Raw genomic sequence first — 66814 nt, forward strand, 5'->3', positions numbered from 1 at the left:
TTCAACAGCCTCTGGAAAAGTGAGTGGAAAAATCTCACTCCGTCATCCCATCATGGTGTCTCCAGGAGATCTCTGCTAAAACACAGATGACCTCAGAGCCCAGACCAGAAATCTAGACTCCTGGCATTCTGAGTGTCCGCGTGAATTAGTTTTCAGGATGGCTATTTTCCCAGAGAACAGCTATGGGCATCTGAGGTAAGCTCAGGAAGGGAGAGAGGAGAAAGACCCAGAGCCGGTGGCGTGCTAGTAAAAATGTAGCAAACGGCCCTCTGGGAGGGGAACCCTAATTTCTAGTGGGGTGTAAACACTCCCACCCTGGCTGATTTCGGCCACCAACCTGACCTGTCACTGGACAGGGACTCGGAAAGAGATGCTCAGTGGCGGGCCATTAGGTAGCCTTTCCACCCACTGGAGCCAGTACGACCTAAATAACTTCAAGAGCATAGATAAGAGTAAAAAGTAGTACAGGGATTAGGACGTGATAAACTCTGAGTATTTATTACTTTGGTTTTAATGTAATTTATTTAATTGTAAGTTGATACAACTTTTTTTTTAAATAAAGGCTGTGTTTAATAACTGGCTTGTAATATTTCTGACGTCTTAACCATTGGCTCTCATTCCTGCCAGTCCCTCTCTGTCCTCCTCGGGTCCAAGCCCTGAGGGGGCTGCTGGGCTCAGCACCGGGGGTCAGGTTGTGCCAAAAGGGCTCCCATGGCAGTTACACAATGAACCCTGACTTGGTCAGCGAGCAGGGCTCCCATTCACTAGTCTTTTCCCCCTCACCTAGAAGCCTGCTGCACAGGCCTCCCCAGGACCAGCTGGGGGTTCCGATTAGGATCAAACAAAAGCATGAGAAATTGGGTCCCGTTTCCTATCACGCCATCCACCCTGTGCTCTGCCAAGCTGAATTTCTCACAGTATTCCCTCTGTCTGACCAGCCCTCTGTAAGACCACCAGATTCTTTCACAGGTTTCTTCTGCCTGGAATGTTCCTCAACCCCTTTCCGTTCCTTCATCTGGAAAACTTCTCATCCTTCATGTTGCAGCTCCGGCACCACCTCTTCCAGGAAGCCTTCCCTGAAGCCCTCCCCAGATGAGATTGGGGGCCTTTCCTCTGATGCACCCCTGTGCTCTAGGTGATGCTGTGTTTTCCTCCCGCAGTTGTGAGCCTCTCAAGGGCATGGACAGTGTTGTGTTCCTCTCTGTAGCCCAATGCCTAGCATAGGTGTCCTGTAAACATTTGTTCCATTAGTGGGTGAGCAAGTGGAGGTATACATGCCTGTAGAGAGCCTGAAGTAGAAATTCCAAGTGAGCTGAACCCTTATCTTCCAGGCAGTTCCTATAGGTGGAAAAGACTCTGGCGACCACCCTCCCATCTGAGCTTTAAGGGGGATGTGAGGGCCAAAAGACTCCTTTCCCACTTCATTCCTTTTTTGAACATGGGCTAAAGATTTTATTTGACTCATTAATTAATGAGGGAACGAGTAAGATGTTACAACCTGCTCTGAGGAAAATTCAAAGCACCTTCTTCAACTGGAAAATAGTCGTTGTCCATGGACTTACAGCCCTGCCTTGCAGAGGGCCAATGAAGCTCTCTGCTTCAGGCATCTGGCCTCTGGCAGGAAGGACTGGGTAGACGGCCTTCTTGGTGAAGCTGTTCCCATCAGGGGCTTTAAGAACATTGAAGAAAGATGGAGACAGCCTAGGCATTCGCTGAGACCATCAGACCCAGGAACCAACCCTGAAATCTGTTGCTTCCGGTCTTCCTATTAAATAAGATGGTAAATGTCTATTTGGTGGGAGGGTAGGGATAGAGGAAGATTTTTGATGACCTGTCCTCTGAAAAGCAAGACCAAGTATGTTTTGATGGCCTGCCCCAGAAGGTCGTATTTGGACAAATGTGAACGAGGACAGGAAACCATGAATCACCTTCTAGATCACAAATGCAGTAAGTAGCAGCCGCAAAATTCTAACCTGAAGAGTCTAACTCTAGAGTTTGTCTCTCCCAAGCAACAGGCTGTGGGAGAGACAAGCTCCTTGGATAGAGAAGCAGTCTGAGGGGAACAGGTGAGGCAGTAGGGGGTGGGGCAGGGCGGAGGAACCGGAGAGAAACCACAATCCCCAAAGGTGCCTTACCAAATAGGCTATAGCTGCTTTTACACAATCTGTTGCTCTTCCCCATGAAAGTGCCACCTCCAAAATGCCCCCCATTGGAACATTCGTGGGGTGTGGAGGGGCAGCTGGGAGCACCACTAGTGTGTAGTGTGCGTCCGATAGGAGGCTCTACATTGGCCTTGGCTGCCACCTCATGGAGAACAATACGAGCCAGAAGCAGAAAACTGAGCTAGATGATTTCTTAAAGCCTCTTCCGGTTCTGGGAAGGATGACTCTAGAACTATGGGATTGCAGCCTCTGGATTTTCTTATTCGAATTACCTTCCGAGTCTCCAAATCTCTGTCTATCTTTTGGTGGCAGAAGATTCTTCAAGCAGCGACAGGTGTGGGGAGGAGGAAGGGCAAGCTGGGCAAGCCGTGGGGACAACCGGGGCACCCCCAAAGTTTGTAGTCACTAGGGAGACACGCCTTCATGGAGGAGGGCTCCAAAGACGGCTGAGGGGCAAGACTTTTGGGGCACTAGAATCAGAAAGAAGATGCTAGAATCCAGGAATCCAGGCCAGCCACTCTCCTCCCCGTGGCTCAGAAAGAGAAAGCAACTTGTGGAAGGCCACAAAGCTGGGAAGCAGGGAGGCTGGGCTCAGAATCCAGGCTGTCTGAGCCCACAGTGTCCCCTCCTTGGTCAAGGGCGGGTGCCAACAGCACCTGCGTCGGGACTAAATCAGATCATGCTGAGCTCCATGCCCAGCAGGTAGTGCCCATTCGATACATGGGAACTGCTGGTGCTGCTCTTCTGCTGTCATTATTTCTGGAAGTTCCCCCCACGGGGTATCTGCAAGCTGAGTCACTCTCCTGGGTCCATGCCACTGCAGGATGGGGGACTCATAGTAGCAGGTGTGGGCTCTGGAATCAGGTCGCCCCAGGTTTTCATGGGGAGGACCACAGGCAAGTGACATCACCAGCCTATGCCACAGTCTTCTCACCTATAACCTGGGAAAGGAGATCTCCTTTGTAGGTTATAGCGAGGATCGAATGAGAAGCTAAATGCTTAAAAAAAGAAGAAGAAGAAAGAAAGAAAACCCTAGAAAGAGAAGCTAAATGCTTAAAAAAAGAAGAAGAAAGAAAGAAAGAAAACCCTAGAAAAGAGCCTGGCATGCTGTGAACATTCAACAGACATCAGCTGAGCTCGTGGATGCCTGGGGGTGTAGGAACAGGACTCCTTGATTCCTGAGCACATGCCCGCACTTTGGGTTTGGGCATAAACGGCCTCCCCAGTCGGGCCAAAAGACCAAACCCAGTGACTACGAGAAGAGGACGCATGAAGTTGTGGCCAAGAGGAGGCGACTTGGGTCGTTCAGACTTCAGGAGCCACTCCAGTCGTCCTGGCTAGCCACGATCAAGTGGACTCATCCCCGTGTACAGCCCCAGCAGAAGGGCTGGTAGCCACATGTGGGCCCAGCGCTCCCCGTCACCGCTGGTCGTCTGGTGAAAGAGCACGTGTGCACTTGCAGGACGAGCACGTGGCCCTGGGAATGTAGCAGCGCATGGGGGGTGGCCACCGATACCCTGATGGGCCAAAGGGGTGGTGATCTCCCCTGCCCACCCCCTGCCTCTGCCAGATATTCCCCTACCGCACCTCTAAAATGCAAGGAACAAGCTTTTGAGAGCAAAACCAGATTTTAGGTGAGTGGGTTATCTCAGGACTTAATGTGTTATACTTTGTGGCCTCCAGAAATGGCTCCCAGGGACTCACTGGGAGCGAGACAGCGCTCTGCAGCGGGGGTCAGGGCCGGCACTTTAGTGAGTGGAGGAAAGCGGTTTTCGGGGCATTCTAAAGCAACGATGCTACTTGCTAATGCATGTGTATCCAAACGGACGGTAAACATGGACGGCTGGCCAGTGCCAGGATAGGGTGGGAAGGGAAAGGCAGTCACAGAAAACCAGAAAGGGTGGGAGAAAGGGGTTCGGAGATCCAGAGGCAGGGCTCCTGGGGGCCGGGACCCTCCTGCCTTGACTAGGACCTGCCTTTACATTGGGCTGAGTGTGGACAAGGCCAGCTGGGAAATTCCTGCATTCCTTGGAAGAAGCCAGCACCGGGAGTACCGACACCGGCCCCTTCCCGTCCCACCTCAGCCCCTCTCGGGAGTGATGAAATCCTCGCAGGAAGGGAAAGCAGAAGTATCTAGTACCCTGTGGGTCTAGGGCATTTGTTCTTTCCTTCTCTTGCTCTGATCTAATTTGGAGACGGGGAGTTCCTTCCAGGGAGGCATCTTTGGCGGCAGAGAACTCACGGGAGTGGAGCCAGGGTGGATCCCAGAGGAGAGGAAGCAGAAAGTGTTGGCTTTGGCTTTGCCCAAGGCCCGGAGGGCAACTGCAAACCAGACCTTCCTTTTAGATGACCCAGTGCAGTTCTCCAGAGAGAGTTACGCAGGCATTCTGGCCCGGACTGCCTGGGAGGGAAGACTGTGCCTCTGGCCGGGGTGCGCTCCAACTCCTGACCACCAGACAGGGGTGGACTGGGCCCGGAAGTCCAACAGAGCCAAGTGCTTCCTCTGGGATCTACTTGGCCAGGAGTTCTCATTTTTCTCAATTACACAAAAGACCCTGTTACACGAAGGTCAAGCCAAGTGGGATATGATATCATTTTCATTGTCCCACTCCACTGTATTTTGTTTGCCAGGGGGAAACAGACCCTGCATAAAGTCTTCCATGGCAGGAGACTTAAAACTGGTACTGAAAAGATGTCGCTGAGTTGCACTTGCCGAACCCAGCTCGGTCAGTATTGCCCACTGTCCCAGTTTTACCAGTTTTCCCATCAAAGGGTTCACACTTTGGGCCTTAGCTTTAGCCTATCGTGGAGAAACAGTCTGACGCAAATAAAAACACATAACTTGCTTTTCACAAACATTTTATATTGGCAAAGAAAACGGTAGGTAGTGTATTCTGTTTGAAGCAAACCGAACAGATGAACGGATCTGCAAACAAACTAGGGGTGGGTTATTGGCAAAACACTCAACATAAGTCCTTAAATAACAAGATTTTTTTAAACAATTTTTGCATTTTTGAAAGACAATTTATGGCCAGGTTTTCAGAACACATCAGTCACATTAACTAGCTCACGCCAGCCTCACTGTTAGATGCGTGAGAGCTTACTGTTTGAGTGAAAATCTACTTCTTTGAGAGATCTTCTGATCAAATGTATTTCAAGCAACAGGAACAAGAACAGAACAGATGGTCCAATAGCTTTCCCTTCTATTCGGCTTCCAACAAAATGATGACTTATTTAGGTAATTCTCGCCCAAAGGTTACGGGTCGAGCTTGTTAGATATAAAGTGTAATGATAGGAAACATTTTTAATGCATGAACATCTTTCACAGCAAAAGTCTACGTCAATCACATTGTTATTACAACACAGAAGAGTTGAAACAGCATTTTGTACAGATTTGGAAGAAAGAAACCCATAAAGAGAAACCAAGCATATAGAGGTAGTTGAATAACAACATGGGGGCGGGGAGGAAGCATTATCTTAATTCCCCATCCAGTTTGTTACAGTGGGAAAGTAAAATGGCTGCTGAACAAACAAGCGGGCTAACAAGCACACCCACGCATTTGCCACTGTTTGCACGGCCTGCTTGAGATTTTAATCCTGGCAGGACTGAGGACGGCCTGAAAAGATGGAGCTAGTGTATCTAAGATAAACCTATGATGCCATATTGGCCTATTTGCGCTCCTTTTATTTTGCTGTTTATTGTTGTTGCTTTGACAATAGAGAAACATTAGGCGATTTTTAACATGACGCACAAGCTAACGAGTTGCTTTGTAAACTTCTGTTAATCACATTTGCTGCGACAAATTTTTAAACGGCTACAGAGTCGTGAAGCAAAAGCTTTAAAAGGACACCAGGAACGGAGATTACAGGCACTTCTCTCTCAAGGTTAACTTAGCGCATTGAAAAATAATCACTTGTAAGTGAGAACAACTTCATTTCACCTCGGGATGTGCATCACCGGGATTATTAAACAGTTGAACAGTGGGAGCTATCGTTCTAAGAGGAACTGAAGGCGTACATTGTACGTGACTCCTTTTCCTTGTCTCCCTCTGCACTCAGGAAGGGGCACACACTATAGCCCATGCAGCTGGCCTGCTTTGCAGAACTGCTTTCAATCTTAAATCAAAACCTCACTCCTCAAGCCCCAGATGGGCTGAAAAATCTGTCCTTTTCCATTATCTGGGCTGTCTTCCATTTGCATCCTTATTATATGCCTCTGCTACGATTTTGCCTCGATAAACAGAAACGGATGCAAAGTGAACAGGTTGGGAACTCAAGTTCTGAGTCCTTGAATGAAGCTCCCAACCTGGAAATGGAGTTGGCAGGGGGAGCACAGTCCCTGATGGATTCTGGTCTATCCACAGCATGCAATCTGTTTGACAGTAAGAGACCTCTGGGTGCTGTGAACCAGCCTCAGGAGCTCCACAGCTCTGACGGCCAGTCACAGGGGATTATCTGAGCCCAGGCCAGCCCCGCAGGCAGAGCTAGAAATGCCATGGGGCTAGATGCAGTCAGCCTTCAGAAAAGGCAAATTCTCAAAATAGTCAAGTCTCTCGGCCCCATTAAGTCAGGGGCAGGTGCCCTTTTCTCCAAGTTGTCTACAGAAAATTAGTTTAACATTTTTCATTTTCTACATTTTGCTGGGTATTAGCTAGCAGCAGTAGTACAGTACAAAGCAGAAAGGCATAATATCTGCTTGGTACCTAATATATATATATGCACACATATATACATATATACACACATATATATTCACACAGAAAATAATCTAGGTATAATCTAAGTTAAAATGAGAAAATTATCCAAATAAATGGCACAATCTACCAAGGGGGAAGTCTTGTACTTCTGGCCTAGATTTAGCCTGACGTCTTTTCTCTGTACAATCTTCATACCCAAGCTTGGCAGCAAAATCAATTTATAAGTGGTGAAAATGGTCATGTTCAGCTGACTACCCCATTCAAGTACATTCCAAAGAAAACCAAGGCTCATCAGCCTTGCATCTGTCCTCCAACCACGGCTGACACAAAAGCTTGCTAGGAAACAACTCAAATGTGTTTTTAGGCTATCGAGAGTACAGTGCAATTCTGCCCAGCCAAGATCTACATTTGCTGGAGTTAGGTTCTCATTTATCAACACGAAATATTCTATAATGTAGAATTTTACTTTAAAAAAAAAAACTTCCCTTTCTACCTCTACTAAGATGTGTGAGATAACTGCATTTTACTTAAACCCAACTACCATTTGAATCATGAGCTTCTGAGGCGTACTTTTGTGACTTGGTTGCCTTGACTATCTAATAAAATTACGTGTAACAGAAACTGTCCAAAGTGTTAAAAATCTGTGAAGTAAGGGGTTCAAAATCAAGCTTGCTATTAACTGGCTGTGTTATCTGGGCAAAATGTTAAACATTGCAGGTCCCCAGCCTTCTCATCTGTAATGTGGGGATGATAACTGATCTCACAGGGCTGATGTGGAAAATAAACGATTCCACAAACTCGTGTGTGTTCGTGGAATGAACCTGGAATCACGTGGCTCAGTGCCTGGTACTTAGTAGGTTCACAATAAATTTCTGTGGCAGCAGCATAAAGAAATCCCATGAACTAATAAGCACAAAAGTCAGGTTGTAAAACTCATTCACTCTGGCATGGCCAAGACTTTTAATACTTTTTGAAGAGCGAGTGATGAGCTGGTTATTGAAATGGAGCTAGAACTTAAGGCTTCCATTATATCAGAAATTCTAGACCTCCAAATAGCACTACTTTTTAGTCCTATTGAAATAAGGGAAAATGTACTTGCCCAGAAGTCTCCCTTGTCTCTAACCCTCATTTGTTCCCTAGCCTTTTCATTTTCCCAAACAGACTTGTCTCCAAAAGGAATTAACTGTAAAGCATCAAGTTATGGTCCAAGAATCAGTGGTGCGGATGCCCCCAACTATGTTTCAAGGAGTAGATATGGGTCCTGTGTGTAAGGACAGTGTTTTATGCAAACTATGGGCCCCTGATGATATTCTATAACTATGAATAACCTAATCAAAACTATTATTTTTCAAACCTCTCCTAGGTGCTAGGCACTCTGCTAAGTGATTTACATAAATACTACCTTATATAACATTCATAACAACCGTACATGTGGCACTGAACACTGCCATTTCCTAGATAAGGACCCTGGGCCCCAGAAAGTGTTAAATCATAAAACAAAAACATCTACCAAGGGGAGATGCTTATGACATTTCCTTTGCTGCATTTGCAGTAGATGACGGGACAACATTTCACTAGAGTCCTAGTGCTACGACCTCGTGGTTGGGCACCAAGTGGGAGGGGGAGACTTTAATTTCCCGCTCCCTGAGCCCTGAAGAATTTGCTTGGGCAGTAATCACGCCTATACTTCCATTTTTCACTAGCCTAGTCTGGCTGCAAACGTCATGCCTGGTAACGTAATGCTCTGACCATATAGCATCCATTTGGCAAGTGCAGAAAAGATCATTTAGTTTCTGCTTACGTGAATCTCTTTTCTGTTGCCTGGATCATCTCATTCTCCCTTCTCTGTTTCTGGACAGAGGTGGTGATAGAAGAAGCCAGATTGGTTCCTTGAGGCACTAAGCCCTCCTCAGAGGGGTGGATGGACGGCACTGTGTCCGTCCGGCATCACGTCAGGCGATAATGCACATGGCAGTGCGCATGGCAGGACTCACTTCTTGCTTGTCCTAATCTCTTCACCCCATTGTCATTGTGACACGCCATCCTCATGGCATTTTTCAGGTTCTCCCGGCACTAAAGGAGTCACACCAGCACTAAGCAGGCTAAACAAGACCTCCCTCTTACCTTCTTACCCACTATTCTCCCCCTATACCTCTATCTTTGGCCTGTGGCGTTTGGGAGGGAAGGCAGTGCTCAGATAAAATCATGGATTCATTAGCTCCTTTAAAGAGTTTTACAAACCGAAAAGATAGTTTTTCTGTTTTTTTTTTTTTTAAGGGTTCTACCTTTTCTGCTGGCTTCATTGCATTTTAATAACAAAGAGCTCTTCTTCATGCGTTTGCACGAGTGCTAGCCAGGTCGTGATCCCCAGAACCCTGAGAAGAGGTGGGGTATGGAGGCTATGATGTGCCAGACTGAAAACCATTCCCTCTGAAGGGTTAAAAATCATCCTGCCTCAGCATCCCACTCCTAACTGCACTGGGGAGAAATGAGGTACACTGTAATTAGATTGTTGAGATAAATGCCTACAACAGATTGTTCTGAAAGACGCCCCTCGGATTCATCTCTTCGTTGAAAGAAAGTCATTCCTTCAGCCCTGCTCCATATAACACAGAGAGAATGGATTATTTTACCTCACCCTGGCTTATTCCATAAGGTATGCCAAATCTCTTGCGTATCTTATATTGAACTCAAACTGAAAGCCAAATGGAACCTGTGGAGATCAGTAATCTCTGCGTGACCCTGAACTTCCTCTAACCTTCCAATGGGGTAGATCCGGAAATTGTTCGAGAACTGGTTTAAAGAACACAGTTACATGTGATGAAAGCCAAAATGGCACATTTCTAGTACTGTTCTTTCCCCCTTGGTACACGGTAAACCACGTTAATAAATAAAGTAACTGGCTTCTCAGTAACATACACTTAAATAGTCACAAACACACATGTAGAAAAAAGGATACAGTAGTGCAAAAAATAAATTATTAAAACAGATAGAAGGATGAACCTTATTTTACACAATGCTGTATAAAACCTGAACCATTTGGAATGAGAACTCAAGTCAGTGAAATAACACAACGTTATTAGTATCTGTGTGTCACATTTCAACCACACACTTAACTATGCAAGAAAGAAAATTAAAGCAAAACCACTTTAAACTTTCGGAAAAGTTTATGTCGAAATCAAAGGAATTTTTTTCTTCTGGGCTTTTAAACACCTCTGCTGAGCATGTCGTTGTGCAGCATGTCAAGAAGCATCTTAAGACAGAAAGTTTCAAACAGGTCCCATGCTTTTGGTCTTTCTACACATTTTCTCTCTGTGACCAACAGCAAGGAAATGCCTGTTTGATACTTCCTTCTGTTAAGATGTTATTGCAATTAGATATATTTACAAGATGACTCCCCCAGGGCGGTGGGGAGGGTGGGGCTTCCTCTTCAGTAATCCACTCTCACTAGTTTTGGTTTCGGGATATAAAGGCCAGGACTCGCCGAATGCCGTTCAGTCTATCCTTTAAGGACCTCATAGCTAGGAATGGGAGCTGAGCTCGGCTTTCCAGTGGGAGGACCGCTAACGTCCACCAACACCAGGCTGGGCCATTTGGGTTAACCTACAACAGAGAAACACATGGGTTCATCCCATTTTCACAGAAGTGAGCTCAGTCTGCAGGTTTCCCACACCGCACGGTAAACGTTGCAGGACGAACTGCTTCTGTGTACGGCAGACGCTGCTGATCACCCCTAGGTCTACGTCCCCTTATCCGAGCTGGGCGTGTAGCCACCCAGAAAACAAAGGCTGCCTTGTAGCTAGGGGAGGCCACAAGACCAGGTTCTGGCTAATGAGATGTAAACGGAAGTTCTAAGTGTAACTCCTGGGTCACGTGCCAGGAACAGGCCCTGAGCCCTCCACCTTACTCTTTCTCTCCCCTCCGCCCCCGGCCAGAGCGTGAACATGGTGACAACCAGCCTTCTTCTATCAGAAAGACAGGGCAACATTCTGAGGATGGTAGAGCTTTGAGATGAAGGACACTGGATCTCTGAATGACCTCATGGAACAGAGCTGCCCTAGCCCTCTATCTGGTTCAAGCCACGGTTATTTTTAGTAGTTGTCAAAGCAAACAAATCAATATCCTAACAGATACCCTATACCTCCCAGCCAGTGTGATTCTGTGAGCTAGAATATCCACCACTCAGTCTGTTCCATTTCGAAGATTCTGTTTAGGTTCTTTGGACTGACACCTACCACCTGTGGGCCTTCAATTCCCATGATCCCTTGGGCTTGGCATGTCTCTTAACTCCCTTTATTTCCCCGCTCCTGGCTGAAGGCAATATAGTTCCCATATGCCATGTCACTATACAAGGCCACAGCTAGCTTCTCCTCTGAAACCAAAGCCTATGATCCACAGCCCCAAAGCACAGCAATCCCACTCTGCAAAAATTCCAGTTAGAAAACACATTCACATTAGAAATGTATTCTGTCCCCAGGTTTCTTTTTAACAAAGACCCTTCCCATCCCACATGAGTCCTTCACCGAAATTTGGTTTGTCAGCAGCTTCTCAGGTACACGTTTTAGACACTGGTGACTTATTTCCTATGAAGCCTGAAATGAGCTCTCGACTCGCAACTTCCAGAAGGTGGGTTTAGGACTATACAGAACCCCATTCTGGTCAGACCACCTACATATTTGCCTCCAAATCGGTTCACCTGATTCTCCCCAAACCTTGCTGCCTTCTTGGCTTCTCTGTGCCTGTAGCTTCTGAATTCTTCTTTGCCCCTCACTGTGAGCTGTAACGGGCTCTCCCTCCTATTATTAGTTCTGGATATGAAATTGACATATTCTAAACTATCTTTCCCAGGGCCATTAGCGAAGACATTTCAGCTGATGTTAATACTTGCAGCTATTTCTGAGAAATCTCCTCCCAAAGTTTAGAACATTCTTATTAAGGGGACCCCTGGGGCTGCAGCACTGACTGGATCAAACTGGATGATTTTTTATTATTATTATAATTTTTCTGCTGCTGCCAAAGCAATATGATAATCGTTCTAATAAGAAAGGAAATGAGCCCAAGATTTCAGCTTTCTGTGTCATCGAGCCCTTATGAATCACTCTGTGGCATCTGTTTTTTTTCTTGAGGAAGATGCTGTGTCATTGCTGATTGCTACCTTCTGCCTGACTGAGGAAGAGTGCTTTCCAAAAGGTGAAGGGGAACGTTACACTTGATCATGAGCTTGCACAGAGCTCTGACGTAGTCCTGAGTCACAGTGGCCCAGAGCCAAGAGCTGGGTCACTGGGAAGCACCGACTGGACTTTCTCCCTTCAACATTCACGATGCCCTTGCACGGCAGGGAAAGAGGCAAGTTTGTGGTCTGGAGAGAGCGAGACTTTTCAGTCCATTAGGGAACAGACCAGTGTTTTACAGATGCAAGAAGAAGAGGGGACTTGGAAGACCTCCTCTCCCACCTCCCTCATTTCAGAGCTGGGAGAAAGGTTGAGAGAGGAGAAGGGACTTATCCAAGGTCACACAGCTAGAGTGGTAAGGACCAGTCTCTTGGCAGGGAAATCAGAACATACATATTCCATTTTACTACCGTGACCGAGTTGGGAACGAGTGAAAGCAAAGAATCAAGGAAGTCATGGAAGTGACGATGTAGGGAGCCAGCTCAGAATGTAGGAGAGGTGATCGTGAGCAAATATTTAACTAGCTTATCTCCAGCCTGGTCCTAGAGAGAGAGTATTGTCTGATTTATACCAGGCAAACAAAGCTTAGAGAAACTTAACTATCTCCAATTTCCTGAAAAGCTTCTGATCTGCAGCTTGATCTCTCAAGTGGACGTGTCTCCCCAGGAAACAGACTAACCCAGTAGAACCTAATGAACTGCTTTCTAGTATAATTCAGCCAAGGGTAGATTTAAAGATTGGGTCTGTTTGCTCAGGACCTGCTCACCCCTGATGAGAACAATGACAAGGGTCTAGACACACGAGGCTAAGGAGGGAGGGATCCAGGTATGAGAAGATTCTGGGGACTTGAGATTGGAATCCTGTAAGTTAGCTGGTCCCAACTCCCTGCTCCTGAAGCAATGGGGAAGACAGTTATGGGGCTCCCCAGAACTGGAAACCTTTGGTCTCAGCTCCCAGGATACCCTTCTCTTAAGCCTGGCCTTTGCGTGAATCTTGTCACTCCCACACATTACTGTGGTGTGACTCTGGACCCTCACTGAAAGTTCTTCTGTTGATGGCATCTGTGTTCTCAATCTCTCACCTGACTTATCTCTCAAAACCTGTCTTGGATCCAAGTTCCTACTGCTTTACTTTACTGCTCCAATTCTGACTCTGGATCCATCTTCCTCTCTGTTCCTGGTCTGCCAAATGGCAACCATGCACCCACCTGCTCCCAAACCCTAGGCTCTCTCATCTGGCGGGGGCAGTCCATTACAAAGAGACATTTTCATGTACCTGGGGATCAGCATCTTTCTCTGGCATGGGACCAAAGTGACTGATTATCCGATTCTTCAGAGATGATTTGAGCGAATGAAACCATGATGACGCTTGCTCATAGACACAATTATGCAATCCCATGAGCTCAGCATAATCGTCTCCTTGAACCTGAAAGTACCAAAGTGGAAATGAAGCACTCTGTACCTTCTCCACCACTCCCAAGGCTGCTGCTGACACAGACTCCCTTTGGGCATCCAGCCCGCCCCCCTAGGAAGGCTTGCCTGCCCGGCCTGCTCCTGTGTGGTGTGTGAACGTCTCCTCTGCCAGAGGATGGGCTGTGCATAACTTGTTGAGGGGCAGGAGGAAGGATAAAGGCTCCTCTAGGTAAATTAGCTGAAACAGCAAGACAGGTAGGAAACCAGAGGGGCGCCCTGGCTTGAGTGGAGGCATGCTGTCCAACTAGCTTACGCTGCTTTACGCCTCTCTCCTTTTCATGTTTTATATCTGGTTTCCCACTGCGCACTGGCAAAAGAGACATGAGTATGTCTGTGTCTCACTGTGTAACTCTATTTTGCATGTCAAATACATTCACTCATCGATCAAACATTTACTAATCTTGTACCATGTAGTGAATGTAAACATAAATGAACGTGGGATTATTTACCTTTTCTTCTACCCATTAGTCCAGAACACCAAAGATTAACTGGACATGTTATCTTTCTGCTTTATGGTACGATGGGTTTTAGGGAAGAACTCTTAAGCAGGCTGCACGTTTCAAAATACGAATGTACGGGGGCGCCTGAGTAGCTCAGTGGGTTAAGCATCTGCTTCGGTTCAGGTCATGATCCCAGCGTCCTGGGATCAGGCCCCATTATCAGGCTCCCTGAGCCTGCTTCTCCCTTTCCCTCAGTCTGCCATTGCCCCGCTTGAGTGATCAAATAAATAAATAAAATCTTAAAAAAAAAATACAAACATACGTGTGAATCTACAATTATCTCAAAAGACAAAGTTGGAAAATATAAATAAATTGATACATAAAATGCACATGTGTAGCTATCGCTCCATATCTACCCCTTGATATCTGTGGCAGAGACCTAACTCCTAGGCTGAACGGGCCTCTACATGGTTGGTCTGGCTTGCCATTTCTCACGCATGAATACGACTCAGCAGCTAGGCAGAGAAAGCCAGGACACGAGTGCTCCTGGTGCCATTCTACAGCCAAACAGCAATCCAGCAGCATTCAGTGTTGCCGTAACAATTTGGTGAGAAATCCCAAGGTCCCCAACAGCGCTGAGAAATTCTTTTGCGAACATCTTTGTGGGCCAAGCTACAGGAATAGCCTGGCCTTGGGATTCGTGGCACTGGCCGTCCTCACCTTTTGGTCTTCAATGTATTCAATGTCAGCTGTATTGTAGCCATCTCGGTGGCCCTGATGGAGGACCCTGAAGCGCCTCCTGCCTATGCTGTCCACCACCGAGCGGCCATCAGCAAAGAACTGCACATTTCTGATCTCCAGGATGCAGCCGTATTCCGCGAACCTGCTTAATAGGGTATGAGTACAGACGTAAATCCTTGAGTCATTTCTGTGCCCTGGCCCTGAGCCATTTCTGTAACCCAAGGCTGTGCCTCGAGGGACTTCTGCCTATTTGCCTGTGCTGGGGTCCACGGCGGCAACTACACAACAGGCAGTGTCTGTGCAAAGAAAAATGTTCATGCAATAACATAACTGCTCCCGTGTATGGAGCAGACACTGTATATTAGGTACTGTGCTCAGTGCTTTATGCGCGTTAACTCACCAATCCTCCCAACAAGCCCAGTGAGGTAGGCACTATTGTGCCCACTCTGCAGAGAAGGACACTGAGTCACAGAAGTAACTCGTCCAAAGTCAAACTTGCTAAGGCTGGAGCCAGAATGTAAAGCCAGGCAGTGTGACTCCCAGGTCCACAGTCTTCCAGTGAAACAAACTGTAGAGTAAATGCCACTCGTTTAACAAAAGATTAATCCCAGGGTTCCTTTATATTACATGGTAGGCTAGGGGCCAGGGAGACCGTGGTCTCTACGAACACTCATGGTCACGGACTGACTAAATCTCAGGAGCTGTGTCTCCCCGTCTTCTGGGAGCACCCCAAAGTCAACCCAAATCCCTCTCCAGCCAAGCCTCCCTTCACCCTACATAGTTCTCCACTTACCCTTTGACGGGATCTCCAAGGCACATGCCAAACTGCCTTGTGCCTGTCTCGATGCATCTACGAATCATCAAGCGGTAACAAGGCTCGAAGATGTGCAGGGGACAAGGAACGGTGGGATAGGCCATAGTACACACGAAAATAGGCACGTTCTTATTTAAGCTGTCAGGAAGAGCAAATGACGTGGATGTCTCAAAGCAATGGAGCAGAACACAGAAAGGTTGGTCAAACGTCCCCTTGTGGTTCCCCCACAGGAAGGCAAGGAGACCTCAAGTTTCGATGGCTGATTAAAAAAAAAAAAAAATCCTGAGATGCCACCGACGCTATGGGCTGAGTCCCATTACCTGGTGCAGAGGTTAGCCTAAGCGCTGAGAGATTGAAACCGATATTCTATACGTTCTAATTTGCCTAAAGACATCCTCTAGTACCTTCACACGGTGGGCAATAGCTATACCTCAATCTTTTTTTTTTAATGTTCTCTACTCAGAACAATCTCTTCAGGTGTCATGCTGGTGGTAAAAGTGGACCCAGCCCTCCAGGGGGATGGTGGGAAAATCTCTGCAAGGTCTCCAATAGCATCTCAAATTTGCAAAGCCCCCAGGAGACCTGCTGGGCAGACCCAGCCAGAAGGAGGAGGGAGCAACAGAGAGGCAAGGTGCTAGCCCAGTGATGCTCAAACGCTCCTGTTCATCAGTCACCAGGGGGCCTTCCATCCAGACTGTGGGCTGCAGGACCCCTGAGATACTGGTATATTAGCTCTGGAGTTAGGACCCAGGAGTCTTCCCTTCAACAAGTGCCCGTGAAGAAGCAGACGCACAGCCTGATGGGAAACCACCAACCAGGCCAGCACCTCCTCCATCACCGTTCTCTTCTTTGTCTGGTAAATCCAGTACTGGAACTTATCAATAGCTATAAGACCATCTGCCCAAATCCCCGCAGTATTAAGTTTAGGATTTCTTTAAATAGATATCCCTCTAATATATCCCAGTGTTTATTAATAAGACACTAAGTGATACTGGAGATAAGGGCTCAGAGAAACTCAAGGCAAATTTAAGAATCAGAAATAAAGATGCCCTGAGTAGATCTAGTCTAAGTCAAGGAGAAAAACAAGGATTTAATTTCTAGCTTCTCAGGAGAACATGTCACCCGAAGTGAGAGGCTCCACTCAAACGAAACCGTGGCAGTTCAGAGGTGTTCTCTGTAAGGGGGGCACCTTTTGCCACCAGGCACCTGGCCCCCAGAATGCTGTGAGGATTCCAGTGGGGATGGGGAGGCGGGAGGCAGCAGTAGAAGAGGCAGAAGGGAGAGATTGCCTCCCGCTTCTTCCCAGTGAGCTGCTCTTCCAGCGGAGGAGCCCTCCTTCCACCTCCCTCCTTACCCTGCCTCTCCCACGGGCCAGGCAGAGGAGGCACAGGACAAGCAGCAGTCTCACTATTACCGTTACCATTAATTAAGTACTTGCTGTGCACTAGCTCATTTAATCTTCGCAAGTCCGTGAGGTAAGAACGGATTATTCCCAAGCTACAGATGAGGAAACTGAGGTCCAGAGAGGTCAAGGGACTTGCCTGAGGCCCTGAAGTATACTTGCTTTGTGGCAGAATTGGGTCACAAACCCAGGTCTGGTTGGCACCAAAGTTCTTAACCTCACAGAACCTGCTTGAGTATCTGCAGTCTTTTGTACACTCCGTGAGTTCCCCTGATTAGCTCCTCCAAATTTACTCCTACCTCCTACCAGCAACACCCAGGCACAAGTGCCAAGATGTGACCTGGTCAATGGTCTGTGGCACATGGGTAAGCGCTGAGCAACTGGCTTCTGGGGGAAGCTCTGGCTTACAGCACTTGCCAATTTCTATAGCGTAGATACTCTCACCAAGGCCAATGTCAAGCTACCAACATGATATCATCAAGTGAAAAGTTAGAAATGTGCACATTCAGTTCTATGAGCTTCTGTGGGTCAAACTGAAAAGAAAAAAGAGAACATGTGCATATACATACTTAGAAAGTTCTTCCATTTCTTCTTCATAAAGCCGCCTTCGTTCCTTGAGTTCTTCTGGAAGGAATTTAGCTATTAGCTCTTCCATTATGACATTTTTGCTGTATTTTCTGGATGCCAAGCACTAAAGGGGGAACAGGGCAATGAAATACTAATCAGTCTTCAGAAAAACACAAAGCACGCCTGCTTTTATCAGTAGGATAGTCGAATGACCCACATATCGGAGTAATTTGGACCCGTGTATTAGCAGGTGATAAATCATACTGCATATATTCTCTGGATATTACATGTGACTAATTACTTGTATAATTAGGCAAAAATATTTTAACAAGGGAAAAAGACCTGCGTTGAAGTTCTAAAAATCTCATAGCTTCCCTAAAATGCTCAAATTGAGATTATGTTCTTATCACAAAGGTGGGAGGGCAAATCCTTCCCTTTCCTCTTCTGGTTACTACATTTACAAGCTCATGAAAATGGTCTCCACCTGGGATATACTGAAAGTCTGGTCAAAATGTTTGGGGCATGAAAAAGCCATTTTCAAACATTGATCTTTTCCTGACCTGTCCCATACCCACGGCACCCCCACCCCAATGCTTGGCTTCTGGATACTGTCAGTCTAAATACTCCCCCCGCCCAGCTTTAGCTAAAAACAAAACAACAACTAAATACTGGTGATTTTTATCTGTTTTTTAGATATATCATCTAGGTTATCACTGAAATTATGTTATAAACCATGATTTCAGAACCAAATTCGGGTCCATTGGTATCTACTATCCTCGCAAACACCCCTACTCCATACATATCCGGTGATCTGTAAGCAGTGGGAATTTAACTGTGTGACCCAGACAATGAGAGTTAAAACATCTGCGAATTGCTTGCTATGGACACTACCCATAGAGACCCAGCAGGGGGAGCTCCTGGGTATAAAATTGCTTGTTAGAGACCCTTTTTCCTTTCCCAGTATGGGCTCTGTGTGTCTATTCTGCAGTGAACGTGATTGGCATAAAATATTTATCGCTCTTGGACACAGTGTAAGTGTGCCCCTGTGCCAATACACAGAGACAGACGAGAATATTTTCTAGCCCCTGAGTCTGGGACCCCGCAGCATCTGCTCTTAGGATGCCTTCCCAGCCCCTGCTACCACCTAATGGCGGATCAGCTGCTTTGCCCAGTCCCAGTCTTTGGGGGAAAAGCAATGACTCAGGAGGTTGCTAATCCAGACTCCACCGCTGATGCTAAAACAAAAACCCAGGAAAGGCACGTACTGAGATGTTAACCATGGTTTTCTCCCCGTGCTCAGCAGGAGCAGGTTCTTCTTTCTGCTTACATGAATGTTGTAGTGTTACCACAACACACGTGTATTGTTATGTATAAGGACCATGGGCTCCTCACCCACCATCAGGCCAGCAGATCCCACCCACTGATCTAGGCAAGGTGTGACAGTGAGCCTCCCCTCGAACCCTACACACACCCCCAGGATTATCCTGGTTTATTATTTCACTCCATTCCCTTTGTTCAAACGTTTGGGTGTTGGGAAAGCTCAGCAGGTGACTTTTCTGGACCTACGTTCACCTAGAGATAGCCTTGCATTTCTGCCCTCTCCTTGGGGACAACAAGGGTCAAGGAATATTAAGACTGACTATAATGTGTCGTGCACAAGTCCCCAAGGGAGGGAAAACAAGATGGGCTCCCAGGCGTTCCTGTGCTACAGGAAAGTCCTCCAGTCCACCTGAAAAACAATGGTGGCAGCCTGTGTGGTTCCTTTCGGAGGATCTAGAAGCTGCAGAGCTTTTCAAGTGGTCAAATATCTGCTAATAAGTACAGCAGCTCCTGGGGGTGGGAGGATGCCTGGAACAAGGACTACACTGAACGTCTGTGAGGTTTTTCTGGGGCCCTGGGAGTGATACCTTCAAACCACAGAATAAACAACGATGGTGAGAAGAAATCAGCACTCATCTCGTCCAAGCCTAGAGAGGACAGAGGATTCACCTAAGATTGCAATGAATCAGGTGCCATGATAGGCTTAGCACCAGGATCCTGTTTGTCCTCAATTTAACCCTTCTGTTTCCATCACAAATTAATTTCACTATTTACAGTTCATAAAAACCTAGATGTTGCCCCATTTTCCTGAAGGACTTTGTGAAGAGCGGAAGGGTAGCTCTAAGACAGGAAAAATAGACAGATGACCTGAGGGAGTATTTTGCCCTAGCACAGTGCACTGGCTTGGGATCCAACAGGACACCATTTTGGTATCCAATTCCAAATAAGCTAACCCAATCAAGACAGAAAGAATGTCTTACCTGTGCAAGACCATCTTTGCACAGTGGACACTTTGCATTGTGATCTAGGCATCTTTCAAGGCATTTTAAACAAAATGTATGTCCACAAGGTGTTGTGACTGGCTCATAGAATAATCTGAAATTTAGGAATCAAAATGGAAGAAACATGCAATAAGATGAAAAATAAAAGACAGAGCTAGTCAGTGTTAAGGTTTTACAGTATTGGAAAATTCTGTGTAAGGGGAGGGGTCTTTCCTTTTTAAAATAATTCCCTGCTATTGCTGCACTTCAGAAAAGCATTTGCTTTTTTATTCCTGAGCTGGATTTTTTTTAAAAAATGCATTTATCAACATTTATGACATAGCTAGATCATTTTGTAACATCAGTTCTAGTCAGTCTCTTCTGACTGGCATCCAAAATGTTTTTCCCTGTCACGTCCCAGAAAAATAGAGATTAATGCCCAGAGTGTCTGAATAGATTCCATTCTAAAATATGTAGCCAAACCTGTTCACCTAAAGATATGTAAACACACACACAGACAGATAAATACAAACACAGATAAACACACACACTCTGTCTCACACATTTACTCATTTAAGTACTTTATATCATATGTGCAGTGCAAAAAGACTTGGCTTATTTGCTAACCTTGACTCCATTTTTCACCTAAGCAATGTTTACTGCCTGAAGGATCTCAATATTGCACTTGTAACAAACAGATGACTACCTTTTGTATGAATGGATCATTTTCTTAGAAGCAGTAGAGTAATACTGTCAATGTGCTTATTGATACACACACACACACACACACATACACACACATGCATATGCAGATCTGCCTCCATATACTTCAATTAGATCCTACTTTAATTGCTTTGCAGGAGCTGGATATTTTCAAAGCAATCTGGGGAATCTTTTAAAAAAGCAGTTCTATTCATTCAGAGATTCATGGATTTACTTTGCTTAAAAAGAAAGGCTCACCTGCAGCAGGACCACTGGGTGGGGGCAGCTGAAGATGGTGGTTCAGAAGTGGGGCCCGCGCTCACCAAAGGACAGACAGAAGGGAAAGACAGATGCCTGACCAGCCTCTTTTGACCTCATAGGAGTGTTCAGTTGAGAGGAAGAGGCAGCCAGCTGCACAGCCCCCTCGTGTGGCCAGGAGGTGCAACGACAGCCTGGCGCACACAGCCAGGCTGAGCAGAAGGATCAAAATGTCAGAGAGGAAGAGTACCCAGGGAAAAAACTGAACCCCCCCAACCAGAATGAAAGTGAGGTCCAGAGGGGAGGAAGTCGCTTCTAGTTGGCAGAACAAAGTCTATCCAATGTCCACCTTCCAGTGGCGTGCTCCCTCTGTTCAAACAATGATTCTCGACCACTGCTCTTTGTGAGAATCACCTGGGGAGCTTTTCCTTTAAACAGCTTTACTGATGTGTAATTGACATGCATGAGCTGCACATACTCCAAGTTTACAGTTTGGTGAGTTTTAAACTATGTGCACACCTATGAAACCATTTCCACGATCCAGGTCACGAACATACCCGTCACCCCCAAATACTGCCTCATGTTCCTTTGTAAATCCTACCTCCTGCTCCCCTCTCCCAGCCTCCACCACCATCTGGGGAACTTTTAAGCACCATACAGTTGGCAGGGACCACGCCTGCAGAGATTCAGATCGGTTGGTCCAGGGTAAGGGCCAGACACCAGGATTTTTTTTTTTAAAGCTCCTGGGTGGTTTTAATTAAAGTGCAGCCAGGATTGAAAATCACTGGATTCCACAATACTACTAATCTCTGCACAGATCAATCTTCTGTACTGGTCTCCAAACTGAATTCTCAGAGCTACCTGTAGAGCTTCCAAAACAGACACGGTGAAAGTCCACTGGGTCAAGTGTGTTGTTTAGCGGGTCAAAGGGAAGGACAGAGATTTGATATTTTTAACAAGCCAGTGAAAGACTAGCAGCTGCTGGCACATTCCCCACTTTCTTGATTAAAAAAATTCTAGTGAAATTTGAAGGAAAAGCATCTCGTGGGAAAGAAATGAATAGTTTCTTAAGAGAAATCAGTTTAAATTTAACAAGCTATCTACGAGACAGATTCTCACTTATTCATTTAGCAAACGTGCTCTGCGTGCTGACGCAGAACGAGGTTCTGGCAGTATGACAAGTACAAGAAGGCATCTGACTTCTAGGAGACGAGAGGACACACACTGAACAGGTCATTGAAAAGGTGATATTTAATAAGTCCGTACCAGTAGAAATAATAATTGTTAAAGTGTTGAAATTAAAAAAAAAACAAGCACATGAAGGTCTGGAGCAGGAGAGAGACTTTTGATAGATTCACTTTTTCTTCATTTTGAATGTTATACTCCTGTTTTAGAAAGCAGCTCATTTGTTTAACAGAGTTAATATATTTTAGTCATTAAATTGGGCAAAAAGTTATTTGGCCAGTTATTAAATTAGCCAAAAAGTAAGATTAATTTTCAAAAAACACTATGATGGCGGTCCTAACCAGTGTACTAAGGAAAGAAGAAAAAAAAAGTATGAGGATTAGAATGGAAAACACCAAATCTGTCATTATTCACACATGGTGTGATGGTGACCTGGTCAAATCTAAAAGAATCCACAGAGGGTACTGGGTGGCTCAGTCGGCTGAGTGTCCAACTCTTGGTTCCGGCTCAGGCAGAGATCTCAGGGTCATGGGACCGAGCCTCATGTCAGGCTCTGTGCTCAGCAGGGAGTCTGCTTAAAGAATGCCTCCCCCTTTCCCTCTGCCCTCCCTGGCTCCTTTCTCTAAAACACATAAATTTTTAAAAAAAAAAAAATTAAAAAATCTACAGACCGATTATTAGAATTTGTAAGAATTGATAGTATTAACAAGGATGTTAATAAATATACGTACACACACAATTGTATTCTATACACCAGCAAAAAACACAAGAAAACACATTTTTTTAAAAGGTAACATTTACAGTCACATTTAGAAATCAAGTGTCCAGGAAGAAATCCAACAAAAGCTGTACAAGACCTCTGATGGAAAGAACTATAAATACCTCATTGAAAGGAAGTAAAGAAGACCTAATTAATCCCGATAAAAATCCCAATGGCTTATTTCAGATGTTTGTTTTGACTTGACAAGTTGATTTCTAAATGGTATAAGGCAAGGCAAAGGGTCAAGAGGACCGAAGACACTTCTAAGGGCAGCACTGTGGGAGGACTGGCTCTACCAGACATCAGACCTTATTATAAAGCTGTAGTGATTAAAACAGTATAGGGCTAGCACAAGGACAAATCCGTAAATAGACTAGAAAGCCCAGAAATAGACCCAGACCCAGATTCTTGACAACTGTGGCACTTCAAAGCAGAGGGGGAATTTTCAGTACATGAGTAGCATTCTCAATAAATGCTATTTGGGATAGCGGGCTGTCTGTATGGGGAAATGAAGTTGGGCTGTTCTCACACCATACACAAAAATCACTTTTATGTGGGCTGGAAAGGTAAATGTGAAACAGTGAAGCTTTTAGAAGACATAACAGAATATCTTGATGATCTCAAGGTAAAAGAAAAAAGATTTCTTGGGCAAAACACGCACAAGGAAAAAAAAACACCACTAACTATAAATGAAAAGATTGATAATTTTCATTGCATTAAAACAAAGAGGGGCGCCTGGGTGGCTCAGTGGTTAAAGCCTCTGCCTTCGGCTCGGGTCATGATCCCAGGGTCCTGGGATAGAGCCTCACATCGGGCTCTCTGCTCGGCAGGGAGCCTGCCTCTTCCTCCTCTCTCTGCCTGCCTCTCTGCCTACTTGTGCTCTGTCAAATAAATAAAAATCTTTAAAATAAAAAAAAAAAACAAAGAACTTGTAAGTTCATTAAAAGATGCCATGAAGAGAGCAAAAAGGCAAGCCACAAGTGGGGGAAGGTATTTGTATCACACATGACTAAAGGGGGGCTTGTGTCTACAACATACATAAAGCTCTTAGAAGTCGGTAAGAAAAAGAGAGATAACCCAATCAAGATGGGCAAAGATTTATATGCACCAGTATACATAGAAACTTCTCATAGCAACGTTGTCCATAACAGCTCCAAACTAGAAACAACCCAAATATCCTTCTGAAATAGAACAAAGGAAGAAACTGTGGTAGATTCATACAATGGGCTATACATGAATGAAAATGAACATCACCAGTACGCAGTAACGTGAATAAACCTTAATACTATGGAAAAGAAGCCAGAACAAAAAGAAATATGTCCTGGATAGTTCGATTTATATAAAGTGTTTTAGAAATAGGTAGAACTAAATTATACCATTTAGAGATGCATACACAGGTAGGGGGTAAAACTGTTTTTAAAAAAGAAGAGAGAAAAATCAAGAAAGACAGTGGCTTCAGTGGGCAAGGGGCAAGGAGCTGTGATTCAGAAGTGGCCCACAGGAGGCTTGTGGGGGTCCTGGCCATGTTTTATTTCTTGAACTGAGAAGGACTGTACGAGTATCCTCTCTACAGAATTTTGTTAAGAGAGTACAATTTTAATTTTTTTAAAAGATTTTATTTATTTATTTGACAGACAGAGATCACAAGCAGGCAGAGAGGCAGACAGAGAGAAAGGGGGAAGCAGGGTCCCCACCAAGCAGAGGCCCGATGCGGGGCTCGATCCCAGGACCCTGGGATCATGACCCGAGCCGAAGGCAGAGGCTTTAACCCACTGAGCCACCCAGGTGCCCCCAATTTTAATTTTATGTACTTTTCCACCATGTGTGTTTCACAATTTAGAATGTTTCTCACAAGTGTGATTTGCAGGCGGATTTGGAAACCATTGCCGTGAGCTTCTGGAGCAGCCAAATCCAGAAAGTCTCACTTCCCCAGTAATTTGAGTCCTATGAATCTGAAAATTTGTTACACACCTTAGTCAATGACACTAATGATGATGATGATTGAGGAATCTGTACCTGCTAAACTGTTTTTTTTTTTTTCCTGAGAACTTCAAAATCGGGCCTTTTGTAAAACAGCAATGGCATCGCTGGCTAATTCACTGCAGTAAATACTGACATGTAATGAGCAGATGAACGAAACAGACCCAAAAGGAAACAACGACTCTCAGCAAGAACTGTGATTAAAATGCCCCCGAGCTGAGTGGTCGCAGACGAGAAGGCTGCCAACAGACACTGCGTAATGCCTGTTTTGAAATAATTCAAAGTTCAGATGCTCAGAATATATCACCTTTTAAGACTTCTATATTCGGGGCTACTCTGCTCCTCTCCAAAGGATGATGGAGTAAAGTGACATGAGACAGACGGAGTATATTTCTCTTGCTGTTCTTGGTGTGTGTAATACTGTTTCTCAAATAAATTAACTTCATGTATTACTACTGAGGAAATGAAGACTCAGACAGGTTATGCGACTTGCCCAAGGTCACACAGCTAGCTAGGAGGTAGCAGGGCTTGGGGTGTGAAGTCACACCTTGTTCCCCAGCTCATCTTCCTTTTCCACTATATGACACAGCGGCGACAGTGTGCACACCTATATCTAGAACAGACATCATCCATCCGTGTGTAGACATACCGACAACACAGTTCTCTCTCTCCCCACTCCAGAGAGAGAGAGAGAGAGAGAGAGAGAGAGAACTCTGATTAGAGATAGAGCTAGAAATAGGTATATACTTGAAGTCCTCTCCATTTTATTTACCACTAAGTAATGATTGCAGGAAACACTTGAGGGAGACATTTATAAATCAGAGTAGTCAGATTTTCTCACAAGAAAGCATTTTACATTGTCACAGTGGTGGAGTAAACAATAGTAATAATAAACGCTTTCAGTTACATGTCAGGCCGGATAAAATGCTTGACTTGTCTAGAAATAGCTATCTTTTCCCACCAGTTACATCCTTGTATTGTGTTCTTTTGCTGCTATCAAAGGAGAGCGAAGAGGGAATGAGAAGGAGGAGGGTGGAGAAAGAGAAAGAAAAAGAGAGAGGGAAGGAAGGAAAGAGATGGTGGGGCGGACTCCTTAACACCCAGCTATTTGAGTAGCTAAAACTAGGTTAAATACAAAGTTTTCATTTCAACTGACAAAGAGGTCACTGGGCCATTAGGTAACTGGTTCAAATATCAAGCATTCTTGTTCCACATCTCAAAATATCCTTGTCACCCCAAAGGCGATATTCCACAACAGCCCCAGAGGGGGCCCCCAGTGGCGAGAGATTCCAGCTGGCTAAATCTCAAGGGGTTTCCAGTCATGAAAGACTGGGGGGCAGAGTTCTGAGGGGTTGGAATTAGGAAACAACTTCCCTCAACAGAGCTCTCCCAATCCAGCCAGGGGGACTTGGGAGACAGGAAAGTGTCTCATTACTGCACGCTCCGATTCTTATCCCATTCACTTTTTCCACCCTTTTCCCTGCAAGATGTATAAGCGGCTCCTGAGTTTCCCTCTAGAGTCGGATGAACTTCACACTCCAACTTGGCTTCTACTAATGCAGTGCCACGGGACTGGATTTCATTCTTGAAACTCATAGAGGAGGTACAAATGTCTAGTTTCACGACCCAGTAGATGGTTTGAAAATATCTCAACCCTTAGACACCCTCTCCCCCAAAGACACGAGGGTCATAATAGAACCTGACAATAATCCTAATGACAACAAAAAGGAAAAAAATCACTAGAGAGGTGGAAACAGGAACTTTGACAAGACTGTACTCAAACAAAGCATGCACATGAAACAGCTTCTGTCAACATCTGATTTCTGCCTTACAGATAAACCCTGTTGGGAGGGGAACTACATGTTTCTGACCCAGGGCTATAGTTTTTTTTTAAGGTTTTATTTATTTATTTGAGAGAGAAGGAAAGAACAGAAGTGGGGGGAAGGGCAGAGGGGGAGAGAGAGAGAGGCAGACTCCCTGTTGAGTGGGGAGCCTACATGGGGCTCGATCCCAGGGCCCTGGGATCATGACCTGAGCTGAAGGCAGATGCTTAACTGACTGAGCCACCCAGGTGTCCCAAGGGCTACAGTTAAGAGCCTTGAGGCCAGAAAAGCTCTCTGGACTTGGCAGGTTCCTCTGCACTCTGAAGCAGCTGGGGTCCCCTTAAAAGTTACCAACCTATATACTACAACTACCCCAAACAAAGATGGGCTTTTGTTTTGAAGTCTCATTTAGAACAGAGGGGCAGGATAAAGGAAATAATGGCTTTTAAGCTCAGGGTGAGCAAACCAGAAGGGGGTCTTATTCTCTTGGTGTTTATTTCTTGGAGCAAATTTCTAACCCTTCTCTGAAGCCCCCTGTTGAGATCAGGGACAAACAAGATGAAAGGGAGAAAGCAGAGGAAACAGAACAAAAGAACTCCAACCTCAGGATTCTGAGCCCTCAGCAAAAACACAAACAGGATGAGTCTGTGTGTTTGATTTTGTGTTGGCTGGATGTTGGGAGGAGTATTAAGGAGGATACATCCAGCAAAGTCCTGGACTTTCTGAACAAGCTAAACCAAGTCTAGCAAAGTCTGACACCTGAAAGACTGTGGCTTCGAGGAATGGTGGCGGAGCCCCCTTCTCCGCTTGGAAGCAGACGTTCTGCCTCGTATTCTGGCTCCTCCGTGACCCACCTGACACTTTGTTGTGAGGGGGACGGGAAGATGGTCAAAGGGAACTGGTTACATGACCCACCCCACTCTCACCTACTCCACCTAAAACTCCCCGATTGTATCTGGAAGGGCTTTCTTTCAGTGCTGCTGTATTCATCTGCCAAACAGTTCATTTTCAGGTCTGCCCGAGCTCAGAAGTAAATCTGACAATTCGATTTTTTAAAAGATTTTATTTATTCATTTGACAGAAAGAGATCACAAGCAAGCAGAGAGGCAGGCAGAGAGAGAGGAGGAAGCAGGCTCCCCGCTGAGCAGAGAGCCCGATGCGGGGCTCGATCCCAGAACCCTGAGATCACGACCCAAGCCAAAGGCAGAGGCCCAACCCACTGAGCCACCCAGGTGCCCCTAATTCAATTATTTTTAAGAGGAAGAAAAAGTACATGTTCAGGTAATGGGCTCCTTACTCATTTTTATGCATACGGTAAAAGTCCTCCCAAATACAAAAGCACATGATTGATATGGAAGGCATACGTGCTTGCAAAGGGCAAGAAAACACCCCAGGATCCTTGGGGGGTGGCTGGATCCCACTGTGTGGTAGACCACAGGATTTTTCTTAACATCTCTTGGGTCAACCATCTTAATAACTTTTATACAAATGTCTCAGCCTTCTTTTAATGCTATTTTGGGGGGGGGGGAGCACTTTTGAGAATCTACCGAAATCTGTGGACCTTTGGAAACACACACACACACACACACACACACACACTCTCTCTCTCTCTCTCTCTCTCTCACTCTCTCTCTCTCTCTCACATACACATTTTTACATACAACTTCAGGGAATTCACAGATCTTTTAGAATCCATACAAAGAACTTCCTCAGGGGTCTGTGGACTTAAAGAATCTCTGGTCTAGAAAAAGAGTTAACATACATGGAGTATCTACTATGTCAGGCACTATTCTAAGTGTGTTTTAAATAGATTCTCTCGGTTAATCATAACAACCTCATAGGCTGAGTACTACTCTTCTCCATTTTACTGATGAGAAAACAGTGGCAGAGAAAAATCACTTGCTCTAGGTCAAACAGCCAGTAAGTGGCAGAGCCAGGGTTCAAGCCCAGGCCATCTGGCTTTGGAGCGCCTCCTCGTAGCCACAAAGTCACAGCTGTGAAAGGAACCAAACTAAAGTCCTTTTTTTCACACAGCCCAAGCTTGTACCAGCTCCCTTTTTCCCAAGAGGGGTGGGCAGGTGTGTGGGTAATTCACTTCCCCACTGGGTATAGAAGGGATGCCTGGCCGAGTAGTACATGCCTGCTACTGATATTGTTCAAAACGAAAACCATTTGGCTTCCAAAGAAGAGGCCTATGGCATTGACATTAGCCCTTGAGCTTTGGGATCTTGATCTAGTAGGCGAGACTGGTTCCAGGGTCATGAACTCAAATACCTACAAGGTACCAGGAAAATTATGCAAATATGAGACACAGGCAATTGAGAGACAGGGGAACCATGGCCAACAAGAGAGTGTCTGTCCTCTCTCTAAACATTCACATTTAACAACAACCAAAACAAAACAAAACAAAACCCATGAAGGCCAAACCAAAGACATTCAGAGTGTGGCCCTGAGTCTGTGAGCTCTGGGTAGACCATTTCCTTCCCCCTCTTTAGGTATCTCCAAGTCAGGAGTGTAGGGAATATAACCTGTAAGCAAGGGACACAAGCTAGCCCACGTGACCAACAGCAGCGTGATTTTAATTCTGTTAGAACCATGCTTTTCCATGCTAACCAACCGAACATAGGTCACTAGCCCAAAGGTCCGGACTCCCCAGAAGAAGAAGCCTCGGGCAATAAGTGGTAGCCCCCATCGCATACCTCATGCACAGGGCGCATTCAAGGTCAGACGCATCCACAGAAGATGGCAGTGGAGCACTGACAGCAGCCTCGGCCCGCTGCTCAGCCAGAGTATCTGTGATTTAGAAAGCAGTAAGTCAGAGATGGACCAACCTTACTTTCACAGACAGCACTTCTGAGGCAAGAGAACCCCATGGGTGTTTCAGCTTGCCACTCTCACCCTGCCTCCCAGAGGGTAGATGCAGTGGCCACCCGAGCCACCGGGAATGGGATACCCGGAAAGAGGCTCCGGGAGGCTTCCGGCAGCCCCACAGGAAGAAAAATGTGAGTCTGGGAATATCCAAGAGCCCTGGGGACTTTACTCCAGTGCAGCGGGCACCTCACTCCACAGCAGCAGCAGCAACAGCAATCCCATGGCCTGAGCCAGGTCTTCAAGGCTGGTACTGAATCCCGGCCCTGGCAGCCTCTCTTGGAAAGACATGAGGCTACAGCTGCTGCTTCTGATGCCTACCACTGGGCACCCAGCTGGGAGGGAGGAGGGCAAGGCCTGGTCACACCACCCCGTGCCTCCATTCTTAGAATGGAGACGAGGGTAGGGGCAGGTGGGCCTGGAAAGAGGCGACACCACCAAGGGCGTGAGGTGTCAGTAGTCGATACGGGCCCTGACCTTATGCCTTGGCTTTTCCTTATTATTAGTGAACCCCAACAGTGTGCTAACAACCATGTGGGCTCTTTCAAAGAGGTGGCACAGCTCAGTGCCAGAGCTGGGCTGCACACCCAGAGTCAGTAGAGCCCGCCGAGCCCCCCATGGAGGCTAAGTGACCCGTAGAAACCTGTGAGTCCCGGCCCTGCCCCCTCCAAGCCCCTTTCTCCCTGGGGAGAGTCAGTACCTGGCTTCGAGGCTTTCGCAGGCACCTCTGGGTCTCGGGTTTCAATTTGACAATACTTCCTTTTCTTTTCGTGGCATTTGCCAGCCTTGGTGGAGGCAGCTTCTGCAGAGGCCGCGTCCCCTTTCTCCGCCTTGTCTCCTGCCTGGCCTTTCTGGTCGCCTTGCTTCCCCTCCCCCTCTACTTTAACTGGGTTTGCCAGGCTGCCGCGGTCTCCCCCCGCCGCTGCTTCCTCCTGACTAGAACAGCGTGGGAGCTCCGGGTTGTCCTGGACGGAGAAAGAGCCGAATGTCAGTATCACCTTAGGACCAGCATCGTCCTCTGACACTGCTACCGACTGGGGACAGAGAGAAAACTACGGAGCCCTGATCGCTGAGTGGACACACAGCTTAACTGGGGTGGGGGGGGGCAGTCAGAAGACATACTTCCCACTTCCGACCACGCAGCATCGGCAAAGATGGCATGCCGGGTCTGGGTGAAACGGAAGAATTTCCCTAGGCAAGGACAGAAAAGCGCATAGAGGACAGACACCTTGGGCTGTAGTGAAGGGGACAGATAGAGAATGGGGCACCTGCCCCTCTCCTGGGCAAATCTGTCCCCAGTTACCACCTGAGGGAAACCAAGGCACGCAGTGAGCGTGGATCCTATCACCCAATCTCCTGCCGCTCTCTCTGCCACTTCAGGCCATCTGAGAGCCCCACCTCCAAAAGGACTTTCGCTAATGCTTTGGCACAGGTGTGTTCACAGGCCTGCGGAGTTCCCTTGGGTTCCAGAGCTCTGCGTTATACCAGTCAAAAGAACTCCGTGTCATACTAGCCAAAAGACAAACTACTCTTTTGACTAGATTTTGAGTGAGAGGTCTGAAAAAGAGACAAGTCACTTGGCAAAACGACCAATAATGTCTCTAGCCTTTTCAAGACTTTTTGTCCAGGGGAGGGCATTTGAAAATGGATCTAGAAATAAATCCAGTGCCAAGGTGCTTGCAGATTTATCTGGCGAACCCTGAACTCTGCTCTAAATCTATAGTCCGCAGGTCCCAAAATGCTCATGTTGTTTTCTTTCCCTTCAACCCCTAGCCCCTCCAAATGGTAGACAGACGGAAAATGGGGAGTGTATAGTTGGGAGAGAATGGTAAGATGAGGAGAAAAAGGATATGGGTTTTCTCAGTCTCTAACCTGGGGAGATCAGGGGATCTGCAGCCCCAGAGCGGTGTGGCACCCTCCACTTTCTCTAAGCCCCACGCACTGTCCACACGGGGGTACACTGCTTTGCAATGCAAAGTTTATGTGGAAGCCCATTTCCCCTTTCCCCACAACTGGCTCTTCCTGGAAAGCCAGGGGTGCTATTTTCCCTCACTTCTGATTGAGCTGCAGTGAGAAGTCACTCCAGGCACTTCTTCAGGCAACTGTTAGCGTTCTCAGTCATCTACTGATGATCTCAAACATTACTGAAATGCACTAGGTGTTCTCTGACTTCTGAAGATACTCGGTTCTGCCCCGTTTTTTGTTTTTGTTTTCTTAAGTCAGGCACGCCTGCATTTTATTCCTTTTTAAGAGCGGGGAGAGAAGCAGGGAAAAATGTAAGTTTCCTGCCTGTCAGAGAACCCAAGAAGCCCTGGAGATCACAGGGCTTCCACACAGGGAAAGAACACACGGCAAGGATCAGGGTGGGCAGGGAGACCATTGCCTCAAGGTGCCTAGGTTTTCAGGGCTAAATTCTGTCTTCAAGTCTGGACTTCTGAGCCCCAGATTCTGCCCACTTACTCTCTGCCGAGAAAGCCAGGGCCTAGAGCCCATCCCTCCGTGGTTCTGTTTTCTTGTTCCCAAAGATGGGCACAAATACCCATCTCCCTCCCAGGGACTTAACTCTTCCCAAACTGCTTCCCTCTTCCCAGCTACGACTACGTCCTGGAAGTCTACTGATGTGTAAGACTCCGTGGAGGAATATAAAATTACCTCCACTTGGGGATCAAATTGGGTTGTCTTTGCACAGGGAACTCAGCTGGTGCTCAAAGACCAGCAGCTTGAACAAACAAAAAAAGCAGGAAAGGAGGGATTGTTAGGCCTCTTCCCAGGCTCCACCCCTAGGCTGATAAAGCCGCCTGGATTGAATGGTTCCAGGGGAAGCGGGCCAACTCCTTTTTCCTTCTGTCAAATCTCTCAACTGGATCTGACCAAGAACTGAAAAAATGAAGGTAATAAAACCAAACCCCCCTGGGACCATGCCTGAAATCCGGTTTTATCTGTAAGAAATAACCTTCTAGCAAAGAACACAACCACTAGTGAATCCATTTCTTCCTTCTCAGGAACTGAAGGAGAGGTAGGGCTCACTCCCACGTTTGCCCACACAACAGCCAAACGAAGCATCGCGAGCGAGCTGGGTGAGTTGAGTTTTACCTGTGACAACTTTGGTAGATTATGACTGGTGCCTTCAGTAGCCATTGATTCTACGTGTTCCTTTAATCTAGGGTGAGGTGCCAACAACTTCAGGATATCGGGAAAATGTTCCTGAGAGTCCCCCGGGACTGATGGTGAAAAGAAACTAAGGAGAAGCTGTGACATAAAACAGAAGACTTCACTGCTTATGTTTCTACAGGTGCTTGGGTGGTGGGGGTGGGGGAGGGGGAGGCAGGGGCAGGGGACACAGCTCGCAGGGTGAAACTCCAGGGAAGCAGCCTGGAACCAGAGACCCCAACATACCAGGGCAGGGGGCCTCAGTTTGGCGTGCGCCAGAGCTACCTGGGGAGCTAATGAACACCCCAGGTTCCAAGTTCCCACGCCTGGCTCCCCCAGGTCTGAAGTGTGGCCCTAGAATCTGGATCTCAAAAAGGCATCACAGATGACTTTGTCATCCTAGCCAAGTTAAGAGCCATCACTCCCATGCTACCATTCCATAGAAATAGCCGCAGTGGGAATTCAAGACCTATCTAGGAGGAAAGATACAGAGAGGTGAAGGCAGGAGGCAAACAACATGGGCGGACCTGTCACGTCCGTAGCAGCCCCGTGGGTGGAAGCCTACACACATCCTCTAGGTTCCTCCATGTCTTCCCCCTACCACCCCATTCTGCCTCCTCCTCCTCGGACCACCCTCCTTGGACCTTTAAGCCCTTCCACAGTGAAGTGGTGGGAGGAGCAGAACCCAGCTTCTCCTCCCCCATTCTGGCCTTCACTGTGCAGAGACTGCTGGGTAACTTCAGGTACTGGAGGCACGCAGGCTCCTGTCTGGGGCCGGTTTCCCTTGCGGTTGGAGAAGGTGGGGAGCGGGGGAGGTGGCGGGTGAAGACACAGAAGACCCAGTAGGGTCTTGGAGTCAAGGATATGTGTTCTCGTGCAGGCTTCCCCACGAGCTGCCCGCATTCTTACTTCGATTCTCCCCTGTGCCAGCACGGGTTACAGACAGACGCGTGGACATACTGTATGTAACACGAAACACAAGAAAGCAGCCCGCTTGGCTTCCAGCACACATGGAAGTGTTTACCATTGGGCAGCCACTGCGGTGTCTGGAGACCCACCAAAGGGCGCTCCACGCCCTTGCTCAGGGGAACAGGGTATGAACTGATCAAGGGAGGCTGACGAGACTCCGACCAAACTCTGTCCGGTTTAATTTGTCCCCTTGCTGGCCCCTAGCAGTGCCTTCACGAGGCTCTTTGAGATGTCAGCACTTTCCACAGAGCCAAAGCCTGCTCAGTGTCCAGCGCCAGCTCCAGTGCATCAGCTTGGGTCCCCCGATGTCACTTGTCCGTTCAAGCTCTCTGCTGCACCATAACGGAGCGCCTTACACTGCTCGGTCTCGCCCGAGTCTCAGATCGTGCCACACACCTGAGTCTTTCTCTCTAACCAGGTGGCCAGCTTCTGGAGGCCCATGACCATGTCCAGTACATACTCATCACCCCGGATGGAACTGAATTAAGACACTTATCCATCCCAGGGCCCAGGCAGAGGCCAAGCGTTCAAGTCCCAAATCCTCGGACAGATCGCAGTTTCCTTCCAGCTCTGGGAAACCCACTTCCCAGGTGGAAGTTGTCGCTAAAGGAGTGAGGCTGGGAGGTACTCACAGTGCCCCGGGCCACAAATGCCAGCTTTCAGAGGCCCCTCCTCCCCAGGAACCAGAGCTGGCCTTCCAAAGCCCTCCTGAGGGGCCCAAAGGACCAACCACTTCTGAAGCAGTGTCCCTAGGATTCTCACCTAAAGAGCATGGGGCTTGCTTGCCGGGAAGAGCCCCGGCTGATGTATGCAAGTGTTGAGTCACTGTGTTGTACACCTGGAACTGAGGTAACAGTGTGTGTTAACTAACCGGAACTGAGAGAAGAACTTTTGAAAAGAGAGCATGGTGCTCTTCAGTGGCAGCCGCACAGCATCCCAAGGGACAAGGTTAAAAGGGCAGAGCATGGACGGGGGTGGGAAGGGGGCAGAGGGGAGAAATTGAAGGAGACAAGGCAGAAACAGCAACAGCACTTCGCTTCTTCCCTTCACTACCTGAGACCGCATTCTAGACCTTCCCAGAGGCTTTGGAAAACCAAAGTTGGGGTCAACGCTGAGTGAGAATAATCATCCACACGAATGAAAGTCATTTCCACTTCAGTGTCAGCCTTAGAAAGACCCGAATGGGTCAAGAAGGGGAAAGAAAGAATCCGAGGTAAAAAACAAACACTAAAAAGAAACCTAGGCCTGGGAGTGCCTAAGGGAGCCAATTCCTGCCGAGTGAACCTGGACCACCTTTGTCAAATCTTCAACCCTGAAACTGGAATGGTACAGTAAGTAAGAAAGGCCGAGGGCCCTCGGGGTTCGTGTACGGCTGCCATGGCCTCATCACAGTCAGTGGAAATTCGCCTCTAAATTCTCCGCCCCGCTTCAGAACTCCAGGACACTCATCATGGGCATATGCGCCCTTGTGTTGTCCGGCATTTTTAGTGCACCGTATAACACATGCGGGGTTGGAGGGTCCTTGAGGACCGAGACTGTGGCTTATGCCTCTTTGGGTCTCCAGAGCTTAGCATGGCACTTGCCCCTATCCCATCAGGTGGTTGTGGAAGTGACACTAGTAGGTCTATAAAAGTGGCTGGCAAGAGAGGTCGACCCAGCTGATGACACCAGAGTCTCTCAGGCCAAGTAGGAAATGGATGAACAGGAGTAGAGAGACCACTCGCCCCTGGATCTGACCCCTGCCTCTGTTGGCCTTTGCACGCTCTGCCCCCAAAGTCAAGATTCTTCTAACCAACCTTTGGCCATCCCCCACCCCCAGAACTGGATGGTCCCACTGCTACTCTCCACCCCGCCCCAGCAGTGAGCACCAAGCCCCCTGGCATGTCCTCCTGGGACGGAAGAATGGTGGAATGGCTCAGAAGGCAGACCCTGGAAGCAGATGGAGTTGGGCTTACATGCCTTTTCAGCAATCACCAGCTGCAGGATCTCGGGAAGTCATCAAGCCTCAGCTTCCTCATCTATCTCCTCGGTAACGGTAACGTGGGGATAAGTAACAGCAGCTACCCTCATAGGAATGCTGTGGGGGTCAAATTACATCCTCCACAGAAAGCCCTAGCATAGTGCCTGGTGCACTGGAAATGCTGGATAAATGTTAGGTGTTATTATTATTATTATTATTTACACCATGGACCACACTTAAGATTCACAGCCTGGAGCAATTCTCAGCCACCAGTACTCCTCTCAAGGACACCTTGTCCACTTTTCCAAACCAGGTCAAAGCAACCTTCCAGAGAAGAAATCTGTGCAAGGTGCAACCTCCAGAGCTCGGCTTCTCCTAGTTCACTGATGTTGCTAAAGATTCCTTTCTGGAACCTTCGGAAAGCAATCCTTCTCTTGCTCCCTTTCTTTACCCATGGCTCTGCCAAACCTCGCTGGGACAGAGGCACTTGAGACAGGTGGTGGACAGGGGGAGGGGCACAAGGAGGGCAGAGGCCACCACTGACTCTCAGCATCCGACTTCCGGGCCAGTTAGCCCCACCGCGAAAGCACACTGTGGAGCAGAAAGCACTGCACTCCCCGAGCTGGGGATGCTTGAGCCCTTCAGCAGGGCTGACGTTTCATGAATTAACAAAACGAAACAAAACCACCACATTCTCCGGGGATTCAAGAGTTGGAATGACGGCTTGGATTATATCGTCATGGTCCCTGACTTACATCCATGAGACAGTGTGTGTTCTATTTCTAGCGAAGGCTGAAAGCTAGAGTTCTGCATACAGCAGGGGAGATGGTGACTAGCATTCCTGGCGAGGAGCTCACCCGGTGGGGCTGGTGAAGCTGTGACTCAGCCAAAGCAAAGTTCTACAACTCCAGGCTGCCCCGCAGCCCTGACCTCTCCATCAACAGCCAGATCCTCATCAGTGAGCCGCCACCCCCATGTTAACTTGTCTGGTTTGCTTTGGGTGATTTTCCTACTCACAACCCAGACCTGGACTCGAAGAAGCAAGAGTATTCCTCGGAGGCTCCTCCATAAATGCGGGAACGGCTCCATCGGATTGCACATGCCAAGAGGATGGTGTTTCTAGACAATTGGCTCTTGTGTCTCCTTCCTGCCCCCTTAACCAAGGGAGCCACCCACTCAGGGACGGCAGTTCCCTCACTTCCCTCTTTGGAGAAGACAGAGAAGTGGGAGCCCACTGGGCAGCTGGACCTGACATCATCTCAACTCACCCTCTGGGCTTCAGATCTTGCTCTTTTGTTCTTTCCATCCAGGGACACACAATACAGAAACTCCCTTAGTGCTTCCTCCACCTTGCCTAAGGTGGCTAAGGCTTGTGCTTTTCTGAAGTGTGCCTGGAAGAAAACATTAGCATTCAATCCTGTTCTTATTCACCTACTGACTTATTGACCCTAGCCGAACACTTAATGAGCAGTCATTACTGTGTGAAGGGTTTTAGAAGGACTGCCTTCTCTACAGCCCTATCATGTAGGCAAATGTTCTGAAGCCCATTTTACAGATGAAACCGAGACCCAGAAAAGTGACTTGCCCAAAGGTAGTACAGCTAGTCAATTGTGGACTCAGGGTTTAAGTCTGAGACTGGCTGATACCAAAGTCCAGTTTCTTAACCACTGTGCCATATGACCTCCCCGCTGCCCCACTGTTGTAGTGGGGGCACTGCCAAACAAAGCAAGAACCCTCATTTAAGCACATACTATCCAGCTTCCAGAACCCACCCAGATAGGCCTTTCTATTAACTAGTCTGTCAAGCAAAGACCTAGTCCGCATTAATGGCTGAATGATCGCCTATACTCGCTGATCATTTTTCAGAAGAGGCCCAAGGAAAGGACATGACCTCCCCAAGACCTCAAGGTATAGTTAGCGGCAAAGCTGGAACTAGAACTGGGGTGTAGGACCCCCAGAATGCTCTTCCCCGCAAAGCTGATTTCCCTTCAGAGGGCCAACCAGAGACTGAGCAAATGCTTTCCCTCCTATGGGCTCAGCTCACTGCTCACTGTTCCCTTCCCACACCTTTAAAAAGTATAAAGAAGATTTTGGGGCACCTGGGTGGCTCAGTTGGTTAAGCATCTGACTCTTGGATTCGGCTCAGGTCCTGATCTCCTGGCCTGTGAGATCTAGCCCTGCATCAGGCTCCCCACTTGGTGGGAGTCTGCTAGAACATTCTCTCCCTCTGCCCCTTCCCCCCACCTTGCATGTGCGCACTCTCTCTCTCTCTCTTTCTCTAATAAATAGACAAATCTTAAAAAAAAAAAAGTATAAAGAAGTTCTAGGGCTCTCCGAGGTCTCCGCCCAACTATCCCAGCAGAGAAAGTCTTGAGGTAGCAGAAGAGCATCCTGGGGAAGAGGGAGGAACAAAAAAAGAGGTGGAAAGATGGCAACATTCTCTCCGTGCCTTGGGACAGGTGGCCGTTGCAACTTGGCTGGGAGGGCGTTGCTCTTGGGTCATCTAGGGTGCCCCTCGGGGCCCTGCTCCCTACTCTCTTGCCTCTATGGCTGACCCTGAATCTAACTTAAAGAAGAAAACGATCCAGGTTGCACCTGCTGGGCACTCCCAGCTCCCCCTCCTAACATGCTTCTACAGACCCTGGGGTCGTGTCCTCTGGCTCTGGCCTGGTTACAGGCTCCATAGGCAGGGATCTACCTTCTTGAGCTGTGGCCTCTGCTCCAAACCTCTTGAGGTCCTCCCCTGTGCCCCCCACCCTCTTCCTGGAGGCTAATCTTGGCTGATACGTGGGTATGATGATACAATGATGGCTTCCTTCATTGCTCCTCCCAGCACCATTTACCAGGGGCCCCCTTGAGAAAGGCTTGTATGACATTTCAGGACAGCTAGAGGGGATAAGTGTTGGGAGATAGGAGAGGCCTCTAGGACCCCTCCAATCATAGCAAATAGCAACCCACATATTCCACTTGCTCGGGACAGCCAGCCCACCCACTGAGAGCTGTGCCACCTGCAGGATATGTTGGAATACCACCGCACCTGGCTGGACTAGGGCTGCAGGAGGTATACCTCGCCCCTAGGGGCATTGCACACAGAAATGATGAGAAGTATGCAAATCAGGGTATGGGTTGGTTTTGAATCATATCTTCTTCGGATCAAATCTTTTGAATCAAATCTTCTCTCAACCCTCAAGACAATACCATTTGTTCTCTGCACTGCCTCTCCGCTTACCCCAGCACTTTGGGGAAACGAAACTCCTGTTTACAACTTCCACCAACTCTGATTCCACTGGGGAAGTCACTTTTCCCATTTCATCTGAAATGGTCCGCTACTTCTTTGCCCTGCTTCCCACTGTACTATGAAGGCTCCCGCCCTTAGGCCCTAGGTTTAGGGTGGGAGCAGAAGAAGCTGTAAGGGAAGTCTTACCCCCAGGCAGCTTCCTGACCTGCACTGCTATAAAGCATGATATGTTCTCACTGAAGCTTCTTTGGGTCAGACACTGGTGACTTCTAGTAAACCGTAAATCTGCCCCTTGGGAAGGAGCACATACTACTCCGCCATAACCCATGAAAACCTTCTCATCAAAGTACATAAGACCTTCACTCTGACACTAATGGCCCAGCGCGCAGGTCCACAAATGCTTTATCTGAGTTTCCCAGTTCCAGAAACAGTCAGTCCAAAGTTTCACAAGCTCGGAGTCAAAGGTTATTAGGTGGCAAATATATATGATATAGAATACGTCATAGTCTTCATCTCATTTAGTGTGAATTTTCACGTAAGGTACGGCAGAAATATTAGTGTGTATGATTGTGGGATGTTGTCCAGAACTCCCAGAGGGTGCCACTTAGTATGTGGTCTTTCTGAAATCAGAAATATTCTGGACCTTGAACACTTCTGGCCCCATGGGATTCAGATAAGGATCACAGATCAGAACCTGGGTAAGGTGGGTTTCCGAGGTGGCATCCTGGGGGCTGTGTAGAGAGAATAGCACCAAGGCCCCGCAAATGGCAGAGCTCCCAAAATGGCCTCTCGATCACGCTCACCTGTGACCCTCATACCACATTCCCCAGGAGGCAACTGGGGAGACAGCAATAGCAGTGCTTTGCAACCCAGGACCCTTGGGTCCAGAGAGTGAAGCGACTTCCCCATGGCAACTTAACTTGCAAGTAGTAGAGCCCAGGCTCAAACCTAATCTCCTAAACAAAATATGGACACGTGGCTAAGGGCCAGTCCTGAGGGCAGAGATACAGAAAGTAACACTTTGCTTCCTAGCAACCTGAGAGGTGTCTAGCCTTTCTCCAACCACCCTTCGTGTGACCTAGATGTTTGGGGATACAAGCAAGCTGATTATATGAAGGACTCGAAATAACACAATCAGCCAGCAATACTTCTCTCACGTTCCTCTTTCTACTGTCCCTGAAAATGACAGACCATATAATGCTATGTGCCAGGCATTGTTCTAGGTATCCTACATGTATTAGCTCACGTAATCCTCACGAAGGACCCTGTTAAGTAGGTGCTTTAAATACCCCCCTCCATTTTACAGACGAGGAGATGAGGCACAGAGAGGTTAAGCAATTTGCCCAGGGCCACACAGCTGGTAGAAGGAGCAGAGCTGGGGCATAAACGCAGGCGGTCTGACTGCCAAGTCCATGTGCGAAGAGTTACAAAGCCTAAGCTGCTCAGCAGGTCATCGGGTGAAGAAGTAAAGTGGGGAAGAATCCAGTTCCCTTGCAGACCTCTGAGTCACCCTTAGCCAAGGGATCCCCAGCTCCTTAGCAGAGCCTTTTCCCTGCTCTTCTTGAGCTTTAGTGCCCCAAACCCTCAAGAAGGCAGCCGTTCCTCCCAATTCCCGTCTATAGCACAGCCCATGCCCAGCCCTCCCATTCCACTCACCTTGAAACCCAGTGGGCGGAGCTTACATGCTATTTCTGCATCATGCAGCGCGTCCTCATGAGACTCCAAGGTGAAATAAATTTGAGACCGGTTGCTATAAAGCAAGTGGTCATTTGGAGCTGCCAGAATGAGGAGGAAAAAAAAAAAAAAGCTCTCATTAGTAGTCCCAGGGCAAAAACCTAAGTCCTCTACTGAGAAGGGATCTTGAGCAAATGGCAAGTTATCTAGGATTTTTCTACTGGGGATCCAAAGGGTTAGGCTCCATTTCCAGCCCTGATGTTGCCCTGCCTGCCACACTACCCCCTGCTCCCCAGCCACTCTGGGTCTGAGCTTTCCCAACTATACAGAAATAATTTTTTAAGTATGTTTACTTTCATTCATTCATTCATTCATTCACTCATTTATTTATTTTGACAGAGAGAGGAGGAGCAGTGGGAGAGGGAGAAAGAGAATCCCAAGCAGGCTCCACACCCAGGTCTCCATCTTATAACCCTGATATCATGACCTGAGCTGAAATCAGGAGTTAGACGTTTAACCAACTGAGCCATCCAGGCACCCCATAAAGAAGTGATTTTTGCTTCTTTCTCAAGTGGTTCTTTAGTGGGCCTGTGGGGTGAGCGGTGCATTAGCCGCTCTGACATGGGGCAACCCTGGCCCCCTCCATCGCGGCTATGCATGGCTACCCATGGGCAGCCTGGCTTCTGAGGCAGGTATCACCCACGAGGAAATAGGCCAGGGAGGAGAGAAAGGGAGGTGGCCAGATGTGACCCCCAGCCTGCCCACCAGGAAGACAAGTCCAGGTTAGTCTACTCATGACATTAGCAACACCTCTGTCTACCAAGCCCAGTGCCTATGAAGTTCTCTGAATGCACTTGCAAGGCTTTGTCCTCTCATTAGATGGCCAAATGTGAATGAACCTGAACAAGTCTGCTGGGAATGAAGTGAGCTTGGCTCTTACTAACACTTTGAATCGCTAGATGCCAGGGCTGGACAGGCCTTTAGAGATCGCCTGGTTCAACCAACCCATTCTTCAGATGAGGAAAATCAAGCCCAGGGAGCAGAAGGCATCTGCTCCAAATCATACAGCTAGCGGGTCAGACCTTGGAAGCGTTGAAGTTGGGGCGGGGGACATGTTCCTTTTTCTGAAGGGTGTGCACTACACAGAATAATAAGGGGACACTGGCCATCTTTCAGCGCAGAGATACTCACCTGCTGGGGAGGCCCCTTACCTCTTAAAAAGGTAAGGCTGTCACGATTTTTTCACCCTGACGGCTCAGATTAACAGAGGTGAAGGAAGAAACTCCCAGTGGAAAAGCGGTGGCAGCAACAAAGGGGTAGGAAGACAGCGGGAAGGGGGTCTCCTGGCCCTTGAGGTATGGCTAAAAAGAATGGGACCTCCCTTGGAGATCTGGGTTTAAGTGAACTCCATTGTCTCCAGGTTGCCCCGCTCCTGCCCAGGGACTGGGCTCCAACACAGTTCGCGGGATTTTTCCCCAGGGCCGTGCAGAGGACTTCCTTGGGTCCCCATTACCCGCTGTCCAGACGTTAGCAGAGTTTAGAGCGTATGCCATCCCTTTTGATCGGCGGCACTCGCGAGCCCGGTGCCGGCTCCCACCGCCCCTTGCCTGCGCACAGGATGTGCGTGGGGGCGGGGGGTTATTACCTCGCCTGGCAACCTTGCACCGCCAGCCCGCGCTCCTCCCCCTCCCCTACTACCTGTTGCAAATTCGGGTAGCAAGTCAACACGTGGAGCCTCAAGCCCTCCCCCGCCTCCACCCGTCGGAGTTGGGCTCAGGGCACCCTGGGATCTCCAGATCCCGGTCTGCCCGGCCCTGCCGCCTCCTCCCCGGCTCGCTTCACCGGACGCCGCGCCCCGCCCCGGCCGAGCTCCGGGCGACTGGCCCGAGCTGGGCACCACCCGCCCGCAGCTCGGCAGCCACTTCCTGGGTCGGGACGCGGAGGGTTGGCGGGAGCGGCCCCTCGAGGGAGCTCGGGCGCCCCGGTGCGGCCAGAACCGTGGGGCTGCCCACTTTGCCCTTGAAGCCGCCGAGCCCACCCGTCCGTCCTCCCGCAGCCCGCGGCAGCAGGGGACCGAGACGCGCCCCGCTCCGTGGCCAGCCCGCGGTCCCCGGGGATTCCCGAGCAGTTGCGCCGCCCGGTCGCCCGCCGGGTTGGCGAGGTAGGGGTGCGAGGAGAGGGCGCAGGCGGCGGGCGGGCGGAGTGGGGGGGCATCTATTTCAGCTGAGGATCGTGTGATAGGAAGCGGTGACAATGAGTCACAGGGCAGCGGGGCGCGAACGCTCCCCTCCCCCCCGCACACGCTCGCGGGATGGTTTCCGAGGCGAGCGTGGCCCACTTCGGTTACCTCAGCCGTTACACAATCCCGCCCGCGCGGAGGAGGGGCGGCCCGGCCCGGGCCGCTCGCGGCCCTTATGCAACCAGTGCTCTCCTGACCTAATTCCACGCCTGACCCACCCCACCGGGAGCCGCGGCCCCGGAAGGGCCGATTCCCGCCATCGCGGCGGCCCCGGGTCCAGGCGCGAGCCGCAGACGCCCGCGCCGACCGAACGTCGCGGGCCGGCCCCGGCGCCCGTGTGGGCAGGGTGAGAAGTTCCTCCGCCCGCGGGGAAGGTGCGGGCAGGTGCAAGAGGAGCCCCGGCGCGGAGGGAGAGGGCGGAGGGACAGACTCTGGCACCGCGCGACCCGACGCAAGGAACGGGGCGGGGGGGGGGGGGTTAGGAGGGGGGACACAAAGATGCGAAAGGCCCGCGAAAGAGACAGAGAAACGGTGACCCAGACAAAAGCTGACGGAGAGACTCGGGAATCCAAGCCACGGGGAGACACAGAAAAAGACAAAGAGCGACAGGGACAGACAGGGACAGAAATGGGTAGCGACCCAGACCAAGTCAGAGTCCGAACTCCAGACACCCCTCCCACACTCCAGTCACGGCCCGTTTCCCCCCCACCACCCACCAACGGTCCCCAGCGCCCCCTGGGCCCCGGTCCGCCCCGCCCCAACTCCCCGCCGCGTTCCTTCCCCCCCGCCCCGCCCGGCCCCACGACGCCGCGGGCTCACCTAAGCGCACCGCCTCGTTGTACTTGAGCAACGCCGCCTCCACCTGGTGCTCGCGGTACAGCTGGTTGCCCTCGTGCCGGAGCTGCGACGCCCGTGCGCGGCCGGGGAACAACTTGCCCAGGAGGCCGCTGAGCACCACGTTGACCCGTAGCGGCGGCGGCGGCGGCGGCGGCGGTGGCGGCGGTGGCGGCGGCGGCGGTGGCGGCGGCGGCGGCGGCTGCGGCGGCGGCGGCGCGGCGTCAGCCGCCGCCTGCGGTTCGACTCGCCGGACCGCGCGCGCCCTCCCGGCGGCCACCGTCAGCGCCGAGAGCTTGACCCCGCACAGGGCGCAGCGCCGGTCGGCTGCCCGCCCGCGCTCCAGGCACAGCTTACAGAAGGTGTGGCCGCACGACAAGGACACGGGGTCTGAAAGAAACCCATGGCACTTCCTGCACTTGAAGCCGTCCCACACCTCGGTGGCGGCGGCGGCCGCTGGCGCCCCTGCCTCTCCCGCCGCCGCCTCACAGCTTGCCGCCCCGCTCCCGTCCGGGGACGCCGGCGGCAGCGCCTCGCCCTGCGGGACGTTCTGGGCCAGGCAGCGCACCAGTTGTTCCAGCTGTTCGGCCACCAGCTGCTGCCGCTCGGAGAGCTGTCGGTACACCTCGAAGGCTTCCCGGAGGCGGCCCCCGGACGCCAGGGCGTCAGCCTGCTCGAGCAGAACTTTGTACTCGGGGTTCGAGGGAGTCGGAGGAGGCTCCTCCGGCTCCGGCTCCCGAGCGGCCAAAGGTGCGGAGCCTTCTGTAGCCGCCCCCGGCTGGGGGCCCATGTCGGCGCGGGCCGCGGATGCCGCCGGCTCCGCCAGTTCTAAGTTGTTGCCGCCGAGCTCGGCGGACACGCTCAGCATCTGTCCGGTCTGAAGTGAATCCATAGAGAGAGAGACAGGCGCGCACGGAAGAGGCGTCTAGGGGCCGGAGACCCAGAGCAGAGAGCAGGGACTGAAGAGAATTCGGACAGCCACCGTCGCGCTACCGCGCGCCGCTCGCTGCCGCGCCTCCGCGAGCACCACGCCGGCCGCCCCGCGCCGACTGATAACTGTCCTGTCTCAGCGAAGTGTTATATAAAACAGTACCACGTGACGCGCCGCCACGCCGCTCATTGGCCGGCTGCAGGGAAATTGTTACAAAACCAGACAGTTTTGTAACAGTGTTGGGATTGCTTCTTTTGGCTTCGCTTTTCTTGGCGTCTTTTTGAGGCTGTTTGTGTTTATTCTCCTCTTTATTCCCACACCCCACGATGTGGTTGCTTTTCTGAGGAGAGGGAAGGGAAAAAACTAACAAACAAACCCGAAGTCTTCTCTTGGGTTTCTCCGTCAGCGGACCCTACTCGATCCCACCTTCAAAGCCGCGGGCAAACAGGTCCCCTCAGCCAGCAGTTCGCCGGCGGTCCCCCCGCCCCCAACCCATCCCTCGAGACGCAAAGACCCCGAGCGGCGCAGCCCGCCAGATCTCAGACGCGGAAGGCTCGCCCGCCTAGGGGCTAAGGTTGACGGTTGACGTCTGCGGAGGGAAGCGTGCTGGGACGGTCCCCGGGAAGCCCACACGCCCCCCTCTCTCCAGTTCCGGCCGCGGCTCGTGAGCCTTGGGAGCCGCGTCCCGGCTGCTCACATTCGGGGTCCCTAGCCGCCTTCCCCGGGGAGTTTCCCCCAAAAGTTAGTGAGGGTGGTCATCCGAAGGCGCTTCTGTACTGGGAGCCAACCGAAGCGGCGGGCCGGGGAGAGTTGGGTTGGACCGCGAGGGACCCGTCAGGAAGATGCGCTTGCCGGACCGGCCCCAGGGGTGGCGCCTCGCGTGCCCCGCGACTCGCGTCTCTCCCGCCAGCGCCAAAACCTGCGGCACGTGGCCCTGGGCAGGGGGGATGGGGAGGCACGAGAGGGGCTCCGGGGGAGCCACGAGGGGGCGCGGCCACAAGAACTCCGCGGGGATCAGCGGGTCCCCTGGGAGCGTAGGCGACCCGCAGGCGGGACCGGAACCAAGAGCGCTCCTCCGAGGAAAGTCCGCGCGTCCCGGCGCGCTGGAGCTGCCGGCGGAGCTGCCTCCAGCTTCGCTGCCGGCGGAGCTGCCTCCAGCTTCGCTGCCCCGGAGCGCCGCGGTCTCGGCCCCGGCGTGCAGTGGGGGAGGGCTGTGTTCAGGCCGGTGTGCTGGGCTCACAATAGCTGGGCTGCCTCGAGGATGCCCCGCTTCCTTCCAGAAGGCCCATGTGAACTGCTCACGCCATCTCTCCCCACCCAGAAGTTGACGGGAGCCACACGCACAAAACGAAGAGGCTTCAAGACCTAAAGAAATAACGCATGTCCCCTGGGGCCTTGCTGCTGCGAGCAGGGGAGCGGGGTCTGGGCTTGCCTCTGGCTCCCGGAGCCTCCACAGCCTGCAGGCTCTGAGCAGTGCCTGGAGCCGCGCTCAGGGGCCCAGCGTCCCCCCCCAGAGCCTGAAGACCTCCAGCTGGCTCCCGCTGTGGCCATCTCTTAGTTGAGGGACCTTGGGCAAATGACCTAAACTCTAGGAACCGATATTTGGGGTTCTGAATACATGTCAGGGATGACCTTAGTCGGGATCAAGTTATGTTTCAGAGCTGGGCATCACAGGGCTCTGTCAGGGCTCTGTGTCTCTTTAGGTCGTTAATCCCTCGAAACAACACCAAAATTAAAAAAAAAAAAAAGTACACTGTCGTGCAGCGATTTCTAGAGCCTCCCTCTAGAGAGACAGGACTGGGGAAAGGGTCAGGGGGGAGAGGAACGCTGGGGACAGCGGGGGAAAGAGACCAAGAAAAGAAACCAAGGAGCTCAGGATGTAGCCATAAAGGCATAAGGCGCTCAAAGGAAAACTTGGCTTGCAGCTCTAGCTTTGCCATGACTTGCGAAGAGAACTTAGGCAAGTCCTCCATTCAGGCCTTAGTTTCTCCTGATCATCAAGGTTCTCTCCAGCCCTCGCCTTCAGTGACTTCTATCCTAAGACTGAATTTCATGATAGTAACTCAACCACTTTAGTAAAAGACTAGTCCAGATGCTGGGGGCGGTGGGGGGGTGTTGGTTGGTGGCTTGGACAAGGGGGTGAAGTCAGCAGTAGCAGAAGGGTGGGGGCGGCTAGACTGCTGTCCTCATCAGGGTCAGGCCAGAGCTAGATTTTTTTTTAAGATTTTATTTATTACAGAGATCACAAGTAGGCAGAGAGGCAGGCAGAGAGAGGGCGGGGAGCAGGCTCCCCGCTGAGCAGAGAGCCTGATGCAGGGCTTGATCCCAGGACCCTGAGGTCATGACCTGAGCCACTCAGGCACTCCAAGAGCTAGATTTTGAAGATAGAGAAGTCGGGGACTGGACAAGAGGGAAGGAGATGGCCAAGCTAGGCAGTGGAGGAGAAGCTGGGGCTCCCAGTAAAATACTAAAGGAAGCTCCTTTCACCCTTCAAATTGCCCTGCTGTTGAATGGGCTCAGTCTTAGTCCATTCAGGCTGCCATAATAAAATACTATATACTGGGTGGCTTATAAGAAACAGAAATTTATTTATCACACTTCTGGAGGCTGAACAAGATCAAGATTCCAGCAGATCTGGTGTCTGGTGAGGGCCCTCTTCCCAGTTCATAGACAGCCATCGTCCCCCGCTGTGTGCTCAAATGGTGGAAGCGTGGATCTCTCCAGGCTCTCTTTCATAAGCGTGCTAATTCCATTCATAAGAGTGAGAGCCCTTTTGATTTAATCACCCCCCCCCCAGTGCCACACTTCCAAATACCATCACACTGGGGATTAGGTTTCAACATATGAATGCGGGGGACACAAACATTCAGTCTATAGCAGGGTTCCCAACATTATCTGTCTGCCCCTTTTGACACCTTTGAGGAGGGACAGTCTGTAGGTAATGGGCCGGTAATGAGACGTAATGAAAGGGCCACGAGATGGATAATGATGAAAACTCAATTCAAGATCTTTCTCCCTTTGACAAGTTTTTAAAAAGATGTTGGTTACTGCCAGTTGTCTTCCGGATGCAATTCTGAGATGAGCCTTGTTCCCTGGACCCCCTTGATGAGTAAGCAAGCATCCTCTGGGTTGGTTTTCCTCCCTTGTCCACTGGGGTTGGAGGTGGCAAGGAGAAGGCCAAGGCAAGGCAGGCAGCGGGTTTCAGTCCGGCAGGCGTGGAGTAGAGATGCTCTCAACAGGTAGCCCCCTTCGGCATCTGTGTGTGCCTAAAGCTGACCATGAATTTCCCCAGGAACGTTAGCAGCTGCCCAGGTGATGCAGGGTGCCCTGGGACCAAAACCAGGCAGCGCCACATACTCAATTACCAGACAGACTCCATAAGAGTTTTCCATTGTATCTGCATATCAGGACTGCCTGTAGGATAACACCAAAGGGGCTTCTGTGGAATTCTGGAAGACATTACCACAATGGCTTTCTTTCCTTCATTTAAAGTGAACGAACATTACCGCAATATACATTTGTGGACCAACTCAAAAGCCTCCTACTCCAAACTTCCTTCCCTCTGCTCTCACTACTTGGGGCTGCCCACAAGGAGGGGACAGGAGAGACGGACAACACTTTTTCAGATGCAAATATTCCCTTTGGAGTGCCTGGTGCTTCAAACCACTGTTTGTTTATGCTAGTATCCCCCATGCGGCAGGGTTGATCTGCACATCCTTTTCCAGTGACTATAGCAAGTTTTCCAACTGGGCGCTGAAGAACCTCTCTGGGGTCCAGAGGAGACAGCTGGCGGGGCTTGACCCTAGCTCCCTTCGCCAGGGAGCACAGCAGCTGTCAGTCTGTCCGTTTCGTGGTGAGCTTGAGGTCAAATCTCACCGAAGAACGGTTTTCCCTTCTTTAAAATGAGTAGTCTGACAAGACGAAACCAGAGAGGGAGACAAACCATAAGAGACTCTTAATCATAGGAAACAAACTGAAGGCTGCCGGAGGGGATGGGAGGGGGACTGGGGGGCTGGGGTAATGGGGTGATGGGCCTTAGGGAGGGGATGTGATGTAATGAGCACTGGATGTGACATGCAACTGACGAATCACTGAACTCTACCTACTAGACAGAAAATAACAATACACTATATGTTAATTGGATTTAACTAAAAATCAATAAAATAAAAAGTTTGGAAACCATGGCCATTTTCCCATACTCGTGGAGCATCTTCTATATACCAGGCACTGTTGTAGGTGGAGATACAGCAAAGCAGCACTTGGCTCCCAGGTACTCCCTTTACAGAGGGTTGCACATACTTTTCCCACACATTTTTTATCCCAGTTTCCTAGACGGACCAGAAGTTCCACGAGGGCAAGACTAGTGTCTTGTGTCTTTCATCTCCTCCTCAAAGGACAGTCCTTGTTTTTGATTTGGTTTGGTTTTAGAGAGGGAAGGGGGATGGGGTGGAGGGAGAGAATCCTCAGGCAGACTCCCCGCTGACTGTGGAACCTGATGCAGGGAGGGGATCCCAGGACCCTGAGATCATGACCTGAGCCGAAATCAAGAGTCAGATGCTTAACCCACTGAGCCACCCAGGTGCCCTTCGAAGGACAGAATTTGAACAGATCTTACTGAACACAGCAGGGGACATTTTGGTTCTGGATGGGAGAGTGCAGAGGGACAAGAGGACATCCAACTAGAAGGTCATACCTTTGCCCTGGGTCACTCACAGAGGAGATAGTAAACACACAGATAATTAAGCATTGACAGTCCTGTGCTCGCTTCGGCAGCACATATACTAAAACTGGAAAAAGCCGAGAGTTCCATACGACCCTGCATGCATGCACACACACATACACACACACACACACACACACACACGTGTGCACACGCTATGCCCAGAAGCTTGGCCAAAGCACTTATTTAATGTTTACTTGAGTTTCTCATTTTATGAACTGGGAGTGACCCACCAGTTACACAGCCTTGGGGCACTTGGGTGGCTCTGTTGGTTAAGCATCTGTCTTCAGCTCAGGTCATGACCCCAGGGTCCTCAGATCAAGCCCCACATTGGGCTCCTTGTTGAGCAGGGAGCCTGCTTCTTCCTCTCCTTCTGCCCGTCGTTCCCCCTGCTTGTGCTCTCTCTGTCAAATAAATAAAGAAAATCTTTAAAGAAATTATTTATTTATTTAGCCTTTATGGGGGAGTGCTTTAAAGGCACTAACATGAAAAAGGCTGCCCCTTGCTATCTAGAGTAGCCAAAAGGCAGAGCTGAAAACTAAAAGTATGAAAACTTCACCAATCAGCCCTGGTTTCACAAATGAGGAAACTGAGGGCTAGCGAAAGCTAGTGACTTGCTGTGGGGATCCATGACACAACCAAGATTGGAAGCTAGGCCCCCTGCCTCTGTTTAACGTTCTTTCCACGTGAACAGAAAACTTCCAAGGAACACAGAACATCTCCCCAAATAAGTTAGAAGTTATTTCAGGTTTCTTACATGATTTGCAATTCAACAAATATTTATTGAACCTATACTATGTGCTAACGGAGCTGGCATTTGTGGGCAATAATAGAAGAGTATGGCACCATTCTTATCCTCCAGTAGCTAACTGAGGAAACAAGAGGCAAAGATTTGAAATAGTTAGGTAAAAATAACAGGCAGTATGTGAGAAGTGCCAAAATTGGGGGAACAGCAAGTCCAAGCGAGAGCTCAAAGGAGACAGACGGCACTGCTTCCCATCTCATAGTGAAGGTGCCTTTAAGCCAGGTTGGAGAGGATTTAACTAGAGAAGTTAAAGACCACCTCGCTTCTCAACTCGAGGGGGTTCCCTTCACATCAGGGGCCACCTGGCTAGGGAAAGAGAGATATTCAAGGAAGCTGAGCTGGTCAAGGCCCAGGGATTTCTATTTTTAAGGGCTACCCACGTGATTTTGATGCTTAGTTAGATTTGGGGTTCACTCATGTAAAGGATAATGCAGAATAGATTGGATAAGTACACCCCAATCCTTCTCTCTCTAGCTCACCCTCAGTTTCTCTGGGCAGTGAATATCAATAATTCTTGTCTACTCTTTACTGAAGGGAAAACTGAAGGTCCAGAGACTCCCCGCCACCATGCCCCAAGACTTTCAATGATATGTTGAAGGTCATTCGGCAAGTAGTGTGGTCTCTGGTTTCCTGCCAACCAGTAGAAATAGAAAGATCAGAAGCTATCATCTCAAGGAAGATTTTGCTTCATTTTTCGGCAAGACAGATCAGACCTACTTGGCTGGCCAGAGTTGGCTGGCCAGGGGACAAAAAAGAGCAAGTCTCTGGAACTGCCAGGTGTGTGGGACAAATCCCAGGGTGAGGTTAGAGGCTGGGAGCTCTGAGTCCTAGCTTTGCTGTGTGACTCAGCCCCAGCCACTTCCCCTCTCTTTGTGTGTCCTTCCCCTATTAATAATGATGTCCAGCGTCACTGTCGGGATTAGCTACCAGTGATGGCAAATGCACAGTACAGTTAGTCCCGATGTGATTCCTGGGAACAGAAGGGATCCACAGTCATCTGTCACCTGTTGTGGGTAAAGTATATACCGACTGCCTTCAGAGTAGAAGTGCTTTCTTCCCAGGAGAGCGAGCAAAGGCCCGGTGCTGGGCCCTGCCCTCTATAGGGGTACTGGCCAGTGTGGGGGCCCTAGAGTTCCTGGCCAAGAGCTGTCTGGTCTTAGGAGGAAAAAGAAATAAAGGGCAGGTTATCTGGAGGGAAAACAGCAAACATCCATCAGAAGGAAATTAACCTGAGAACTTTGGCAAGCCTGGTTAATATCTGTCATAAATTGTGGTGAAATATACAAAACATAAAATTGACCATTTTAACCATTTTAAGTATCTAGTTCGGTGGTATTAAGTATATTCACATCATTGTGCCACCAGTACCATCACCCACCTCCAGAACGTTCTTCATCTTGCAAAACCAAAACCCCGCACCCGCTGAACAGCAACTCTCCTTTCCCCCCTTTCTCCAGCCCCCACCACCACTATTCTACTTTCTGTCTTTATGACTCTGGCAACTCTTAGTCACTTCAAATAAGTGCAACCACATGGGATTTGCTTTTTGTGGCCGGCTTACTTCACTCCATAAAATGTCCTCAATATTCATGTCATAGCATGTGTCAGAATTTCTTTGCTTTTAAAGGCTGTGTAATAGTCCCCTGGAGGTACATACATCTTGCTCTCTTGCTTGTTCATTCATCAGTCAATGGACGGCTGGGTTGCTTCCACATTTTGATTATTGCAAATAATACTGCTATAAACATGAGTATACAAAGCTCTTTTCTAGACCCTGCTTTCACTTCTTGGGCTCTATACCCAGAAGAACTATGGGATTATATGATGACTGGCTGGCAATTCTATTTTTCACTCAAGGAACCACTATATCGTTTTCCGCAGTGGCTGTACCATGTTACCTTCCTTCCTACCAGCAATCCATAAGTGTTTCGATTGCCCCATAGCCTTGTCCACACTTTTCATTTTCTGTTGTTTTCTCTTCATCAGAGCCATCCTAATGGGTGTGAGGTGGCATCTCACTGTGGTTTTGATTTGCATCTCCCTGATGATGAGTGATTTGAGCTTTTTTTTATTATTATTTGCTTACTGGCCATTTGTATGTCTTCTTTGGAGAAATATCTGTTCAAGTCTTTCAGCCATTTTTTTTAGATCGGGCTGTTTGTTGTTTTGTTGTTGAGTTTTAAGAGTTCTCTCTATATTCTGGGTATTAATCCTTCATCAGACACGTGACTTGCAATTTCTTTTCTCCCATTTCCCCCATTCTGTGGGTTGCTTTTCACAGCTGATAGTGTCCTTATCTGACAACCTTGGGAAAACTGGGAGATGTCAGAATTCAGGTTGGTTGGTTTTTTTTTTTTTTTTTAGATTTTTACTTATTTATTTGAGAAGGAGAGAGAACTCAGAGAGAGGGTGAGAGAGAGAGAAGCAGACCCCCCCCCCGTGAGCAGAGAGCCAGACTCCAGGACCCCTAGAGATCATGACCTGAGCCAAAGGCAGATGCATAACTGATTGACCCATCCCAAGGCAACTAGAACTTGGGTTTGAATCTTGAAGAAACTGGATTCACAATCAACTTATTTGATGTTGTGCAAGCTACTTAACCTCTTTGAGCCTGCCTTAGTTCTTCCATCTGAAAAATGGGGATGATGCTTATCATAGAACCTAGCTTGTAAGATTGCTTTGATGATGTGTAAATGAGATCGTATGTCTCAAATCTTACCCCTGAACCTAGCCCAGACTAAATACTCAGTAAGTGGTAACCTTTATTAGTATTGTGTTTAAGAAGGGACCAGAATGATGTAAGTGAAATGTGATATTCGTTATTATCAAATGGGTGAGTAGGCCAACAATATTACACCACCAACCCGAACACAGTAATATTACACAATAATTAACACTTGTGTAGCAAGTTGCAATTTACAAAGCATTTAAACATTCATCATTCATTCAACAGGCTCCACTGGAAACATGATGGGTAAGGCAGTCGTGAAGAACTGAGTGGGACTACCATGGGAAAAGGTGGTCTTAATCAGGAGATGAGTGCTAAGAAGACAGAACCATGGGGTGCTGATGTGGGGCACAGAGGAGGTGAGTTCAGATCAGGGGAGGGCTTCCAGGTGGGTAACATGGACCAAGGATTCCACAGGATTACGGGGTTAGGGGGAGGAAAGGTGCACTGGAAGGGGCTGAGCATTTGAGATAGAGGAAAAAGCCACTGCAAACCGCGGAGGTGAGAAAGGCTGGCTCACTAGGGAACTGAGGCTAGTGTGTCATGGCTGGAGCTAGCATCTGAGTGAGATGAGTAGTAGGAGTCTAGAGAGGTGGGCAGATGCCCGGCCATGAAGGGCTGTGCAGACCAGTGTAAGGACTTGGGGTTTTATCCCGAGAGGAAGAAGATGCTGTTGAAGGGTTTATTTATTTATTTGTTTGTTTATTTGTTCGTTTGTTTGTTTGTTTTGTTGAAGGGTTTAAAGCAGATTCATGATGTGACTGGCTTTGCTGTTTAGAAAGATCTTCGGCTGCAACATGGAGGACAGCGGAATGACAAAGCCCAGCCTGGGAGAGACCAGGTAGAAAGATGAACTAAAGGAAGGACAGTGAGGCGAGGGAGAAATGAGGGCTCAAGAGACATTTACGACAAAATGGAGCAGATGTGGGGACTGATTAGATGACCTTAGTTCACTCTTTGGGAGCAATTTAGATGTAAGCATCATTTTTTTTTTCATTTAAGATGAGTAATAGAGGCTGAGGAAGGGACAATGATTTGTACCAGGTCCGAGAGCCAGAAGGAATCCGATCAGGACTCTGGCGTTCTACCCGGACATCTCTTGCTCACTCCTCTAGAACAGGCCATTAGATGAGTTTCTAGATCTTTACTGTAAATCCCTTTTAAGGAATTCAAGTCCTGTTTCCCCACCGACTGCTTTGCAGCATATAATCATTTCAGAAGTACTTTGTCTGAGTTTTTAATTGGTTGTCAGCGTAGGATGTCTTCACACCCCTGAGCTTTAAGACATTTTTTCCTTTCTTTCTACTTAGTGTTTAATGAGTAGTCTGGAAGCAAAGCCTTCTATCCCAGGGAGGCTCAGATGAAGAGTTCGGGGCTCAGAAACAATGAGCCTAAGTCCTAGGCTTGGCCACTAATTAGCCGCAGGATAGAACAAGTCACTTTCTCTAAACTCTCTGAAAACCCTGGGGACTAGAACATATGAATGCATACTCACTCAAATTCAGGAACTTCACGAGTCTCTTCTAAAGTAAGTATGCCTTCAAACTGTGAATAGCCACTCTCTCGTGAATCTTTTTGGTAAGTTGGGTTTCTGACGCCGTAATATGCTCACAGCTGTTACGGATTTTCCCCGAAACTCTGTTTGCTCGGCAGGGAGCATGACGGCTCTGTAATTGCTAAGCCGAGTGTTATCAGACTTAACTGTCAACCAAGATGCATGGGTTTGTTTGTATTTTTCTATGCACTTGTACTGCTAAGGCTCCCTTTTTGGGGCAGGTTTTGCAGGGGGAGAGAGGAGTACAACTCTCCAAATTATAAAACCAGAAAAGAGAGGGGGGGATAAAGAATGAAGAAGGTGAATTTGCACTTTATGGGAAACCCAGCACCTAAAGGCGAGGTCCAGTCCTGAGAAGCCGGCCCTCCTGAAGATCCTCCTGTGTCCCCTGGCTTCCACCAGCAGCAGGAGGGGCTGGGCTCCAGGCCCGTCACCCAAGGGCTTGAGGCTCCTGCAGGCGCATGGCACCCCCCGTGTGGGGAGCACCCACAGGCCAGTCTGGCTGTGACACAACGGGACTAGAAGGCCAGGGACAGGCCGAGTCAGTCCCTGTGCAGGGCCCAGGCAGGCTCTCACCTTCGGGATTCGGCCCCTCACCACCTGGCATCCCAGCACCTTGAGCATCCCCCCAGGGCCCAGGAGCAGAGACGTCACAGGAGGCCATGGAGAGGATCCCAAGACAGAACGGAGAGGGGATAAAGCCCTTGGTAAACAGTCAAGCCCTAGGCGGGTAGAAGAGAAACGCCGTTGAGAGGACAGTCATTCCAAAGCTCCTGGGAGGAGTTAGACATTTGTCTAACACCCACCTGTGCAAAGTCCCCATGACTGTTACAAGCTCGAAGTTGCGGCCATCCCCCTGCCCCATGGCCTGTGCTTACAGGGGCCTAAACACAGTTTAGGAAAGTTTTCACTAGCACAATTCCCAGTTTATAGTAGGTATTCAATACAGGCTCAGTGAAGGATTGAATGACTAGGGTCTGGAATATTTGTCCCGTAACTTCAAGTGGACAGCCCAGCTTTTCATGACCCGGGAAGACACTTGTTTTCCTAGAAAGAAAAAAAAAAAACAACTGTCTGCCTGGGAGCATTTGATTTTGCAGTAGGCAAAGGGGCTGCCTTGTTAGTCGTGCTGCTCATCACAGGCTCCCATCAAATCCCCCAGCTCTGTCCTGTGATTAGCACAATATCTCAGTGCTTTCCCCCCTCCAAGACTCGGGCTCTTCTTACAACCAAGGAACCTCTGAGGTCTTGTATTCGTTTTAACACACACCCTGTGGAGACAGTGTCCTGCCTTCAGTGCCCCAACCCAGTCGGGGGATGCTGCCTATCTTTTGAAACCCAAATTCTTCCTCTCCTTGGAAACCTTTCCTGAGAAAAGCCCACACGCTGGGGCACCTGGGTGGCTCAGTGGTTAAGCCTCTGCCTTCAGCTCAGGTCATGATCTCAGGGTCCTGGGATCGAGTCCCACATTGGGCTCTCTGCTCTGCAGGGAGCCTGCTTCCTCCTCTCTCTCTCTCTGCTTGCCTGTCTGCCCACTTGTGATCTCTCTCTGTCAGATAAATAAAATCTTTAAAAAAAAAAAAAAAAAAGCCCACACGCTGTGACCCCTCCCGATGGTCTTGGCTGCATAGCTGAATGAGACATTCGACCGGTGATCATGCACGAGTCAGATCAGAGATGTTTTGTGCACCGCCTTTTCTCCCAAACAGATGGGGAGCCCCTTGATGCCAGAGATGATGGCACCTGCTTCTCTGTCCCCAGGAATGTCTCCCAAACGAGCTCCGCACATAGATGTGCAATAAATGCTTGCTGATCGACGGAAAGGCAGAGAGCGGAGCTGGGCCTTTCAGGGGATCCTCTAGTCACAGACATTTGCTTTGTCTATGACTAGTTAATTAAAATTCTACCACCAGGTTGCCCCAGAAGCTGGACAGACAAGGAACCATGCTGTCTCGACTCCAGATTAGATATCAGAAAGTCTTAGTTGTGGTCCTGACTCTGTCACTAACCAGCACGAACTTTGGCAAGCCAGTCAGCTGCTTTTGGCCTCAGTTTCCCCAGTTAAAAAAATAAGGAAACTGCTACTTCTGGCTAAGGATTTGTCTTTAACCCCCTGGATGAAACAACTGGAGAAAAAAAAAGAAAAGGACAGTATGATGCAATAGTTTTCAAGACAGTAGGCATTAGGCAACAAAGGACAGTGATCCCAGAGAGAAAACAAACAAGGCGAGCCCTATGAATGCCTCAGCTTCTTTTTAATAGTTTTGCTGAGATGTAATTGACATACCATGCAATTCACCGGTTTAAAGTATATGGTTCAACGGTTTTTAGCGTATTTCACAGATATGTGCAAGCTTCACCAATTTTAGAACATTTTCATCGCCTCAGAAAGACACCCCATACCTTTAGCTGCCTATTCCATATTCCCTCCAGCCCTTAAACAATCATTAACCTACTATCTGTCTATAGCTTTCCCTATTCTAGACATTTCAAATAAGTGGGATCATGTAACGTGTGGTCTTTTGTAACTGGCTTCTTTCACTCAGTATGTTTTCAAGATTCATTCACGTTGTATATATTTCATTGCTTTTCATGACCAAATAATATTCCGTTCTGTGGATATAGCGCATTTCATTTCTACATTCTTCAGGAGACGGACGTTTGGGTTGTTTTCACCTTTTGGTTATTATGAATAATGCTGCCACGTATGAGATTTTTTGTGAATATATATTTTCCTTTCTGTACCTTAGAGGAGAATTGCTGGTCCATATGGTAACTCTATGTTTAAACTTTTCAGGAACTACCAGACTGTTTTTCAAAGTGGCTGCATTATTTTAAATACCCACCAACAATGTACAAGCATTCCGATTTCTCCACATCCTTGCCAGTACGTGTTATTATCTGACTTTTTTTTTATTATAGCCATTCTAGTGGGTATAAAGTGGCATGGAGTTCATGGCGGTTTTGATTGGCATTTCTCTGATGACATTGAGCAAGTTTTCATGTGCTGATTGGCCATTTGTGTCTCTTCCCTGGGGAACTCTCTTTTCATAGCCTTTATCCACTTTTCAATTGGGTTATTTCTATTTGTATTGAGTTATAAGAATTCTTTATATAGTTTAGATACAACTCCCTTGTAAGATTAATGACTTCCAAATATTTTTTCCCATTCTGTGGGTTTTCCTTGTGCTTTGATGAGTTAGCACAGAAGTATTTAATTCTGATGAGGTCCAATTTATTTTTGCCTTTTGTTGCTTGCCCTTTTGGTGTAATAAAGAAAAATCTTTGCCAGGGTGCCTAGGTGGCTTGGTCGCTGGGACGTCTGACTCTTGGTTTTGGCTCAGGTCATGATCTCAGGGCCAGGAGATCAAGCCCCATGTCAGGCTTGGTACTGGGTGTGGAGCCTGCTTAAGAGTCTTTCTCTTCTTCTGTTCCTCCCCCTTCCTTTACCTCTCTCTCCCTCTCAAAATAAATAAATAAATAAATCCTTTGCCGAATCTGAGGTTATGAAGATTTACCCCTATGTTTTCTTAAGAGTTTTATAGTTTTTTAAAAGATTTTATTTATGTATTTGAGAGAGAGAGAGAGAGAGAGAGAGCTCACAAGTGGAAGGAGAGGCAGATGGAGAAGCAGGCTCCACGCTGAGCAGGGAGCCCGATGTGGAGCTCGATCCCAGGACCTCGGGATCAGGACCTGAGCTGAAGGCAGAGGCTTAACCAACTGAGCCACCCAGGCACCCCAAGAGTTTTATAGTTTTTGCTTTCATACTTATGTTTTTTTTTTAGATTTTATTTATTTGACAGAGAGAAATCACAAGTAAGCAGAGAGGCAGGCAGAGAAAGAGGAGGAAGCAGGCTCCCCGCTGAGCAGAGAGCCCGATGTGGGGCTCGAACCCAGGAACCTGGGATCATGACCTGAGCCGAAGGCAGCGGCTTAACCCACTGAGCCACCCAGGGGCCCCATACTTATGTTTTTAAATCCATTTTGAGTTGATGTTTGCATACGGTGTGGGGCATGGTCCAACTTAATCCTTTTACATGCGGTTATCCAGCTGTCTCAGCACTATTTGAAAAGACTATGCTTTCACCATTGAATGATCTTGGCACTCTTGTCAAAAATCAGTTGACTGTAGACACATGCTTTTATTTCTGGAATCTCCATTTTATTCCATTGACTTATATGTCTATCCTCATGCCATTACCATACTGTCTTGATTGTCATTGCTTTGTAGTAAATTTTAAAATTGGGAAGTGTGAATCCTCCTACTTTGTTCTTCTTTTTCAAGAATGTTGTGGCTATTCTGGGTCACAGGCAACTCCATATGAATTTTAGAATCAGCTTGCCAATTTCTAAAATGAAGTCAGATGAGATTCTTCTAGGGACTGCATTATAACTATAGCTCAATTTGGGAAGCATTGCTATTTTCACAATATTAAATCTTCCCATCTATGAGCATGGGATGTGTTCCCACTTACTTAGATCATTCCTTTCTTTCAACAGTGTCTGAAATTGTTCAGAGCATATAAGCGTTATGCTCCTTTTCTTAACTTTATTGCTAAATATTTTATTCTCTTTGATGTTATTGTAAATGGAATTTTTAAAAAAGATTTTATTTATTTATTTGAGAGAGAGAGGGAGAACATGAGCGGGGGCGGGCAGAAGGAGAAGCAGGCTCCTCACCGAGCAGGGAACCCGATGCAGGACTCACTCCCAGGACCCTGGGATCATGACCTGAGCCAAAGGCAGACGCTTAACCGACTGAGCTGCCCAGGTGTCCCCTTGCTGAACTATTTATTAGCTGTACTAGTGTGTGCGTGTGTGTGTGTGTATTCCTTAAAATTTTCTACATACGAGATCTATGTCTTCTTCAAAGAGAGATAATTTTACTTTTTCCTTTCCAATCTGGATGCCTCTCATTTCCTTTTCCTGCCTAAGTGCCCCAGTAGAACCCCAGGAAAATGTTGAGCTGCAGACATTTTGTTCTATTCCTAATCTTAAGGGTAAAGCATCTATTCTTTCATCATTAAGTATGATGTCAGCTGTGGGTCTTCTGTAGATGTCCTTTGTTCCCTTCTATTCCTAGTTTGTTGGGTGTTTTTGTCATGAAAGGGTGCTGGATTTCTTCATATGCTTTTTTTTTTTTTTTTTTGCATCTATTGAGATGACCATGTGATTTTGTTTTTTATTCAGCTGCTATGATGCATTACATTAATTGATTTTCAGATGTTAAACCAACCTTATATTCCTAGGCTAAATCCCACTTTTCATGGTGCGTAATTCTTTTCATATGCTGTTAGATTCAGTTGGCTACTATTTTGTTGCAGATTCTTGTACCCATAATCATAATAGATAATGATCTCTAGTTTTCTTGTGATGTCTCTGGTTTTGGTGTTAAGATAATCAGGGTAATAGCAGGCGTCGGAATGAGTTGGGAAGGGTTCCATCCTTTTCCACTTTTGGACAAGTTTGTGAATAGTTAGTATTAGTTCTTTGAATGTTCTTGTAATTCAGTGATAAACCAACTGAATTTGGGGTTTTTCCTTCATGGGGAGGTTTTTTAAAAAAAAATACTAATTTAATCTCTTCACTTACAATACATCTATTCAAATTATTTTTTTTTCTTCTTGAGTTAGTTTCAGTATTTAGCGTTTCTCTAGGAATGTATCCATTTCACTTATCTAATTTGTTGGCATATCATTATCCATAGAATTCCTTATATTTATGTAAGTTCATTTCTGATTCTAGAAATTTGAATCTTCTCTTCTTTTCTTGGTCAACCTAATGAAAGGTTTGTCAATTTTGCTGACAAAAGAAACAGCTTTTGGTTTCATTGATTCTTCTCCTTTGTTTTTCTATTCTCTCTCCCATTAATTTCCACTCTGATCTTTATTATTTCCTCCTGATTTGCTTTAGGTGGAGTTTGCCCTTCTTTTTCAGTGTCTTAAGGTGGAAGATTTGGCCCAATTTACTGCCTTCAGAAAGTTTCCAGGATAGAAAGGGGAGCTGAGGCAGAGCCTGGCAGACTCCCTGAGCTGAGGACACCAATCAGAGAGATCAGGGAACCAAGTCAGGTAGAGCTTGTGTGTTTTGTCCTGGTTTTTGGTTGTTTCAAGTGAGAGGGCAAGACCAGTCCCTGTTACTTGGTCAGAAGTGGAAACTCTGCACAGTTTAAAATACACAGTTTTAAATACAGCTAAGCTGCATTTAAATCTCAGAATGGATTTTCTAAAAAGAAGAAAGGAAAGAAAGAAAGAGAGAGAGAGAGAAGATAGAGAGGAGAGAAGCGGGGGGAAGAGGTAAGAGTTTGTGCGGCTGGACAACAGAGACAAGGCTGGTGTGATCAGGGGTGGAAGCCATCAGATACACAGGATTCCAAATTACGAAAAGAAAATGTATTTTCTTTTTTCCTTATTGAGATATAGTATGCACCTACGGAAGACAATTTTCTTAGATTTAGAAAGTCACCAGTGCATGTTAATGTTGTATCATTGTTAATTTTCTCTTATTTTGCCCTGTAGTTGGGAGGAAGGAGAAGGATGGGGGGCAAAAAAAAAGAATCTGTTCTTTGCTCTTTTTAGGGTTTTTGTTTTGCCCAGGGACATTTTCTCAACACTGATATTGACTCCAAATTTCATCACCCAAAAAGTGATAGCCATTGACAACTGACTTTTATCCTAAATTCTACACACATATTTGCCAGCATTCATTCAACTTAGAAACGCGAGTGTGGACAGATTTCTTTTTAGGTAAATGACGCCGAGTGCAATCTTTCCCTACACTATATGTTGCATCAGCAACACTTGAAAGCTTTGTAGAAATACAGAACCTCAGGCCCTCCTCCCTGGAGGGGGTAATTCCTATGCACACTACACGTTCAGACACATACTGCTGCAGAAAGCACAATGATCAATGATATGTGTGTGTGTACACATATATGCATCATATATGTACATAATATATAGTATTATATATATTATATGTGAGTGCGGGTATAGGCATGCATGGGAATGAGCCACATAAATGTAGCATCTGTAGTTCTATGGCAGACCATCTGTTTCCAAGTTCATTAACATCATTCTTGGGGAGGATTCAGTTTTGCATAGGCTGTTGGACTAAAGATTCGTTTCCTACTAAACTGTTGGCTAGAGGCCTCCCTTGAGTTTTGGCCATGTGGGTCTCCCATACAGCATCTCATCACGTGGCAGCAAGCTTGATCAGAGCAAGAGAGAATGCCAGCAGGATGGAAGTTGCGCTCTTTTGTAACCTAATTGCAGAAGTGACATGCCATCACTTTTGTCATGGTCATTAGAATCAAGTTACTAAGTCCAGCCCACACTCAAAGGGAAGGCCTGAATACCAGAAGATGGGGCTCGGTGAGGGTCTTCTTTGAAAGCTGCCAGTCAAAAGCGGAGGGTATCCATAAAAGAGAATTCTAGGGTGTGGGTACACAGGGGGCTTCGATTTTATCTGTAATGCTTTATTTCTTAAGCCCAGTAGTGGGCACATGGGTATGTATTGTAATATTTTATATAATTTCTTTAGGTCTGATATATTTCCTAACAAAGAAAAAAGGTGGGGGGAGTGCCTGGGTGGCTCAGTCAGTTAAGCATCAGCTCTTGGTTTTAGCTCAGGTCATGATCTCGGGACGTGGGATCCAGCCCTGGGTTGGGCTGTGGGCTGGTGTGGATCCTGCTTGGGATTCTCTCTCTATCCCTCTCCCTCTGCCCCTCCTCCTCCTGCACTTGCTCTCTAATTGAAAAAAAAAAAAATTACGGTTGAATGGGCCTAATCACTGAATCTGTTTAAGAAAAAAAGGATGAGGGGCGCCTGGGTGGCTCAGTGGGTTAAAGCCTCTGCCTTCGGCTCAGGTCATGATCCCAGGGTCCTGGGATCGAGCCCCGCATCGGGCTCTCTGTTCAGCAGAGAGTCTGCTTCCTCCTATCTCTCTCTGCCTGCTTCTCTGCCTACTTGTGATCTCTGTCAAATAAATAAATAAAATCTTTAAAAAAAAAAAAAGAAAAAGAAAAAAAGGATGAAGGAGTGGTTATTCAGAAAAGGGGATGAGAGAAGGTCAAGGGCCCAGGGGCTTGAGGATTGATAGACTCATCTGTACTTTTAGTGAAGGCTTTCTAGATGCTCTCTAGTTAACATTAATGCCTCCTGCTCCCGTCTTATACAGTAGCACATCTCACTGTCTGACATTAATATTACGTAGGTATGTATGGGTGCATCTGCCCACCCGCCCCCCAGGGATTGTCAGGTTCTGGAAGGTTCCTATCTCATAGGATTTTCTTTCTCTTTCTAGCCTATCTCACCGAGCAGTGCACTTTACACAGTGCCAAATGAATGCGTGCAAACAAGATTGGACTGAATGCTTCCCCATCCCCATTCCGACACTTGTGTTAAGAGTTTTGGGCGCCTGGGTGGCTCAGTGGGTTAAGCCGCTGCCTTCGGCTCAGGTCATGATCTTGGGGTCCTGGGATCGAGTCCCGCATCGGGCTCTCTGCTTAGCAGGGAGCCTGCTTCCCTCTCTCTCTCTCTCTCTCTGCCTGCCTCTCCGTCTACTTGTGATCTCTCTCTGTCAAATAAATAAATAAAATCTTTAAAAAAAAAAAGAGTTGGGGCACCTGGGTGGCTCAGTGGGTTAAGCCGCTGCCTTCGGCTCAGGTCATGATCTCAGGGTCCTGGGATCGAGTCCCACGTCGGGCTCTCTGCTCAGCAGGGAGCCTGCTTCCCTTCCTCTCTCTCTGCCTGCCTCTCTGCCTTCTTGTGATCTCTCTCTGTCAAATAAATAAATAAAATCTTTAAAAAAAAAAAGAGTTTAGAGACATTATATCTTAGAATCCATTAAGGCCATAACCCCAGAGTGAAACAGAAGGCATAAATCCCTTTGTCACTGTCATTAAATAGAGCAAGAAAAATAAGTAATTACCCATATAATTACTTATAATCTTCAAATGGAAGCTAAATAAACCTTAATGCAATATTTCTTAATGTCTACAGGGATACAGACCTCTTTGAGAATTTTAAGAACCCTGTGGATAGGGATGGCTGAGTGGCTCAGTCAATGAAGTGTCTGTTTTCGGCTCAGGTCATGATCCCAGGGTCCTAGGATCGAGTCCCATATCGGGCTCCCGGCTCAGCGGGGAGCCTGCTTCTCCCTCTGCCTGCCACTCCCCCATGCTTATGCTCACTCACTCTCTATCAAATAAATAAATAAAAATCTTAAAAAAAAAAAAAAGAAGAAGAACTCTGTGGCTACTCCCCACTCCGTAAACACAACATTTTTCAATTTCAAGTAAGGATTTGTGAACTTCCTAGAGAAACTTCTACCCTTGCCCCTCAAAAGACTGAATCAGGACCCTGAGGGAATAAATCAGCATTCATGGATGTTTTAAGGTTGAGGGGTGGTAACGGAGAGCTGGTGATCAGGAAGCGGACTGTTGCCTGGAGAGGGGGAGAATTAGGTGGGACATTTTTCTTTTTTTTAAGGTTTTATTTATTTATTTGAGAGAGAGAGAAAGACAGAATGAGCAGGGGGGAGGGGCAGAGGGAGAGGGAGAAGCAGACCGCCTGATGAGCAGGGAGCCTGACACGGGGCTCGATCCTGTGACCCCGAGATCATGACCTGAGCCAAAGGCAAACACTTAATGAACTGAGCCCCTCAGGAGCCCTTAGGTGGCACATTTCAACACAGAAAGGACCTGGGCCACCCCCAGGTCACATCCTGACTGAAAGGGCCTGGGTTTAGGGGATCCCTGGGAAAGAAAGCAGGGAGGCAAAAGGATCACAACAGTAGGGAGTCAGGATGCCTTGAGATCCTATGAAAGAAAACTGGAGAGCTTATTGCCACTGAAGTCAAACCATCATTGAAGTGGACTTCTTAGCTATCATTGGTGGAAGTGTCATTTTCAGAACCCTTAGGCAGTTCCAGGCGAGGCTGGAAACTCTAGGCATCATTTTTAGTGTCCAGAAAGGGTGTTGATCATACGCATGCTCAGAAGGCAGATTTCCTTCCCAATACTTCTATGCTTCATGATCGCTCTGCTCACGACCCAGGTAGCAGAATAAAGCACTTCACTTTAGGACAAGCAGGTAATAATAGCCTGTGGGGGAAAATGAAGACGGCCGCTGGGTGCTCGCTCTGTACAACTCAAGATGGGATCTTGCCCGTTCCCAAAATAGGAATCACAAACTCGAAGCAGGAAATTCAGTTCAACTAAGGGAACCTGGACAGATGCCCCATCCAGCCTGCGGCCCCAGCAACCCCTTGACCTATTCTCTCCCTCTTCCTGAAGGAAACATGTCTGTGGCCCCCTCACAGGTCTCTTCTTAAGAAATGGCATTGTTGGGGAGCCTGGGTGGCTCAGTCATTAGGTGTCTGCCTTCGGCTCAGGTCATGATCCCAGGGTCCTGGGATCGAGTCCTGCATTGGGCTCCCTGCTCAGTGGGAAGCCTGCTTTTCCTTCTCCCACTTCCCCTGCTTGTGTTCCCTCTCTCTGTGTCTCTCTGTCAAATGAATAAATAAAATAAATCTTTTTTTTTTAAATCTTGAAAGAAAAAAAGGAAGGAAGGAAGGAAGGAAAGAAGGAAGGAAGGAAAGGAGAAAGAAAGGGCATCGTTAACTCTACTGGAATGGTGGCGGGCAAGGAATAGCACGGCAACCCCATCTTTTTCTCCTGTAAGAGAGAAACCTTTCAATCCATACCCCACCCACGGCTTACCCCTTGGGCCCAGAAGCACAGAACCTGCCATGTTGGAAGGGCTTGTGGGCTCATGCTGTTCTCTTGGCCATTACTTTAATTTCCCCCCAGATAATCCCTTGACTTCTTTGAACTTCTCGGAAGAGAAACTGAGAGGATGAGGAAGGGCCAAGTACACACAGCTGACCTCCCCACCTCATCTCTCCACTACGTGAAGCTTTTGGGGAATCCATAAAGGAGGCCCAGACACAGTCTCTGAAGGGGCTTTAATGTATTTTAAAAGTTTTCAGAAACAGGATTTACCAAATGTTCAAAAATAATTTTGATGAATCACAATTGTGAAGAAACAGTTTTCTGTCTTTATTACAAAGTTATTTTTAAAGTGCTTCTTCATGAATCATGCAAAATAGCTGACTGCAATAGAAATTGTCATCTTCATGACTATTTCTGAGAGAGGGAAACTCTAGTTCAAAAAAGGCAACCAATATTTTAATTAAAAGAACGATGTTCTGCACAGTAGCAGAAAGGATACAGTAATGAAACCATATGCTCCCCAAATGTAAATTATGTCATTATTTAAATTACTATTCTTAAATTTTGATGCCATCTGAATCCACAGTGAAGCTCTAAATTATCTTGGCAAAATGGCAAATCCCTCTAGATTATTCCGTTCTTCCCAGATCAGAGCAACATTATATCTTAGTTTTTGAAATCGGAACCAACTTTTTTTAAAAAAGATTTTTATTTCTTTGACAGAGAGAGACCCAGCAGGAGAGGAAACACAAGCAGGAGAGGGGTGGTGGGAGAGGGAGGAGCAGGCTCTGTGCTGAGCAGGGAGCCGGATATGGGGCTTGATCCCAGGACCCTGGGATCATGACCTGAGCCAAAGGCAGACACTTAAGGGCTGAGCCACCCAGGAGCCCCCCCGAATTTTTTTTGAGAGAGAGAGACATATTGATTATAAGGGTCTATGAATTATCTGTCTATGCTAGCTTCTATTCCAAGTGAAATGAGGAACACTGAATTCTTTCACAAGCATTAACAGCACATACCATTTCTTTGTTAAAAAAAAAAAAAGGAAGAATTTTAGTGGAAGAATGTTATCTCTAGTCTCAGGTCCTTCTGTTCTCACTACCATGAATACCAAGCATCTGGTTGTACTGACACTCATATTCTCAGGACACAATGTTTTGAATCGCGTGGAGGGCATTCAGAGCTTCTAGAACTACGCTGAGATGCTTATGGCTACCAGACTCCTCCCTGTCTCAGATGTTTCTCACACCATGACAGTTGGCCCTATATGCTAAGCACTTTATGGGATTAACGCAATTAATCCCCCCAATGACTCTATGTTGGCGTACCAGTGGGCTGAGTAATGCGTCAGAGACTATGGAGCTAAGTTAGATGCCGAGCTGGGATTTGAACCCAAACAGTCCAGCCCCAGAGTAACGCTCTTAACCTCTAAATGGTATGCCCTGCTCCCTAGAGCAGGCCTTCAGTAATTTTCAACACAAATGCTTATTTGTTGGATCTTTTTTCTCTAAACACATATTGGACCTTAAACGTCTCAATGAATGTAGATTTCAAAGTTACTGTCCTGGGAAGCTTCTGCTGCTCAAAACCTTTTGTGAATTCCTTCCTTGGAATCATTTTGAGAGCCAGTTTAGGATCCACAGAAGGAAAGCAGTGAATCTGTCATGACGACAGCTCCTCTTTAAATCAAGACAGTGGGGGCACCTGGGTGGCTCAGTGGGTTGAGCCTCTGCCTTCGGCTTGGGTCATGATCTCAGGGTCCTGGGTCCCCACATTGGGCTCTCTGCTCAGCGGGGAGCCTGCTCCCCCATCTCTCTCCGTCTGCCTCTCTGTCTACTTGTGATCTCTCTGTCAAATAACTAAATAAAATCTTATTAAAAAAATAAATAAATAAAGACAGTGTTACTCAGTTTGGTAAATACCTTATTTGCCC

General features: G+C 48.0%; 1 protein-coding gene across 7 annotated transcripts; it reads right to left on the reverse strand.

The window, feature by feature from the left end:
* Window positions 1-5004: 5004 nt before the first annotated feature.
* On the reverse strand, window positions 5005-44452 carry LONRF3 (LON peptidase N-terminal domain and ring finger 3). Of its 7 annotated transcripts, none has more exons than XM_047716051.1 (12): window positions 43392-44452; window positions 40316-40434; window positions 36690-36812; window positions 32436-32591; window positions 30043-30307; window positions 29174-29267; window positions 19767-19881; window positions 17469-17590; window positions 15477-15635; window positions 14663-14825; window positions 13306-13455; window positions 5005-10462 (listed from the first exon to the last, which is right to left on the reverse strand). In XM_047716051.1, exons 1-12 carry the CDS (start codon window positions 44296-44298, stop codon window positions 10307-10309), a joined length of 2529 nt encoding a protein of 842 aa, XP_047572007.1. In that variant the 5' UTR covers window positions 44299-44452; the 3' UTR covers window positions 5005-10306. The 7 variants fall into 7 exon arrangements, with proteins under 7 accessions (XP_047572007.1, XP_047572006.1, XP_047572009.1 ...); XM_047716050.1 differs by having other exon boundaries at window positions 14663-14828; XM_047716053.1 differs by lacking the exon at window positions 32436-32591.
* Between the last annotated feature and the right edge of the window lie 22362 nt (window positions 44453-66814).

Source organism: Lutra lutra, chromosome X (genome assembly GCF_902655055.1).
Source record: "Lutra lutra chromosome X, mLutLut1.2, whole genome shotgun sequence".
Lineage (NCBI taxonomy): Eukaryota > Metazoa > Chordata > Mammalia > Carnivora > Mustelidae > Lutra > Lutra lutra.

Coding starts and splice junctions, on each gene's coding strand:
- LONRF3 (XM_047716050.1), bottom strand. CDS start 44,298: ATGGATTCACTTCAGACCGGACAGATGCTGAGCGTGTCCGCCGAGCTC. Junction 13,456..14,662: donor AATACATTGAAGACCAAAAG/GTGAGGACGGCC, acceptor TGGTACTTTCAG/GTTCAAGGAGACGATTATGC. Junction 10,463..13,305: donor AGAAAGATGCTGATCCCCAG/GTACATGAAAAT, acceptor TCTCTGTTGTAG/GTTAACCCAAATGGCCCAGC.